This window comes from Rattus norvegicus, chromosome 6 (genome assembly GCF_036323735.1).
Source record: "Rattus norvegicus strain BN/NHsdMcwi chromosome 6, GRCr8, whole genome shotgun sequence".
In the NCBI taxonomy this organism is placed as follows: domain Eukaryota; kingdom Metazoa; phylum Chordata; class Mammalia; order Rodentia; family Muridae; genus Rattus; species Rattus norvegicus.
The window spans coordinates 27,419,957-27,490,167 of record NC_086024.1 but is presented as its reverse complement, the minus strand read 5'-3'; the positions used below and the strand labels follow the sequence as shown (position 1 = coordinate 27,490,167).

Here is a 70,211-nt window from a genome sequence, read left to right as displayed (position 1 = left end):
TGAATTGAGGGCTTACATTACTGACAGAGAAATGATAAAGTAAGAGAAGGCCAAAGTAGGAAGTGCTTACAAAGCCACGAAATGAAGCAATATGACCTAGACTCAGAGACTCAAGAAGAACTTTCTTAAGATAGTTTCTTTTACTCAGAATAGAAGACAAAGCTAGTCAGGCAATGACCGAGGATAGGGGAAATAATTGTAGGTATAAGCAAAGGTCCAGTGGTCACGGGGGAAGGTTGTGCTCTTGAGATTTTATCAAAAGCTTGGGCTTGGGCTTGATCCCAAGAGAAGAGAGGTGCCATAGATGTGCATAGGGCAGCATAGACAAATACAAGTTACAGAAGGTGATCCCAGACTCTGACGTTCAAGAATCCACTTTAACTACAAAATGAATGCAGTTTTCTAGAAGAGGCCAAAAAATAAGGACAGACCAGAAAGAGGCTAGTATAAGAAAGACAAACAGGATGGTGGCGCTTGGCACCACAGAGAAGGTAACAGACTCGTGATATGCTAGAGATGGCCAACAGGAGCTAATGAGCTCCTGACAGATTCAGTATGCATGCATAAGACTGCACAGCCAAATTATATAGAGTACCTCATTTGAGAAGAAGGCAATGTCTGTTTAACTAGGGGATAACCTCATATAAAGCATGGCATTTGGACTGCTACCCCCAAAAGATGCTTAGGTTTTGGGCTGCTAGAGTAAGGGAATAGAAACCTCAGAAACCTCAACCTGTGGGTCACGGCCAGTGGGCAAACTCCTAACTCCAAAACTATTTACATTATGATTTATAACAGTTGCAAAATTATAGTTATGAAGCAGCAACAAAGTAATTTTATGGTTGGGGTCACAACAACATAAGAAACTGTATTAAGAGGTGGCAGCATTAGGAAGGTAGAGAATTACTGCCTTAAGAGATTCATCTAAGTTCATTGTCCCCACACTAATGGAATTTATACATAGCCTTCTAATTGCTTAGTGAGGAGCAAAATGTAGAAATCAATCAAGTAGATTGAAAGTATAGAGAGGTATTCAGTTGACTTGTGTTGTGACAGTCGTCATGAGTAAAACAGGTGACACTATAAAAGTGCTGTCCTAGAAACACCCACGCTCTCGGCTCAACATCTTTTACAGCTGAAGATGCAGTTTCTAAGAGAAGAGTCTGGTGACCATGACATCAATGTCACCCACAGAGCTTGTTCAAGATGCCAGGTTTCTCATCCCAAAGAAATTGACCCTGACTCCCTTGCCCAATATCCCCAAGATGCTGTTGCCTTAAAGGAAACATGCCAAGGGCTGCAGATAGCTTTTTGATCTGAGCAAGGTAAAGATCACTAATGCCAAACAATCGTCTGTTAGTGGATATAATCTTCCAGATGGCACTGCCGTGTTTACATTATCTTCTCTACTCCACAGACGAGGAAACCTAGCCACAGACAGCTGATAAGATCCTCCTAAGTTTCCAAAGAAGCCATCTGTTTTCTCAAAAAAGAAACAAAAGTGAAATCCAGGCTAACAATTAAAACTCAAGAGCAGGTCACTCAATTCACAACATTGGTTCATTGGAGAACACCATCATGAAGATGCTATCATTGTCCCAGTGCAAGCCAGTGGATAGAGCTCCCATTTTGTTGGAATTAAACCTGGTTTTTCCTTCCAGCCCCATGGCCCCAGAAATAAGACTCAAAATATATTTACAAATACTTTGGTTATATAGCTAGTCTCTATTCTGGCTAAATCATAAATAAAATAGCCCAATTATATGTATATGTGTATGTGAGTCTGTGTGTATGAGTGTGCATGTATTTGAGTGTATGAATGTGTCTGAGTGTGTGGGTGACTACATGTATGTTTGTGAGTGTGTGTATGTATGTGACTGTGTATGTGTATGCATGTATGTACTGTGTATGTGACTGTGAGTGGGTGTGTGTATGTGTGTGACTATGTATGTATTTGTAGATGTGTGTGTGTGTGTGTGTGTGTGTGTGTTCATTCTTCAGACACAGGAATGCAGATGCTTGTATGTGAGTGCACCTGAGTGTGAAAGCCAGAAGTCAGCCTTAGGCATTGTTCCTCAGCAGCCATCCACCTCATTTTTTGAGACAGACTTTTAATGGGCCTGAAGCTTGCTACCTAAGCAAGGCTAGCTAACTAAAGAATTCAAGCCTCCAACTTTTCTCTATTTCCCCAGCTCTGGGATTACAAGGGCATAGGACCAGCCTTGACTTGCCACTTGGTCACTGGAGTTGGACCCAATGCTTGCCCGGCAAGAGCTTTACTAACTGAGCTATCTCCACAACACCAAATCCACAGCAAGCGCAATGTCCGCACCACCTTCTTTCTATCTATTGTCATTTAAACACCAATTCCTGTGTTAGGCAGTCCAGGGTCCTTCCTGAAATTCAGATGATACCCAGCAAAGCAGGCAATCCCAGAAAACCCATTCTACAACTCTTGGGAGTTAGAAGGAGAAAGACCATTGCCAGGGCTGGAGCAGATGATAGAAAGGGCTTAATTCTATTGTGCTGGGGAAGGTTGGCAATGAGTCTCAACTGGAGTAGATGACTTCAGCAAAAGTAAACTATTTTACAAGATCTATTCAGAGGGAGATGAATGCAGAGGAAACCAGTCCAAATATATATGTTTTAAATTATCTTTGCAGTAACAAGCTAGGTAGAAGTGTGTGGGTAAACTGTTGTATATGCATGAGGACATAATTAAGAACTATAAGACCTGGAAGACTTTCAAGCTCCATGGAAATTATAAACCATGAAAAAGTACCCTTCCTTGGGGTATGGGACTATTATTCAAGCATTTCTCCCTATTATGGGACTTGGAACCTACTCAGCCCTGTGCAGAAATGGAATCAACAAGGGGAGAGCTATCAGAAGCCAATAATGATTGCTGGCTATGTCCTTTTCCAAGCACCGTCCTGCGCATTATTGGATTGGATCCCTGCATGTATTAGTTTCCTATTGCTGCTGTGACAAATTACTTTGCATTTAGAGGCTTAAGTTAGTCTACCTGTTTTCTCATAATTCTGGAGCTCAAAGGTCTAAAAGGAACCAAATCAGTGTCTGTAAGAATGTGCCTTCTGCAGGCTCCAGAGAAAGATGCTTCTTGACTCTTTCAACTTACAATCTTTTTTTCAAACCCTGCTTCCATATTCAAGATCAACTGTTCATCACCTCCAAGTCTTTGCTTCTACCACTACTCTCTCTGTTCTATGGTCTCCCTTGTCCTTCCTATGATGGCACTTGCACTTTGTATGGGACCCTCCCAGATGACCCTGGGGATACATCTCACCTCAAGACCTTTCACTTAATCACACTTCTAGCATCCCCTTGGCCTTATTGAGACACGGACTACTAATCAACTATGTGAGAGCTATCACAAGCCAATAATGATTGCTGAATTTCTTTGGGAGATATTGGTCAGCCTCCCACAGTATTGAAACTCTAAGGCATAGGTGTATAAATCCTGTTTTTATATGAAGACACTGAGATCCAGAGTGCTTATTAACTCACCTTTGTTGGGTGACTTTATCCATGCACTCCACTGATAGTTACTGAATGTTTTCTGTGTACCAGATACTACCAGAAACAGAGTAGAGAAAAGTTGACTTTAAGGAATTTATAAGCTAATATGGAAATTAAAATTTATTTAAAATTAACACACATAAATGTTTGTGTTATAAAGAAAGGGAATTGGGTATTTAGAAAAGAAAAACAATAGGAGTCGTCTTTAGATTTGGGAGGAGGGACAGAGAAGCTTCCTTGAGAAAGTGGTGTTTATGCAAAACGATGCATGGAAGCACGTCATCAAAAGAGGTAGAATGGGATTGGATCGTGCAGGAAAAACAAATGCAAACACCCACAAAGAGGAAGAAATGGGTGGCTGCCCAAAGATCAACAAGGCCAATGTGTAAATATTACCTAATCCTAGTAGCCTTCCTGATTGAAGAGTATGAACTGTCCCTGAGCTTGCATGATGCCTTAAACTCATTCCCTCCAAGGGGAGACTAATTTGATACCAGAAGTATTTGGTTCTTCCTGACTAGACTGAAAATCATGTTTTCACTTTCTGTTCAATTGCTATGAAGAGACACCATGATTCTGGTGGTTCGAAAGAAAATGCCTCCCATAGGGAGTGACACTCCCATAGGGACTTGTTGATGTAGGTGTGGGCTTGTTGGAGGAAGTGTGTCACTAAGGGAGGGCTTTGAAGTCATAGATACTCTAAACCAGACTCAGTGTGTCTCATTTTCTCTTCCTGCTGCCTGAAGATACAGATGTAGAACTCTCAGCTCTTTCTCCAACACCATATATGCCTGCCCACTGCCACATTTCCCACCATGATGATAATGGACTAAACCTCTGAACTGTACCCCCCATTAAATGTTTTCCTTCATAAGAGTTGCTGTGTAGAGAGAATATCTTGTGCACTGTGTGGAAGCATAATCTGTCAATAAAAGGTTGTTGGCCTATTAGCTTAGGTAGGAAATAGGAGGTGGGCGTTGTGGCAGAGAGAGAGGACTCTTAGATAGAGTCAGGTGCAGGAGAAGAATTCACCCCAAACTCTGAGGAAGATGGTTGAATGAAACTGAGAAGAGGTAACAAACCGTGTGGCACTCATAGAATAGAATAAATGGGTTATTTAAGTTACGAGCTAGTCAGAGACAAGCCCAAGCTTATGGCTAAGCATTTAGTCATATACAATTAAGTCTCAGAGTCATTATTTTGGGAATTGGGACATGAGGAGATTTGGGGAGGAAGCCTACAATTACAGCTGTGATCATGGTGTCTCTTCACAGCAGTAGAAACCCTGATTAAGACAATGACCAGGGCAATTCTTTTTTTTTTTAAATGGTGCTTTATTGAAGGTTTGCTTACAATAGATAGAGGCTTAGTCTATTGTCAACATGAAGGGCAGCATCTCAGTATGCATGATGGTGGAGCAGTAGCTCAGAGCTAAATCCTGATCTACAAACCAAGAGGGAAATGACAATAGACCTGGCTTGGCCTTTTGAAACCTCAAAGCTCACTGCCAGTGACACACTTCTTCCAACAAGGCCACACCTCCTAATCCTTCTAATTCTATCAGAGTTCCACTCCCTGGTAACTAAGTATTCTAATGTACAAGCCTCTGGAGGGAGCATTCTTACTCAAACCATCATGCATGGAGAGCAAAGTTTGTTATTGAGTCCCCAGGTTTGAATAGTCTTGGCCTAGAGTAGGTGCTCAATAAATGCTCACCAAGTAACTCTATGAGTGAATGATACATATGTTTCCCTCCCATAATGACATCTGTGTCCACATATAATCAGGCTGCATGGCTGCTTTACTTTGACTCTACCAAACAGAGAAAGTATTACATCAGTTTCCATATAGCTGGCCTAATCTTCCTCATAGGTCCCCTGCCTTTTTCAATCCTGCCCTCCATCAAGGGGAGGATTAGTTCATTGCATTCCAGTTATAGTGGAACTCTTAGTCACCTCCTTACAGAACACAACATTCTTTGAGTTCTTGGGCTTTCAGATGACTGACTCTTTCCCACCAAGATGGCAGCCAGCTGAATCAACAAGACTCTGCAGCAGTCTAGAGGCTGCCCCTAACCTCACCCCATAAAATTTAAGTTCTTCCACATCAGAACAGAAGCTGCCTGGAGTAAATGATGGGTCGTTTTAGGTAGTAAGAACAGTATAAAAAGTATTAAAAAATGAATCCCCCATCATAATTGCCCATCTTACTGTCATGTCTTACTATTTACAGCAGCGATGGGGCACCTCCCCAGGAAGTCAGCTCCCTTGTGACCCAATGAAATGACTGATGGCACAGTGTTTTGTATTTGTCACATTTTCCTTGTCTGTAAAATATGAAAAATGAGCTCTGTCCTGAGCTGTTTGGTAATGTTAGAGAGTTCAATTTGTAAAACCAAAGTGGAAGACATGATGGGAAGACAAGAGGGAGGGAAGGTCCAAAAGAAGCACAGCTCCCTCCCCTACACTGCACCTTGTCTGACATATACCTCCAACATGGTTCATTTCCCACAGACCAACATCTAGCAGAGCCTGATCCCTAACAGTAGTCCTTCATCGTCCATGAGAACTGGACTCTGGATCTACACAGATACCAAAATCCAATGTTCAAGCCCCTTACATAAAGTAGCAAGGCATTTGTATATAATTTAAATAGATCCTCCCAAATATTTCAAATAATATGGAGATTGCTTATAATCTCCAATATAAGCAGCTTTGCTCCATCTCTCCCAATTTTCAGAACCTCTCAAAATAGCCCTACATGTTGGGAACCAAGGGTTTTGGAATGATAGCAAGATAAAGTCTAAACATATTTACTATAGGCGATTATTATTTAGCATTTCAATCCTGTCTGTGGGATTCACGTATATGGATGCAGAGGACATATACTGTATTCTTCCCAGCTTCTTGTATTTCCATTGCTCTCTCATTGTGACATTATTTCCAGGACTCAATGAGAAGATCAAACCTAAGGATAATAGGTATAGAAGAGAGTGAAGACTCCCAGCTCAAAGGACCAGTAAATATCTTCCACAAAATCATAGAAGAAAACTTCCCTAACCTAAAAAAAGAGATACCCATAGGCATACAAGAAGCCTACAGAACCCCAAATAGATTGGACCAGAAAAGAAACACCTCCCGTCACATAATAGTCAAAACACCAAACGCACAAAATAAAAAAAGAATATTAAAAGCAGTAAGGGAAAAAGGTCAAGTAACATATAAAGGCAGACCTATCAGAATCACACCAGACTTTTCGCCAGAAACTATGAAGGCCAGAAGATCCTGGACAGATGTCATACAGACCCTAAGAGAACACAAGTGCCAGCCCAGGTTACTGTATCCTGCAAAACTCTCAATTAAAATAGATGGAGAAACCAAGATATTCCATGACAAAACCAAATTTACATTATTTCCAACATGGAAAGGCAGGCTTCCATGTTTTTCTTACCTTACACAATCCCCCTGCCTCAGTTTCCCTGCTTCCCTCATCCAGGGCCTTCCCAACTGAGGCCTTAGCAAGAATCCCTTCTATTTTCCTAAGTCTAGGGCAAGTTTTCTAGAAAGACAGCTAAGAATCCTTCTAGTCACATACATGTCCTCCTTGCTGAATACTCACCGAAACACTCTAAGCAGAATTGTACGTCTGAGGGTTTAATTATCTTCCATTTGTTCCATGTGACTTCTTCTCTCAACTAGCTGTGAAACCCTTGAGGGCTCTGTCCTAGACACCTCAGCATGGGAGAGCATAAGGGAGCCTAGCCTCCACTCATTACCTAAAAGTATCGTCGCTCCCCCTGTCCTGGGACTTAACTCACTCAGATCACAGCTCATCCAGCCAGAACTCAGGTCCAGCAGACACCACGGCTGCTGCAGCAAGTGGAGCCCTCCATGGCATGGAAAAGGTAACTAACTAAGCTGATTTGCCCAAAGTAAATAACGGTTGTAATTATGGAAGATTATTCTCAGCAGACCAGCAGAGGGAAACCAATTTGCATAACAGACATGGTTATTCATGGGAATGTTTGTGATTTGTCTACCAAAGCAGATGAAGAACCTAAAATTAATATGGGTATGCAAGTACCATAAGCCAGACACCCTTTCACTCACTGCTCCACACTGCCCACATGTTGGCCCATCATCAAACAGAGCATCTTCAGAGCCTATCTCATGTCCAGAGAGCCTTGGAGAAACTGGGAGCCTGAAGGAGACGGAGTGGGTGAAATCATGCACGAGTGAAGAAATTATTTGCTGTTACTCATTTTTCCAAGGGGTCAAGGTAGACAGTGCTAGTCTGGTGTCTCACAGAAGCCTGGCATAACTATGATGTTTCCTATCCCAGAGAAAGATGTTAGAACCAAGAATTCACATGCGTGCTCACGCGCGCGCACGCGCGTACACACACACACACACACACACACACACACACACACACACACACAAACACATACCTGTCTGGTAAGTTCTGAGACGCTGGCTTCTGCATCCATCAGACTCACTGAAGGAACTTTGGGTGAGCTTAAGTGCCATCCTGGATACCCAGGAAACAAATCTCTCTCAAATGCAACCAACACCGTAACTCATCTGTAAAACCCAGTGATGTGTCAGTCTGTGAAAGGGTAGTATGTCCAGATGCAGAAGGTGACCAACCCATAGGACCTTCTATGGTTAGAACATTCCCAGGCATCTTTGTGGAGTGAATATGAAATATTCCCTCACAAGCTCATGCTTTGAACCGTTGGTTCCCAACATGTAGGGCTATTTTGAGAGGTTCTGGAAATTGGGAGAGATGGAGCCTTGCTAGAAGAAGTAGATCTCTCTCTCTCTCTCTCTCTCTCTCTCTCTCTCTCTCTCTCTCTCTCTCTCTCTCTCTCTCCCTCCCTCCCTCCCTCCCTCCCTCCCTCCCCCCCTCCCCTCTTTCGTGCCCCAGCTACTGAAATGCGCTCCCCAAGCACAGGTAGCTGAACCAATGAAGACTGAATGTCCTGCGTCTGAGAGCCAAAGTACATTGTTCCTCCTTTTAAGTCATCATTCTCTCAGATATGTTGTCACAGTTGAGACAAAAGTGGCAGATACTGCAGGTAATCCTGACAGGACACCATCTGAAAAACACAGTAAGCATCCAGGAATCCTGCAAACATCTACCCCTTACTGAACCAACTCTTTTAAACTAATTGAAGAGACTCCAAATTTTTAAAGCAAAAGGGTTCTGTTGTGGGCCACTTGTGGGTGAGCTCCCATAGCAAAAGCTTCCATGAGTAAATCAGACACAAAGCTAGAGCAGATAGACAATTCCAAAAGGAGAGTTCTTAATTATGGGAAATTAGGGGGTATTCACTGGAAGATTAAAAACTTGGGGGCTGGAGTGATGGCTCAGTGGTTAAGAGCACTGACTACTCTTCCAGATGTCCTGAGTTCAATTCCCAGCAACCACATGGTAGCTCACAGCCATCTGTAATGAGATCTGATGCCATCTTCTGGTGTGTCTGAAGACAGCAACAGTGTACTCATAAATAAAAATAAATACTATTTTTTAAAAAAAGCTTGGGTTTATTTTTAAATGTTTACTTTTTTCTAAAGATTAGTTTTAAACACCATTTAAGTGTTTGCTTACTTAAAAAAAAACTTTTTGTAAGCTGTGGGAAAAGATTTCAATTTCAAACCCTCATACTCTCCTGCTTAAGCCCCCTACATGTTATCTGCTGGTTTCAGCTTAAAGAATATTTTTGAAAGCCCCACAAGCTCCTAGCAACATGCCAGGCAGTAATTGTTAGTTAAAGGAATGCACATATGTGGCATTTTCAGAAAAGGACAGGTTGTGGAAAACTCTTTGATCGGGCCTCATGGGAAGCCTTACTCCAGATAGGGATTAATTGCCTCAGAGGAAATCTTCCCAGGAGTAAATCGTACTGAAGAGTGACTAGGAGTGAGTCCTTGGGAAACAGCCACTCAAAAATCCAGTCAACATAAAACAAGCTGCAAACCTGGACAGCAGGAGCTGCTAGGAGAGCATTCTGTGTTAAAATGAGGAAGGTGACGTCATGACAAGCATCAGATGGGTGAGAACAACTGACAGCTGATGGCCACTGCAGACTCTTAGAAAGCAACTCTTTGATGCTAATGGAGGACTGGCTACAGGGATGGGGCGGTGCACATCTGGCAACATGAACATATAATCACCAGAAAGGTCCGTTCTGCTGTGGTCAGATCTTATACGTCTGTTTAGCCGCCTACATACTTCTCCAGGTGCCCAGAGGCCGCTCTTCTTAGCCAGCAGATACAAACATCCAGTCACTCTCAAGAGGAGTCCTCCATTATAGGCAGACTGAATTCTTGGGACACATTATAAAGACTTGGGTGGGGACCTTGATCCTGTGTGCTGTCTACTTTTGTTATGGTAGACACCATGGCCAAACCAATTAGAGGGAGGAATGGGTTTACTTAGTTTGGCTTACAGGTTATAGTGAATCATTGAAGAAAGCCGAGCTGGAGCTCAAGGCCGGAACTGAAGCAGAGACCATGGAGGAACTCTTGCTTCTTAGATTGCTGCTCCTGGCTTCCTCAGCTATCTTTCTTACACAGCTCTGGCCCACCCTCACAGGCATGATCCCATCCAGAGTGGACCCCCAAAACATCAGCCACTTAATCAAGGAAAAGTACCACAGGCATGCCAACAGGACAATCTGGTGGGGACAATCCTTCAGTTGACATTTTCCCTTTCTACAAAGTTGACAAAACCCAAGCAGCACAGATATGGTTCACCAGAACCTGTTGTTTCTGCGTATCCCGACCAACTGTGAAGTTTCCATGTCACTATGGTACTTCCAAGGCCCAGGTGAACCCTGGCTGCATCTGTGCCCTACCTCAGTTCCACATTAGTAAAGGTGGAGGTGTTTGTGGAAACCCAGCATGCTTGATCTCGCCAAACATGGATGGCATTATTTTAAGTCCTAAAAGGTTGCAAAGAGAAGAGATGCTCAAAGAAATGAGTAGATAGCTACTGTAGCAGTGCTTCTCAACCTTCCTAATGCTGCGACCCTTTAATACAGTTCCCCATGTTGTGCTGACGCCCAACCATAAAAATATTTTGTTGCTACTTCATAAAACTGTAATATTCTACTGTTACGAATCACCTGATATGCAGTATATCTGATATGTGATTCCTGTGGAAGGGTCATTTGACCCTGAAGAGCATCTTGATCCACAGGTTGAGAACCTCTGTGCTATAGAATCCTTTTTGATGAGTAGGGTAAACATCTAGATATGAAGTGGGGGGGAAGCATCTCAGATAAGGAACTTGAAAACACGAAGATTCTGGAATGCTGCTCTAAGGCTGCATTCTCTCTCTCTCTCTTTCTCTGTGTGTGTGTGTGTGTGTGTGTGTGTTGTGTGTGTGTGTTGTGTGTGTGTGTTGTGTGTGTGTGTGTTGTGTGTGTGTGTTGTGGTGTGTGTGTGTGTGTGTGTGTGTGTGTGTGTGTGTGTACCATCTACCCAGTTTTTTGAGACCAAGTGCCAAGTGTCTTATGGAACCTGGAGCTTGCTGACTCAGCAAGTTCTCTCTGTCTCCCAGAGATCCTTCTGTCTCTCCTCCACGGTACTGCAGCTACAGGCATGTGGGGCAGTACCTAGCCTTATTTTCTCATGGATCCTGGCAGACGGAACAAATCTTCATGGTTGTATAGCGAGCATGTTACCAATGACCGCTTTCCACCCTTGCTTCTATTTTTTTGAGAGTGGAGACACTTACTTGACAGGATTAAGTGGCCCTGTTCAGCTCTGCCTTTCCTCCTCTCCAGGGTCAGCAGCAGCAACCCACACTGGTTCTGCTTTTCTTCTCTGGACACTACGCTTCCCTTGCCCTCCCCCACTGGTCTCTATCACAAATAAAAAGGACATTTGGACTCGATGCTTTATTTCTCAACTTACTAAGCATTCAGACAGTAAGGAGGTAAGCTATTTTGTGGTAACTGAGACAGGTTTGGTAAGAATGTCCCAGGGTTTGAAGCTAGGAGTCCAGTGTCTGGGTTTTTATTTTATTTCCTAGTATATGAGACCCTGGACAATCTGTGGTATCAAACCTGTCTTAATAACAGGTCTAAGGTATTGTTTTCTTTCTCTTAGCATTGATATTTATGTTTACAATGCAAATCATTGATGGGTAAAACTGTTTTTGCTTCAGTACAAATCCAGATAACTGTGCTAGACCAGCTACTTGCCACCGTGTTCCTGGCTGCCTTACATGTGCAGTAGAAGAAGGAAAAGGCCTATTTAATTTAAGAATGTCCCTGATGAAGCAGTAAAAATGACTAATTTTATTAAATCTCAACCCTTGAATACAAGACCTCTTTATATTTTTTCTGTGAGGGAATTACACCTTAATAAGAGAGCTACTTAATATTAGAGGTGTCTGGGAGGACACTATCCCACAAAAAGCTTTCCCTTGGTGAGCTTAGACAGACTTCTAGAGAATTCTGCAACATGGTACCATTCTTTGCCACATAGGAACCATTATAGGGACCACTCCACTAAGTCTGGACTACTCTATGTAGAGAGGGAAGGAGGTCCTCCGGGACTATTCTGTCTTGGTCATGAGATAGTGGTGCCCCCTACAAATGTCATACTGTGCTGCTCTTATTCAACACTCCATTGTTCTGCTATAGTTTAGAAACCATTGGGTTAAACCTCCCTATTCAACTTCCTAAATGGTCTCAGTCTCTGTCTCACTGTGTGTATCTCTCTCTCTCTCTCTCTCTCTCTCTCTCTCTCTCTCTCTCTCTCTCAATATTTACCATTGAAGTGAAGATGGTTAGCTCAGAAAAGAGCTTCCAAACCATCTCCTCTATGTTCAACAGCTTCCCAGGTGTTCAGTGAGAGAGTAATAGTGGTTCTCAACCCCTAATGCTGTGAACCTTTAATAAAGTTTCTCATGTTGTGGTGACCCCCTCCAGCCATAAAATTATTTTCGTGGCTACTTCATAACTGTAATTTTGCTACTGTTATGAATTGCAATGTAAGTATTTGACATACAGGATATCTTACATGCGACGCCCCATGTCTAAGTGACCAAGATCGGAAAGCTGGGCTGGAGGAGGCTACCTCTATGACTATCCCCAGACAGAGCCTTCCTTATGAATTTTCAACACTTTTTAAGAATTATCTATTACATGTAACTATAACATCTGAGTCTCTGGTGGTGCAGAGTGGGATGCGTGAGCTCAAGATACTGGGAGACTACAGATGTGTTTGAAAAGATGGCCATCAAGGTGCTCTGAAGCCCAACGTGCTTGAAGGAACAGAACTGGAGTGGATTAGAAGGACCTGTAACTTCCTGTAGGAGGTCACTTGCTTCCCCCAAACTTCCCCCTTCCATGTCTTCCAACATTGCTTCAACATTATACAATGTCTCCAAGACACTGTACAACACAATGGCATAGCCACTTCTCATCACAGTCACTTGTCATGGCCCAGATGAGTCCTCCTGTCTGAACCTACTTTCCCACACTCTTTCTTCTTCCCTAGAGCATCTTTCTTTCTCTGGACATTTCTTTAACTCACAAACAAAGTCACTCAAGATTCCCCGGACTTATCTAAGGAGCCCAGATGAACTCCAACCTCTGTTCTTGGATAGTATTCTTCCATTTATCCTTAGCCAGGCTGTCTTTCTCCAACAGAACTAGACTTCTGTCCCTACAGGCTGGGAGCCAGACATGTGCCCATGTGCCTATTTAAAAATAAAGCAAATATATCAATATATAAACACATATCATGTTTATGTATAATTACATACAGCACACATTCGCATGTGTGCATGTAGAGGGTGGGGAATTGGAAATAAAAACAGACTACCAATATTACTTGTGTTTGACATTATTCAATGGCGTTTACTGTTACTGAAGTCTAAGAAACCAAGACACAGATTGTTTGGGAGACACCATGATATTGGCCTCTCGTGGATGACATTTGGAGGATCAAGAGAATAAAAGTGTATGAATGCTTTGGGGGCTACAAGTCAGGCTAGCAAAGAAAGAGCATAAGTCTATTGAGTGCCTGTCAACTCACCTCCCTCTGCCTTAGGGCCAGAGTTGTGGGGGTATGGTCCCTAAGAAGCTATCTGTACCATATGGTCAAGAGCTCAGTTTTCTGCCTGGGAGAGGGTCTACTGTGAGGAAGGTTAGCAGCAGAGGACTGAGAAACAATATGCCTGTCCCCTTAAGCTCCCCCACAGATATAGAACTGTATTTCAGAAGCCAAGCTATCTGTTAAGCTGAAGATTCCACTATTCCAGCTCTGGAGCTAAAAGTGTTCTGAAGGAAACTATCCTACTTCCATATTCGCTACCAGAGAATTGTCCTAGTCCCCCAAGGAAAGGGTTCCTGGTGAGAGGTTCAGATAGCATGGATACTCAAATCTATCCAAATCACAGTGAAAATCGGGGGGGTAAAGAGATGTGGGAGACCAACTTAAGGTATTGTGACAGGGTAGAAGCATCCATGGGTCCTAGGGTATGTAATACTTCCATGTCTAGACCATCTGCCATATCAAAACTTTCAGTTGTTCGTGAGGTAATGTCCACTGAGTTTATGTTGCTTGGGAGTCCTAATGACAGATGGTACCTGGAGGCCTATCATTCGTGTGTGTGTGTGTGTGTGTGTGTATGTGTGTGTGTGTGTGTGTGTGTATACATACATACATACATACATACATACATACATACATACATACATACAGACAGACAAGGTCTAATCACAGCTGTCCAAAGTTCAGCTTCTCAACTAGTCTCCTGATGGTCTTGGGTATTCATGTACATTTCTAAAGCTTCAAATGGGAGGCATCACTGAGGCATCGCCACTAAGAGGCCAAGTGAATGAATGTCTCTCGCATCTTGTGCATGGTTGCCATGTCCTGAATATTTGATGCTTCTTGTGCCTCATGTATATTTAGCATGAATCATGAATATGCAATGGCTATTCTGCTCCTTCATCCCTTGCTATCTAAGTTCACACATATGTGCTTTTGACTCTCTTAATCTACTTCTGACACATCTCACAGCCATTTGCTTATACACTCTGCATAACTAGCCTCCCGATTCACTTATCTTAGTTCCCAGAGAGAACCTAATATCCTCTGTGAGGGCATATTATGCTAAGTCCACCAGAACAGTAACCTGACTTCCACCCCACTTAAAAATTACAGAGGTCTCCACAGCCCCTAACTTACTGCATCATTGTCAGGCTCCTGTGAAGCAGGAGATAGGATCCCAACTCAGGATCTCAGGATCCTAAGGCGCAAAGGTTTAGTGGTTTCTCCAAGGCCATAGCTACAAAGTCAATGGTAGCATAAGAGAAGAGCATGAATCTCCTGACTCCTAGCCAATGTGTTTTCTGTTTCATCAGATTAACCCTAGATAATTTCTTTTTTTTTTTTTTTGGTTCTTTTTTTTTTTCGGAACTGGGGACCGAACCCAGGGCCTTGTGCTTCCTAGGTAAGCGCTCTACCACTGAGCTAAATCCCCAGCCCCCTAGATAATTTCTAATCCCCCAGCTCTCATAAGAAGTCTCAGGATTCAGAACTTCTAGTCCTTAACTGACTTATATCTGAAGGAAAAACAAAACAACTCTGAAAGTCTGAGTATCATCCTTGTATATACACACACGCACAAACACACACATTCTGTGCACACACACACACACACACACACACACACACACACACACAAGTACTCATGTGCACAAATGCTTCATGCTTCACAGAAAGCACTTGCTTCCAGGTATAGGCCCAAGCAGCCCATCTTGCCAGCCCATTGTCATAGTCATTTGTTCATTGTAGGAGACTGCAAGAGGGTTTTCTGAGCTCAGCTCCTCTAGCAAGCTTGGTCCCTCCAAGTGACAGTGGCAATATGGAAGAAGGCATCTGTGCCCAGAGACCACTGCAGTTCTCTCAGAATGAGCCCTCAGGCCAGGGCACTTAGCACCCGTGTGCCCATTTACCTTTGTCAAGTAATCTAAGAGCCAGAAAGGAATGTTCTTCACAAGTGAACCAAGCAAGCTTCTCCCAGGAGACTGGCAGCCGCACAGAACAAGAATGCTTGTTAGTTCACAGGGCACTTATGCCATGCCATGACCTAAGCCCATCTTTCCAGCTGTATGCAATGCCAAGAAAGAGAACCAGTGAATTAGGCCTGACTCCAAGTCTTTCAGACTATGCTCAGGCCACTGCTGGGGCACTGCCTCCACCAAGACAGGGCTGCTGATAAACATACCAGCTTGCATAACTGGATGATGTGATAACAGCCCAATATTTAAGCCTCCCCCCAATCTCTGTTTAGCCTAGGATGTCCCATCCACTGCTAGGCAAATTTTCCTTTGTGGCTTGCAACCTGAAAGTAAGGAGCTCTGAGACTTCACCCAAGTAGTTACCCTCTTTGGAGGAGAAATTTAGGCTGTATTAAGAAAAAATGCCCAAGTATTTTGAATGGTACCCAAGAGAGAATGCCCTCAGATAATCTGTGAAGGTGTGTGTGTGTGTGTGTGTGTGTGTGTGTGTGTGTCCATTCAGCCAAGGTTTTCTGCCTGCGTCAGAATGACACTCAATCCTATTATAAGATCAGGCATGGATGGGAGTCATTCTTAGACAGGTTTTATGCTTCCTTAAGTATTTTTTTTCTGTAAGTAACTTGAAGAGACAGTGTATTTTAATGACAGTACTGAGAGAAGCAGAATATCTGTGAAGTGGATGCACTTGCCACAGGGCATGACAGCTTGGGTGAGTGAAACCTCAAGGAGCCTTGTGATGAGAGGAAAGAAGAGAGCCAAGGGATAAAGTTGTCTTCTGATCTCCACATGAGCGCTCTCTCTCTCTCTCTCTCTCTCTCTCTCTCTCTCTCTCTTTCCCTCCCTGTTTCCTCTCTCTGTTTCTCTCTCTTACACACACACACACACACACACACACACACACACACACACACACACTGAGTGTAATTTGTTAAATGGAAGGACTCAGGGAGGGTATAGGACATATGTGATGTGGAAATACTGGGGGGAAAAAGGGTACAAGTGGGGAGTGGGGTCATGGGGACTGGGGTGAAGAGGGACATGTAGAGGATCAACCCAAACATGAAACATTTATGAAAATGCTATAAAGAAATCTGTTACTGTAATTAAAAATTAAATAAGAATAAAATGATAGGATTCACCTGATTGTCTTTAAATGGCCTTATTAAAATCATAAATACTAAATGTGAGCTAAGCACTCAAGCCAATCCCCGGACTCAGGGTGGATGTGTGTAGAATGAGTACTCAACTCACTGTTTGCTCTTTTCCAGAAACAAATACAAGCGAAAAAAGCACACCTTCCATCAAGTAAAAGCTAAACAGAAGAAAAGCATCAGGGCAAAGAGAGAGAATCCAGTTAGGCTGCCAAGGACCCCTAATTAACCAGGCTTTCCTCCACCCTGCTCTAGCTAGCCCAGTGCATCAGAGAGCTCTTGTGTGTGGATAGTCCGCCATCTAGCGGCAGCAGTGGACCAGTCCCATGCCACAAATGGGAAGAGGGTGCCCTCCTGCAGAGCTATGACAGCACTCAAGGTTGTTAAGTGCCATTTGCTTGAACTGTTGTCAGATGCTATGTCATCAAGACTCAACAGGAGCTCCATGAGGTCAGCATTCTTGTCACCATTTCACTGACAAGGCTGAGCGCTCCAGAATGGTTGAGCCATTTGACCAGCGTCTTGAATCACAGGGAAGGCAAAGATCTGCCTCAGTTCACACTGCTGACGTCTTCCTTTGTTGCTGGTGAGGGGAGGATCTCAGTAGCAGGGCTCACATTCCACCCCTCTGAGCCATGAGCTGATCTTCCAAACACACCGTCCATTATTGGCTTCTGTGTCTTCTTTGCTACACGCAGCATCCTCTTCCCAGAACATCACCCTCCCTTCATTTTCTTAGCCAGTGTCTCTTTCCCTCAAGACTCAGTGTCCTTGACCAACCATGCCTTTAGCAGGTGTTCTGAGTATCCATACACAGATCGTCATGTCTCAGCCTGTCGACAGGGAATCCTGCATCCTTGGGGCCTAACCTCGTTCTTACCCTGGTGTCTAACCCATTGGAGACCCCCAGAGATGAACAGTCATTTCCCAAAATGATATCACCATTCCAGGGCCAAGAGACCACCACATGCTAATCAGCCAAGCCCTCGGGCAGCCAATCAGCACAGAGATTCCTGATCACAATAGAAGCCAAAGGGTTGAACTCCAGTCCACACTTCTTGCCAGGTTTCCCCACTGTTACTACCAGGCAAGTTTTAAGTCACAACTGATTGCCCAAAGGGATTCTTGGAGCAACTGTTTGTCAGTTCTGAGTCTCCAGGTTTTACTGGGATTATTATTCAGAAACCCTTGGTTGACAGCCCAGCTCTGATGGGAAACCTGCTGTGTCTGAAGCAGAGGCAAGCAGAAAGTCAAGTCTTTCTCTGTTTGACTCAAAAGATATTTTAACACAGGGATGGATGCTTTCCCAGAGGTCCCTGCAGCCGAGTGTCTTCATAGAGATGGGGCAACCCCACTAAGGCCACACGTAAGAGAGGATTTGATGTGTTCAGAGAAGGAATGTGGTAGAAGACGAAAATACAATTCTATACCTTGGGAGTTTTAGGAGAGTGATTACGCTCGAGGCAAAAATAAAAATAAAAAATAATAGTCATAAAACACTTGCACTGCCTAGGGGGGAAATTGGAGCTTCTTCGTTCATTGAGTGTCTGCTGCATGCTGGCATTATTTAATCTTTGTAATGACCCAGTGATGTAAGCATTCTGGGATGCATTTTACAGATTAATTAACCAAGATGCATTCAAATAGTTAGCATAACTCTTCCTGAATATTCCTTGCTTTCGGTCTTGCCAGATTGTGTGCTCCTCTCTACTTAGGACACTGGAGAAGAGATATACCTTGGGACCTGAAGCTAAAGACCCCAGAAGACTTTGATTGCAGAGTTCTTTGACAACTAGGCACCCAGCATGCTCGTCCCTGAAGCCAGGCAGAGCTGGCCCACTTTTACCTACCCAGAGCCCACTGCACACTTTCTCCTGTTTCCTCCTATTATAAATACATACATTCCACTGTAGAAACGTCCTGGAGGCTAAGATCATTTCTCTAGCCCAGCATGGTGACAGCGGGAAAGCCACACTATTTACATTCAGCTGCTGACAGCCCTGCTCTGAGCCTCATCTGAAATCTAGAAGGTTCTTTTTGATGACTGAATTTTTATACACGACATAAAAGAAGAAAAGAAGAGGGGGAGTTATTTTCTTTGTAAGAGTTACTAGTTTCCCTTGAGAGCTTGACAGCAGAGAGCGGGCTTCACTTTGGCACGCTCTGTGCGAGCCGTACCTCAGGGCAATCCAATCCCTGGGTCACTGTCTCCACCCTGCCTTGCTGCTGGAGGCCTGGAATCTTGCCTTTCCTCAGATGTTTTCCGTTGTTTGTGGTTCGTAGTTGACCTTTAAAGTTTGGTTATGTAGAACTGGGAGTACCCATCTCTTAGACCCTCACCCTGACCGCTGTCCACCCTACCTGCCAGGTCTTTACTCTTCTTGAGCCCTGGAATGACAGAAACAGGGGAAGAAAGATTAGGGAAAGGAGGAGAAATGCAGCGCATGAGAGATATAGGAGGGCAGCGTGAGCCACATTCAGCCAGCCACAGCTCTCTCTGACTAATTAACTTAAAAATAGAACCATCTGCATCAAGTCCAACCAGCGCATTGCCACCTACGTGAAACAAATAGGAGAACCGAATCACCTTCCCACCACTCAAATTCGCTAAAAGTGTGCGGATGAGCCAAGTCGATGACTAGTAAGGCATATTACAGTGGTAAACTAGAATGACTGACAGATATACTGATAAATCAATGAACACAAAAATATTTTAAAAAAATTAAGCCAGGTAGTGGTGGTACACGCCTTTCGTTCCAGACTTGGGAGGCAGACAGGTGGATCTCTGAGTTCGAGGCCAGCCTGGTCTACAGAATGAGTTCCAGGACAGCCCCGGCTACACAAAGAGACCCTGTCCCGAAAAAAAATAAAATAAAAAATTACAAATGTGAAGGCAAGAGAGATGGCTCAGCAGTACTGGCTGTTCTTCCAGGGTGGTTCAATCAATTCATTCCAAGGACCCACATGGCAGTCCATAACAATCTGTAACTCTAGTCCTAGGATATCTAGCGCCCTCTTCTGGCCTCTGTGGACACCAGACATGCATGTAATGTACAGCTATATTTACATGAAAAATACCTACAGACATAAAATAAACAAATTTTAAACCTAAAAAAACATGTGATCGCCCTCTGCAATAATCAGCAATAACTCATGTTTCCACTTTAAGATAAATCGTTTTCTATTTTAGCATTTAGCACACTTCAAGGCAATGGTTCTCAACCTTTCTAAGGCTGTGACCCTTTAATACAATTCCTCGTGTTGAGGTAACCCCCAACTGTAAAATTATTTTGTTACTACTTCATAACTACTGTTATAAACCATAATGTAAATAGTTGATATGCAAAATATCTGACACACAACTCCAACTGGGTCACAATCCATAGGTTGAGAATCACTGCTTTGACTCCCCCCCCACCCCCCGCTAAGTAAAATACATTCCTTCATCCTTGAACCATGATTTGAAAGTGACCCTCTCTTCTGATACTCAGCCACCAGGTACCCATCCACCAGGTGCTCATCTACCAGGTGCTCATCTACCAGGTGCTCATCCACCAGGTGCTCATCCACCAGGTGCTCATCCACCAGGTGCTCATCCACCAGGTGCTCATCCACCAGGTGCTAATTCACTAGGTGCTCATCCACCAGGTACCCATCCACCAGGTGCTCATCCACCAGCTGCTCATCCACCAGGTGCTAATTCACCAGGTGCTCATCCACCAGGCCATATCTTCTTAGTTCTGTTGCCAATGGGCACTGTCTTATCCCTTCACTTGGCTTTCTTCAGTCAGTGGTACACTTGAAAGGCAGATGGCTGCATTGGTTAGAATCCCTTGTGAATCAAAAGTTAAGCAGCATAGTACTGAATGGCTCAGGAGTGCTGACCTCTGAGAAATACCTGGGCTTTGGACAGTGGTCTGTGGCTTTGTACCCGAGTCCTGGGTTTGCAGGAATGTCATAAATAGTGCATGTCGCTGAAGGCAAAAACATGAATCTATCGACCACTTATTGTACAACTTAGGATAGATTTGTTTGTTTGTTTGTTTGTTTTTCATTAGGTACAAAACGTTCGGGGCAGATTTGAAATGGATTCAGTAGCTCATAGGTCAAGTAAACAGGCACATGTCATAAAGAGCAAGGAACTACAGAAGTCAAATGTTTTTTAATATTTTGGTATTTCATTTTTAGTCAACTATCAATATTACCAGCAGAAGACATGATCTCGGATGCCAGAGCCAACGCCCTCCACTAAGATGCTACCTACGTTCTGATTTCCTGGACTTATTAAACCCCACTGTATCCCTAGTCCCACTCCCAGCAACTGATACTTAGACAAAGCCTCTGCCAAGACAGAATTCTGTCTAGAGACACAACACTCCTTCTTCAGCCCTTGAAGCCAAGTCTATTAGCTCAGATGAGATGACTTTCAGTGTATGTAAGGCCATTTATGTTGGGTTAGGTTTTAGGGGAAGAACAGAGAGGAGAGGAGAGAGGGAAGACGGAAAAGGAGAGAGAGGAAGTAGGAAAGGGAGAGAGTGGAATTAATCATCCTTTAGGCAAAATATTTATTAACACCAACACAGCAGGGGTCTGGAGTAAAATTCCAGTCCCACCAAGACAAAACAGGACAGAGGGAAACAGGACACACTTGGCTTAGGCTATGTTATGGAGGCCACTCTTTCTCTGGGTGGGGGAATGGGGCTTGTTTAATTCATGACCCATATTACTTTGCAATAGCTGGGCTAACTGAAATCCTGGGGGCAATGGACAGGATATGTTATTGTCCTGCTTGCAGCCCTATCTGTTTAGGGTCTGGTTTCCTGGGGCCCTTGGTTCCCTAGCAGGTTGGGCAGCTGTACAAGTGATGGAGGAAGGCTTAGCACATCACTCTGGAGCCAGTTTACTCAGGCCATGCTGGTTTACAGCTCTTTTCATGACAAGGTTATGGCTTGACATGGGCGGCTGGACTTAAATCCAAGGCAATCTTTTTTGCCAAGCAAAAGTAAAGAGGTGCAGAAAAGAAATCTTCCTAGCTGAGAAGGTGATGGCTGATACAGGCAAGCTAGTCTCAAGAAAGGACTGGCAGAGTCCTGAAGGGGGACAGATAGGACCCCAGCCTTCGTGGCAGTTCAAGGTACTCATCAGTCAGGAGGAAAGCCAAGGATAATAAGTTCAGACCTGCCTGACTTGAGCCCTTCCCACAACTCCTGGAGAACCATGGAGGCAGGATACTAATGAATGGTGTAGCCGGAGGGGCCACAGCACCTGGCAGGACATATAAATCAACCTGAAATGTAATCAACATTGACTTCTCACAGTGCCTATGAATGATGACAGCCAAGCTATTGCTAGGTCTGCATGCAACTTTCAATGAGTTTCCCCCCACGGAGTCCATTTGGTATGCTCACACGGGCTCTGTGCAGCTGTGCAAACCAACTGGGTAGCAGAAAGCTATTAAAACATATTCCACATGTTTGCAAATACAGATCCATCGGTCTGACAGCTTTATGTGGGAGACCTGTAGAGAAATTAGGCCATTGTACCAAAGTGACCACGCTGATGATAAAGATAGTGATGAAACTACTAATGGTGTCAGAGAAAGCTTCCTGAGTAGAATTCCAACAAGGTGGCTACCATCTGTTTCTGCCCTGGTGGTACCTTATTGAACTAGAGATGGTCAGAGCTGGAAAGGATCTTAGATACCGCCAAGCCAAGCCCATTCATTTCACATATGGAGTAGCAGAGAGGTCGTGCTATAATATGACTTATCCAGATTTATGCCAGGTGGTGGTGGCACATGCCTTTAATCCCGGCACTGGGAAGGCAGAAGCAGGTGGCTCTCTGAGTTGGAAGTGAACCTGGTCTACAGAGGAAGTTCCAGGACAGCTAGGGCTACATGGAGAAATCCTGTCTTGAATGAATAAACAAGCAAACAAGACTAATATATTTGTGGCTTTAGTCTGAGTCTTGGATCTCAGTCTGGGTCTCAATGTAATGGGACATTTTTTGCAGAAGGCCATTAAAGCTGTGAACTTTCCTGTCAGGTACCATATACAAATTATTCTCTTCTCCTAGCTTAGAGCTGCCACCATAGGAATTCCTGGGATCAAAAGATGCCTGTGAAGTTGCGTGGGACTGGGCATCTTGGGAAGGACTCAAAGAGTCTAGCCATTGCTTTTAAAGCTGAATTCTACCTTCATAGTGAATACTGTGACATTAAGAGAGCACATATTAAAGGTCTCTATATCTTGGAAAATCAGTCCAGAAAATGGATATCTGAGATCAGAGAAGCAGTATAAGAATTCTTTGTAAACAACTTGTCTTAGTAAGGATCTCTATTGTGACAAAACTCTATGACCAGAAAGCAAGTTGGGGAGGAAAGGGTTTATTTGGCTTACATTTCCCTACCACAGAACTCAGGACAAGAACTCAAACAGGGCAGGAACCTTGAGGCAGGAGCTCATACAGAGGCCATGGAGGGATGCTGCATTCTGGCTTGTTCTCCATGGCTTGCTCAGCCTGCTTTCTTATGGAACCCAAGAACACCAGCACATGGGAGACCCCACCCATAATGGTTGATGTTTCCCATCAAACATTAGTTAAGAAAATGCCCTACAGGTTGGTTCACAGCCAGACCTTATGGAGGCATTTTCTCAAAAAATTGAAGTGCTCTCCTCTCAGATGACTACAGTTTGGTAGCCAGCATACAACTCAAACATGAAATGTTACAGAAACAGAAAAATCTGGGGATTCAGCTGCAGAATCTAACTTCCAGGGAACACAACCTCATACACATCCAGCACATAGTAGGTGACCAATAACTAGTACAGTTTGAGCAGCCATGGATAAAGGACCAGCATTACACACGAGTTTGTCTTCTAAGCATATTGTACCATGTGTTCTCAAACATGTGTCAGGCACCTACTTCAGGCCAAGCACTGAACATGGTTCAGGAAAAAGTCACAAACACAAGAGAGGATCCAGTGCTTGCACATGAAAGAAGGCTAAGCCAGCCCTTCACTGAGCCTTCTTCCTGACCTGTGTATCCTGTCTTCTCCAACCTTGATTCTGAGACAACATCTTGAATCAGTTTCCTTTGGTCTTTGTACTCTATCCAGGACTCCACACGCTGTTCCACTTTGGATCTTTCCTAATCCAGATTCTTTCTAGCTGGCTCATTCTTCTCTTTAAGACTCTGTCTTAAGGTCACCCAAAAAGGGCCTTTTGTAGGTCACTCTATAGACGTGTTCATCTGATGCTTCCTGTGCTAGAGTCCATGGCTGGGCATGGGTCTTTACCAACGTATGACTATATGCAATGTGAAATGAAAGAGGGAGTCTCTCTCTCTCTCAATGTGCTGAGATGGGCTTGACCACAAAATTTGCTTTAGACAACACAACAGGCTGCAAGGCATGGTGTACCAGATCACTGCCTTGGTCTCAGAGACCATGTTTGTGTTCCCTTTCTCAGCTACCTGTCATTGACCTTGGGAAAGCAAGCATGGTCAGAGTTTTCCCAGTTAGAGTGCCCAGTCAAACCCACACATACATGAACAAGATAGCTGATACACACTGATTCCCCGTCGTGTGGCTTTGGAAATGTAAAACTGTTTATCTTACGCTGCTGAAGTCTGGTGGCTTGATCACATGGCATTACTATGATCAGTGATAATGGATATACTGAATCCCTGTCACTTCACATGTGCTAGGTACAAAGTGATGTTCAGTAAATATTGTACAAATGAAGGATGAGCATATCTAAATCCCAAATCCGATAGGACGAAGGGCTTCCAGAATGCTTTTCCTTCACAGAAGCCTGGACTTGCCATGGCCACCTCTCCATAAGATGATGTAAGCCAACTACTTGGGGGAAAGTGTTATCTCTGCATGCCAGAGATATAGCCCTTTGCCATCTTTAGGTAAGCTTCAGAAGATGTAAGTGAACATAAATCAGAAAGCAATATAGCTGATTTGTGAATCTGTGTTGGAAGCATTAGGAACTATGTCCTCCTCTTTATCTTATTGCAATAACCATGTCTGTGCTGAAACATGTAAGGAAAACCAGTTTCCCCCCTATATAACCATATGCAACTTCACTTAGTATAAGTGAGTCCTGAAACCTTTGCCTCTAGAGCAGTGGCTTTCAATCTTCCTAATGCTGAGACCCTTTAATACAGTTCCTCATGTTGTGGTGACCACCAGCTATAAAATTAGGTTTGTTGCTACCTTACAACTCTAATTTTGATACTGTTATGAATCTCGATGTAAATATCTGATATGCAGGATATCTGACTGCAACCCTTGTGATAGGGTCATTCAGCTCCAAAGGAGTTGCAACCCACAGGTTGAGAACCACTGTTCCAGATGAATTAGTGTGGACAGATGCAGCCAAGTTGCACAAACATGTGACCCGTGATCCCCAGAGTTCTCCTAGCCAGCTGTTTCTAGACTACTAACTATCCCTGTTGATCCTGAACTGGAGAATTGTAGGCTATCCTGAGGTGTGCAGGGGAAGTCTCTCCTGCCTACATTCCCTCTTCATATTTCCACACACTGAGAGGCCAAATCTTTTAAGTTCAGACTCCATTTTAGAGACCCTGTCCTAAGCTTGAACTCAGGCAAACTAACAGGCTGGTACCTAGCATTAGTTTCCAAGTTGCCCCCCAACCAACAAAACCTGAGTCTAGCTCCAGTCTCTAGGTTGACCCCCAACAAGACCAGCATCTCCAGGTTACTCCCTCAACAAACCTGCACCCCAGGTTACAAGCCCACCCTCTGCCTAACACCCACAAATGTAGAAGGAAGCAGAAATTAAGTTTATGATATGACTCTCAGCACCAGCCAATTATGTTAAAGGTCACAGTAGCTTTCCAATTAGATGCCTGCACACTTGCCCCCTGCTTGCTGCTTACTATAAAGCCTTGTCCTGATAGATATTCAAGGTTCACCCTCCACCAAAACCGGGTTGCTGGGGCGAGCTCAAGCTAGCTTGAATAGAATACAGACCCTGCTGTGAGTTGCATCAGATGGAATCCTGTCTGGTGTTTTAGGGGTGGGGGTGGGGGATCAAACACTTCCCTGGCACTACAACACAATGTCAAGAGGACAAAATTGACCAAAAGAATCCAGAAACGGGGTCTGTCTGGCATAGTGGAAGAGCATTGGCTGGCAGATAAATCCCCAAGTACAGTTCCTGCATTGACTGAAGGCTGCTACCCCAAGTCCTATGATTTTGGCACTCACACACCCATCTATATGAGGCCCCTTAAGTTGTCACTCCATTTCAGAGACATAATCTTGATAACACCAGAGCTTTTTATATAGAGTTAATTTCAATTTTATTATTCAATCAATACGTGTTTATCTCTATCACCCATCTCTTCCCTTCTACATCCACAGCATCAGCCTCTTTTAATCAAGTAGATCACTTGTCTCCAAAGTAGAACTCAGTCAGGAGTTAAAAGCATCCACCTAGAGTATATTTAAACCCCAGTCAAGTTCCTTAACTTCCCTGAGCTTCAATTTCTTTCTTATGAAGTGACAACCTCTGAGAAATGTTAGTAGAATTATAGTGATCATAATAATTGAAGATTTTATTACTCACATATCCACACCTCTGGGCCTCTGTACTCAGTCAGTAACGTTCCTCATAGTCATGTGAGAAGGTCGCATGCCTTCCTCCTCTCTGCCTGAAGAGTGTATAATTCATCCCCATTCATGCCCAGAAGCATGATGCTATCTGTACCTATCTGTCTTCTGTCATGGTGTCCACAAGTGCAGCCAGTTCAGGTTCCTTGACCTGATGTGGTCTTGTACATAGAAAACCTTCATAGAACCCAGAATAAATACTAAGGAAGTCAGGCACGGCCAATCAACATCTGAGTCAACATCATAGATAGCTGGTAGCATAAGAATTAGGCAGAAGATGTAGGATCCTATCTCTTTACATTTCTTACAGATTCTAAAAAGGAAGAGGGGTCTCCTCCTGGAGTATAAAAATTCTAGCAGTGGGTAAAGGTATTTAAATATTTTCCACCCTCTGACATGCCTCCAACATCGTGACTCAGGAGATTAGCATGAGAGTGTGATGGCCAAAATAGTAGGAAGGATCCAATTTCTGAAGAACTTTAAATGCCCAATATGCTTAACTTTTCATACAGAAGTGCTTTGACCAGATGTGTGTTTTAGAAATCCAGAAGGCCACTGCAACAGGATATCTGTGTTTGGAAGGTGGAAGGGTAGAGAAGATATGGCCAGTGGTCAGGTATAAGGGACCAACAGGGAGAGAATTATATTATGCAACTGTGCAGAATCACCATTTGGAGACCAGTCTCCAAAGAAGTCTCACTATAGAGCACGAGCTACTCCTAGAGGCCCTTGAATTCGCAGATGCTCATGGCACCTTATGCATTAAGCTAGTAAGAGGTTAACGTCAAAACTGCCAGAGTTTCACTGTCATCTCTAAAAGCATCAGTTGACCCTCGGCATAGCAGTGTGCAACGTCCTGATGGCCCCAGTCAAGTTCTCATATTCCTATATGGCTCCCTCTTTCCTTGCTGGCCAGTCCAGCCAAGGGCTCCCTTATCCCTACTAGGAAACAATGGAATAAGCCAAAACACATGAACTCTGGAGACATGACAATAATGAAGATAAGTCTCTCTCTCTCTCTCTCTCTCTCTCTCTCTCTCGTACACACACACACACACACACACACACAGAGAGAGAGAGAGAGAGAGAGAGAGAGAGAGAGAGAGAGAGAGAGAATTTCCAGCCAGGTCTGGTGGCACACAGTTTTAATCCCAGAACTAGAGAGTAGAGAGGCATCCTAGTTCAGTATTAAGTGGATCCCTGAATTATTCAACCTGGTAGACACAGCAAAGTCCAGACCAGCCAAGGTCTCAAAAAGAAAAGAAAAGAAAAGAAGAAGAAGAAGAAGAAGAAGAAGAAGAAGAAGAAGAAGAAGAAGAAGAAGAAGAAGAAGAAGAAGAGGAAGAAGAAGAGGAAGAAGAAAAAGAAGAAGAAATTGTAATTTCTATGTAATGAAGCAACATATTTTGATATGTTGGTTTGATATGATTTAAATTAAAATCATTAAAATAAATTTAAATTTAAATTAAATTATTATTGTTCTTGTTAAATCCAATATATGGGCAACAGCTTCATGTTTATTACTTCATGGATGCCTAGCAGATGAGCAAGACATTAGCTCCCCCATGTTCTAAAGCAGTAGTTCTCAACTTTCCTACTGCTTATTCCCAAAGGCAACCCTTTAACACAATTCCACATGTTGTGGTGACCCCCAACCATAAAACTATTTTTGTTGCTACTTTATAACTGTAACCTTGCTACTGTAATGAAAATATCTGTTTTCTAATGGTGTTGGATGACCTCTGTGATAAGGGTCATGACCCACAGGTTGAGAACTACTGTTCTAGAAGACAAAAAGAGCCTCATAGAAGCTAAGATCTAACCTCTGTTCGTAGAGCTGTTGACAGGGCTAAAGACCTGCCCTGACACTTGCATACCTTGTAGCCTGTACTGCACTTCTGTATCCAAAAATCTACAAAGATAGTGCTGCTTCTACACCTCCCAGATGGTTCATTCTCAGAGCCTTTCTACAGTGTAGACAATAAGGCTTTGATTAAACTGCTCCTTTAAAAAGGCAGAGCACGTGCTAGGAAAATCCCAGAGCTGAGCGCCAGAGTAGCTGAGGTTCTGCTATGCCTTTAACTTTCCTCTGCTTTTCTGGTCTATAACTACCCCAGTCACTAAAAGACAGGCAAGGGGTCCTAAGGTTCTTAGAGCCTGGAGAATCGACACTACCTAGTCTGAGGCTGCCTTATCCTCACCCTCAGGAAACCTACGTATTGTTATTAGGACCAGTCTCCATCACCGTGATATGACGGGTTGGAACCCAGCACTCAGTGTGTGTTCACCACCACCAGTCTCTGTGTTATCCACGTACATTCTTGCGCATGCCTCCCGCTAATACTTTAGTCTCTTCGTGCCTCAGATGAGCAGCTGCAGGTGCAGTGAAGCTGAATTTTTTTTAAAAGATTTATTCATTTATTATATATAAGTACACTGTAGCTGTCGTCTTCAGATACACCAGAAGAGGGCATCAGATCTCATTACAGATGGTTGTGAACCACCATGTGGTTGTTGGGAATTGAACTCAGGACCTCTGGAAGAGCAGCCAGTTCTCTTAAACGCTTAGCCATCTCTCCAGCCCGAAGCTGAATATTTTGCATCAGATCATGTAACTAGGAAGCACTAGGCCCGGGACCAAAACTCAGACAGGCATTTCAGAGGGAGGCTCTCAACCAACAACCTACACTGGCTCACATAAGATAAATCAAGTGGATCCAGGACCCTCTCATTCCCCTTGGAGGCTGTGAGGCTGAAAGGGGCCATGTGTTCCCAGACATGAAAGAGAGTAGAAGGGATTACATGGGCCACTAGCCCTAAGCTTCTTCTTAATGAGAAGTGGCTGTGCTGCCCAGGGCAGGGCAGCTAGAGGACCTGGTGACACCACTGTATGTGTGACAGAAAGAATAAAGAGAGCTCAGTGGAGACTCTTGGTCCTGGTGGTGGCTGCCAACCTCTGTGGGACATCCAGTTCTGGATGAACTTTGCTTAAAGGGGAACAAATGAATGAATGCCATGTGACACGTTTCAGAAGTGATATGAGGCCACTGGTTTCAGATCCATTCAAAGAGGAATCCCATACCTGCAGGGGCCTTGGGTTTCCTGGCAATGCTCTCAGATTAGGATAGGTGTTCACTATTTTATAGGGATGGAGGGAATGAGTCGAGGAAAAAAAATGACTTTTCTTTTAAAAATAATTTAAATTTTATTCTCTAGTTAACAACATGGTACTGTTTAATCAAATTTCATTTTGAGGGTTGTATATGTCTTGGTATCATCATATCAACCAAGCTGACGTCTAGATAACGTCTAGACAGGGCCTCGGGCAGCCCACATTTGGGCTTGGAAGACCTCTGGATTGTTCAGAACTTCAGGAATTTCTACCCACAGCAGAACATGTTTATGGATTGGAGACATTCCCATTTTGAGTCCCTCACAACCAATCACTTCCCGGGGAGATTAAATTAGGTTTAACTTAAGGTACACAGGGTCACCACCAAGAAATGGCTTCTGTTAAGAAGGTTAAGGAGGTTCCAAAAGAACCTCCTGAATTATCCACCCACTAGGCTAGTTCTGCCCCCAAAATGTCTAAAATGGCTGTTGTCTCCTCCTGTACTGGTCACCTTCCTTCAGAACACCTAAACATGTCTCCAGCTTCTCCTCAGGTGACCCGGCCTGTAAAGCCTTATCACCCCTATCTAGACATTATCTTTGCTTGGTTGATAAGGCACCAAGACTCAAACACAATCCACAAAATGCAATTTGATCTAACAGTTTAGTGGATTTTTAAGCAGCAGCTCCCAGATCATGGTCCAAGGGGAAAAAAGTTCTTCAAAGAAAAATTTTTGTGATCAATAAATTTAGGATCATTTGTAGACTATTTTCTCATTTAGCTGCCTTGACATTGGCATTTTGTATAGCACAGATTTCCAAAGTACCATTGGCCATAGAACCTAACTCTTTCCACTCCAGAAAACACTTCTAAAACCTCCTCAAACACCATTTCACAAACAAAGTTAAGTGCTTAGACTAAATGCAGCCTGACTGTGTATTAGCTCATTTGGCAGCAATTCCAAACTATTTGTTCGTGTTACACTGTAGGTCAACTAAATTAACTGGATATCTTTTGAGTAAAGTACCATAGAAATTGGGTATAGTCTGTTAACAACACTTAAAACAAATTAAAATAAAGAACACAGTGGCAGCGAGTTTGGTCATTTTGACTACATTTTTCTCCTTAGTTTGGACTATAGCTTGTTGACAACATTTCAGATTTTGACTTAGATTTTGTATTATTAAATCTTCAAAGATTTGTGTTATCTGTACATACAATAAATCTATGCTCTAAGCTATTGATGGGAACTGGGGACCGAGAGGACCAGAGGCCAAGAGGCAGGGATTTTCATTAATATATCAAAAGTCTTTTAGCCTGGCTTTTTGACTAGTTATTGATTTGGGCTTTAGAGATCACCTGGAAGACTGGGGAGATGGCTCAACTGGTAAAGTATTTCCTAAGTGAGCAGGGGTAAGGATGTGAATTCAGGTATCCACTGCACACATAAAATGTGGGTGTCACAGTACACCCCAGTAAGAGCAGCCCTTGGTGAAGGAGACAGGCAGATCCAGGGGCTTGATGAACAGTCAGTCTAGGCAATAAACATGTTTCAGGCTCAGGAAGAAATGTAGTCTCAAAACAAAAGAATGAACAGAAGAAGACACCCTAATATGATCCTCAGGACTGTGATGGACGGAGGGACAGACTTAAAGTGTCTTAGGGACAGAACACAACAAGGTGAGAGGGAGACCCTGGCTCCCCACTATTCCAGTCTCCACAGCACTAAAAGGTACACATTTCAAGACCACCTCTGCCAGCTGTCTCTCTGAACAGAACACAGCTTATTACCTCTTCTCTTACTCTTTCAGTCTTACTATCCTATCCTCACTTTGACCCAGGGCTTGGCCCCTGCTGTAGCCCCTTTGCCAGCAAAGATCACCCAAGACGTCATGTAGCATGAACATTTGCTGCCTGTATAAGCGAATGTGTTAACTTACAGAGAACATGCCGAAGATCTAGAGGCCTCCAGGTTTTTAAAAGCACAAAACTTGAGCTGAAGAGTAGCTTCAGTTGGTGAGGGAGATACGGTGGCTAAAGAAGGATGCTGGAGGTTAGGGCACATTCGTCCAAAGGAAGTCCACTCGCTCTCCTATAGAGGAAGTGACCCAGGTCCTAACCTCTCTCTATCTCTTCTCTCTAGCAAACTCTCACAATCTTGCTTCAGGTCCTTACAAAGCTTCAGTGGAGAGAGTCAGGGACTTCAGATGCAATTACTGTTTTCAGTTCTGCCCTTCAGGTGGGTTACTTCAGGGCATCTGTGTCTTATTCTAAAAACAAAACAACCACAAACCCACCTCTCTAAGCGCCTATGGTGGCTAATCTTGACTGGCAACTTGAAGACGCGTCACCTGGGAAAAGGGCATCTGAAGCTCACTGTGGGGAATTACCCCAATTAGGATAACTGAGATGGGAGGACTTTCCTTCTGCAAATGATACTGTTCCCTGCCCAGGGATCCTAGAGGGTATAAAATGGCAAAGTGAGCAACATACTGGCAACCATCACTCCCTGCTCCCTGACTGTGTGTGCAACATGGCCAGGTGCCTCACACTCCTGCTTCCTTGTTGTCCCCCGCCATGACAGACTGTACCCTCGACCAGTGAGCCGAAATAAACTCTTCCTTCCTCAGGGATTCATCAAGGGATTTTAACAGAACAGCAAGAAAAATAACTAAGACACCCCCTCTTGCCGTCATATTATGGCTCCCACTCTCTAAGTGGAGAAACTGGTGTTCAAATGTCGGGTGGTCCCTGGTGTGAAACTGGAAAAGGCATTCACCTGGAAGGATGTGGGCTCACAGCTGAAAGCTTGAGAAAGAGCTTGTGTGAACCTCTGTGTGAACTCTGGAAATAGCACAAGGCTTGATTCCCCAGCCTCTGTCAATGCCACAGGTACACAGCACAAACTGTACTGCCCGGAGCAAGGACCCACCTTCCCACATCCCATTCTATGAGCCTTGGGCCCACCTCCTACTGCCTTCATTAAGCTACCATCCTTCACTCTTCTTTCCCAGTGTCTCTCTCACATGGTGTCTACCCTCTTTCTGCTCACTACCAGGCTCAACAGGCATAGGGTCAGGTCACAGATAACCCTTTCCTAGACGTCTCCTACCCTCTACACTGTGATGGCCTTGAATTCCTAGGGTTAGAGCTGGCCAACCAATGTGATGGTCCAACACTGGACGTGAAGCTTTGGAAAGCCTCACCATTGGGCTGAAAGCATCCTTGGCCAGGGACTGATAGAAGAAAATGATCTTATTTCTCTGGTACCAATAATAGCTGTTAAACTGAGTTTTCATAACGATGCATGAAATTAGTTCTCCATCGCTCATTGGTCTACATATTCTGAGGCCTGCTGGACAAGCTGGAGGTTGGTTTACTTTATCACTGGAGTGGTAGTAACAGGATTTGAGGGCTCTAGAGTTCAATGAAGGCATCCAAAAGAATGACAAGCCATGACTTTGAGAGCTGAACCAAAGAGAATAGTATTACTTGGGTGAGATTAGGATGCTCAGAGTAATATCAGAAGTCAAGAATCCTGGTTTTGACTGTGAAAGGAAAAGACTGCCCTATATTAGCCAGCTGCCATACACAGATACAACTAGGACAAAATGCCAGACATTGAACAGTAATCAACATGAGATCATGATTTGGAGAATTAGGACCAATGAGGTGAGCCCTTGAACTACCTCAGGTTCTTCCTGAAGAAATTAATTTCCTAAATAGCGATGGAGGAAGTGTACTCTTAAAAGAGCCAGCCAGTCTTGCCCAATGGAGGAGACAGGATCTAGAAGTCAAGGAAGCCAGGGCAGCTCAAACACGCTAGGAAAAGATGCCTGAAGGTGGGGGCTGCATAAGGAAGATTTTCTGGAAGACTTCTCAGGGGTCCCATGGCACCTCAGGCTGAAACTTTTTCTATGGTTTTAAAAAGTGAAGTTCCGCAAGACTGGACCACAATCAGAACAATTCTCATGGCTGACCTGGAGTTAGACATTTTATAAATTCCCACTGGCCAGAGGTACGCATTTAGCGAGTACCTGATGTCTTTACTTGAGCCCTTTGGGGGTCTGTAATAGGTGTGGAGTCGAAGGATCTGACGTAAAGGCTTCTATTAACCTTCCCTAAAGCCCCTTAAAACTTTGAAGTAATGAAAGAATTCCTGAGAGATGTAACTGCTCACCAGCAAAGTTCCAACACTCCTTTAAAACAGTGGCTCTCAGCCTTCGTAATGCTGCCCTTTAATACAGTTCCTCATGTTGCGGTGACCCTCAACCACAATATTGTTTTCTTTCCACTTAATAGCTGTAATTTTGCTCCTGTTATGAGTCAAAATATAATATCTGATGTGTGACCGTCAAGGTGGTCATGACCCACATGTTGAGATGGAGAACCACTGTTTTAAAGGAATGAAATGAGGTTCTGGAATATGGAACTGACATAGAAATAAGAGAGAGAGAGAGAGAGAGAGAGAGAGAGAGAGAGAGAGAGAGAGAGAGATTAAGCAAACTAGGATATTAAAATAACAACAACAAATATGTCATATTCTCAAAAACGTTTAGGGAAATATTGATGCAATGACGTGAGGCATGGAAGAGGTTCCCAAGCGAAATCTTTAGAGTTAAAAAGTATTTTTGAAATGAAAATTATTCTATGTGGGAATTATAGCAGATTAAGCTCTGTGGGGGAAAATCTATTTTGTTTCATCTTTACCAACCATATCTCTGGCTCAAAAAGTTAGAAAACCTGGCTAGGAAAGTACCAAAACTGTAATTTGACATACCATCCTCCTCTAATAATAGTAGCTATCCTCTCATTAAATGAGTCACCACCAATGATGAGACATTTTGCTAGCACTTTAAAAATTAAGTATTTTTGATGACATTTCTCATATAGATGAAGTTCCCGTGGAAATTCAGTGAAGTCCTAACACTCACAATGTAGCACATACCATCACCAGTAAGGTCCAGCCTATTTTTCTAATCTTCAGATTCTTTTCATGTATAAAAACAACCAAGGGAGGTAGGTGTACAGGAGGGAGGGAAGGGAGGGGGAGACTATGGGACCAAGTTGAAGATGAGGAAATGGCTCAGCAGTTAAGAGCATGGGCTATTCTTGCAGAGGCCTGGATTCATTACCATCCCCCGCATGATGGCTCACAACTATCTATAATGCTAGTTCCAGGGGATCCCATGTCTTATAAAGGCCTCCGTGGAGCCTTCATGCATGTGGTGCACATATATACCTGCAGACAGAACACTCAGGCACATGTGATAAGAATAAATAAGTCTTCAAAATGATTCAGTCATAGTGCACATAGGGTATGCTTACATTCTAAAGTGTTACATGGCATTAAGTGTAAGAATCTCGGTAAAGACAGGACAGATGGCCCTACACTGTGCCTTCCCTTCCACCTGTCTCCATAGCCAGGGCAACACCCACATACCTTCCAGACTGCCTGTCGGCAGGAACAACGTATCTATAAGCATCCAATCAGAATGCCTAGAGGCCATTACATGCAACCAGAGAATAGGGACCAATCCACAATTATCTGTGTCTGACTCAACAAGCCCTGAACTGTGTCAGGGATAGAGCAATGGGCTAAAGTAACCTACGAAGACCTCAACCGAGCCACACATGCGGTCTGACCTTAAGCAATTCACTTAATCCAAATATCCATTCCTCCATTAGTAAAGTGGGGGACACAATTATCCACCCTATAAAAGTACTGATCGGGAGATTGCATGAGATGATAAATGTTCAAAGGATAGATCACAGGGCTGGCAAGCTCTTAATAAACATTAACTTTAATTGTTCTAATAAAAAGGAAGCATTCTACGTAGCATGAAGCTGCTTGTAAACGTGAGGGGTCAAGCCTCGGTCTGGGAGCTGTCTGATCAGTCTAAAAGGAGGCACGTGTTTAACTACACGTGAAAACTGCCCCGCCATTGTAGCCTTCATCTGCCTCCCAGAGGGTCCAGACATTCACCTGGAACATCCATTTTCTTTCTGCGCCCCCCTCCAGGGGGTTGCTTAGCAATACTATGTTTGTAGGCCATGCACTCAAAATAAGAATTGATTTGGATTGCTGAGTTAAGATAAATTTTCCAGCTATCTGGGGGAAACTCAGACCTGTAGATGAGACCAGTGGGATAATCAAAGGCCTGGAGTGATTTGGTAGAGGAGAGTTAAGGCCCAGAGCACATGGACTAATCTCACTGAGGCTAATGCTCAAACCTATGGTAGTGGGTTTGACAGTGGATGCCCAGAGATGTCTATCCAGAACCTATGACAGTGACCCTGTCCCCTGTTTAGACAAGGGAACTTTGCAAATGTAATGAAGTTAAAAATCTAGATATGAGAGGTCACCCCAGATTATGGCATGGACCTTATACCCAAAGATGAGTGGTATTAGAAAAGAAGAGGACAGACAACACCCAAAGACATGTGAGGATAGGCAGGCTGACAACAAGTAGCCCAAGTCAAGGGACTGAAGCCATGAGAAAGTGCAAAAGGCAGGCAGGCTCCTTCTCAGACTGTGGGAGGAGGGTGAAGACACACCTTGATTTCAGCCTCTGGCCTTCTGACAGAATGAAAACAAGACTCTGGTTTTGATTCACTCAACTTACTTTCTGTGGCAGCCTCAAATTGAATACACTTACCTACTCAGGGCAGTGCTCTGAGATTAAAGGAACTACCCCCAGCAAGGCAGTTAGAACATACAGAACATGGTGGATGCTGTGAGGTTAGTTAAGTAAATACAAAAATAAATTGTAAGTCCACAGCACACAAGCAAACATGCTTTTTGGAGACTGAGAAGAAACAAGTTAACTGCGAGTAGCCTGCAAGAGATTTGAAGGCCAAGAAGAGTTAGTGGTGGGTCCTTGGGAGTAGGACACTCAAGGAACAGCCAGAGCTTCTGTTTCCACAGCTGGGTGCTGGTGGCACACGCCTTTAACTCCAGCACCCAGGAGGCGAAAGCAGGCAGAGTCCCAAATTCACCTGGCCTCACAGAGTGAGTTCCAGTATAGCCAGGCCTACGCAGAGAAACCCTGTCTCAAAAGTTAATTAGTTAGTTAGTTAGTTAGTTAGTTAAAAATAGTCGGGCTGGAGAGATGGCTCAGCCATTAAAGGCTAGGCTCACAACCAAAAATATAAAAAATAGTCATTCCAGGTTGGGGATTTAGCTCAGCGGTAGAGCCCTTGCCTAGCAAGCGCAAGGCCCTGGGTTCGGTCCCCAGCTCCGGAAAAAAAAAAGACAATAAAAAAAAAAAAAAGACAAAAAAAAAAATAGTCATTCCACTGGTCTCTTATCACCAAGGTCCCTCCCTCAGAATGTCTCTTTCCCTCACAAAGAGGCTATTCTGTGAAACCTTATCTCAAAAGGAATGAAAATTAAAAGACCTTCTTTGATGGGGAACATCTCGGGTTTTTTTCAAAGTATCCTGTTCTTTTTTGTTCCCTGTATTTCTCCTCACCCCTCCTGGACTCTGATACAGTGCATCCTTGGCTTCCCGTGCCTTGGTGTGGCCTGGGTGGGGGTGGGAAGCAGCAATGGTCTTGGCACCAGAAAACAAAGTAATTCCATATTTGCATAGACATAGTCCCCCAGGATTTAGATGTGTGACAGCTTCTGTGTCAATACATTCTAAGAATTACAGAAAAAGCAGATTTTTTTTTTTTGCTGTCATGTAATTTAGAAAAGCCCCTTATAGACTTTGTAGAATTGGGATTTACAACTCTGCCCTACACACAGTGATAATAATTACTGAGGTGGGACAGAAAACAGAATCTTTAGCCCAACTTTACCCTGTTCCCAAGAATGTTCCTAAAATCTCTTGGATAAGATTTAGGAAGATGGGTTGCATTCTGAGTTAGAAAGTATCTTTTATAGGAATTGTTGGTGCAGTTTACCCAATGATGAATATGCCTGTTCCGTGATTAATAGCTTCTTAATTTACATGTCTCCTGAGTCTGGTTGATGTGGGGTGGGGTGTTAGAGACACATTAAAATTTGTTCCCAGCAAATGGCATTGTCTGTGACTCAGGGTTTCTTGCTATGTCTGATGAAGTCGAGCAGGACCTCAGAATATTTTGGTTGCAGCTGCCATATGTATTTCTGGGAGGGCCTGAGGGAGCTTCTTCTTAGCCGTGTGGCCCTCACCTTATTTAAAAGATGGGGATGTGGGAACTCCCTCAGTTTGCCGCTCTTAAGGATTACTGACCCCAAGACCAGTTCAGTGTTGTGAAATTTAATTATCCTCTTGCTTCTTCATGCACAGCTCCTGAAGCCCCTAGAATTACCCGTATGTTGGCGATGGTCTCTACATGCTGATGAGAAGACTCACAGTTGATATTCCTCTGGGCAGCTTCAGGACTGGGGTCAGTTACTGGGAAGAACAAAATGTAATTAGAAAAGTTGGAGACTTTCTTCCCCATGCACCCCTCCCCCATCCCTTTCAACAAAGTGTGGATGGAGATTAAGTTGATTGTTAAAGGCCAATGACATGATCAATCTGCCTTTGTAATAAGCCTCAATAAAAGGTCCGGGTTTAGTGTTTTGTTGAAGCTAAACATGTATAGAGCAGTGGGTTCTCAACCTATGGGTAAGCAATGTCTTTGGGAGTTGAAAGACCCTTTCCTATGGTCACCTAAGACCATAAGAAATATTAGATATTTACATCACAATTTAGAACAGTAGAAAATTACAGTTATGAAATAGCAACAAAATAATTATATGGTTGAAGGTCACCGCAACAGGAGGAACTGTATTAAAGGGTTGTGACATTAGGAAAGCTGAGGACCGTTGAATGTCCCTGGAGGGTGGTGCATCTGGAAAGGGTATTGTGTTGTTACTTTTTTCATTACTGTAATCAAATAGTTGATAAGGCAATTTAAGGGATAAGGGATTTGTTTTAGCTTAAATCTAATTATGGTAGGGGAGGAATGGCGTCAGGAGCGTGGAGTAGCGAATCACAAAGCAACCACACTCAGCAGGTAGAAGTGAATTTTCTCTTTTTTTGTTTTGTCTGGAACCCCAGCTCCACACTTAGGATGGCTCTGGAAACTGTTTTACAGGTATGCCCAGAGGTTTGTTTTATAAAACAATGTTTCCCAGAGTTTCATGAGTTGTTCTAGGTAATTAGCAGAACAAGGAATAGTCATGGGAGGCCTGATAAATAGTCTGGGGGTCAGAAACACACATTACAGATTGAAACCTGGAGCTAGAATCTTAAGCGAGGGTTACTCTTCCAGGACTGAGTTCCCAGCCTGTGGGATCTGACACTGTCTCCCAGATCTACACTGAACCGGAGGACACTCAGTATCCACTGGAGCTGCATGCCGTCATTTCTGAAGAGGCAATGGTTTCTTATGACCTGTTAGCATACCCTGGATCTACAGGCCTAAGCAAAGAAGGCTGTAAGCAGGTTGGAAAAAATCCAGACACCCCCAAATACACTTTACCTTACAGGGTTCAAGGCAGCCTGGCTATTGTCATGAATTGCAGGTCACACATTAGCCAAGTTTCACTTCCCAACCTACCAAAAGAGTAACCTCTGTCAGGAAGCCAAGTTATTTCTGTCCTAGAATATAGATCACATATTAACTAAGCTGGCTTTCTTGCTATGCAGGACCCCACCTTCCCTCAGAAACCTTCAAGAGTAGACATCTTGCTGACTTGTAGCCCAGAGCCATGCAGGCCCAGGTGGACACCCAAGACAACCCCTGTCCAATGCCACTCTGCACAGGCAGGGCTTAGCACTCCTGAGACAACTCTAGACACTTAGAGGCCCCAGGATCATTACAATAACCCAAGTAAGTAGTGGAGAGATAGAAGAGAAAGAAGCAGAAGGATGTGAACACAATGAAGAGAGGAGGAACTGGAGAGAGTGAGGAATAGCCTGATGTAAGTAGCCAGTGATGAGGCCGTGGTGTTGGCCAACCCCAACATCTGCCCCTCCAGTGAACTGCTGGAGCCCGTGAAGGGGCTGGTCCTGTAGATCCAAAGCTGTAAGATCTCCGTGACACAGGGCAACAACAGGATATCCGAAGAGTCCTGGTGAGGATCCAGTATTGATAGTGCAGCAGAAGCCAAAGACCTTGAAAACAAACCAAAGACTTATTGCAATGAACATTTGCAAGTAAAGATGCGCAGGAAAAGCTGTATACTGTGGGACACACGGTGGCATACTACAGCTTCCCAGTGAGATTCTTTCTCTTTTGGTGGTGGTGGGGCAGTTGCAAGGGCAGAGGGCTGGTACCAAGAGTCAGGAAGATGAGTGGGATTGGTGTGCGTGATGAGAAATGTACAAAGAATCAATAAAAAGCTAAATTTAACAAAATAGATCTCTTGTCTGGTGGGACTGATGTTATTTTAGACCTCCATCATACTGTCCTGTTTGTCTGCTTGCCATGGTGAATAAGCTTCTGCCTAAAGGATGATTCAATGAAGTTCCTGCCTCACAAATCCTCCTGCCTCTTCTCCCTCCATAAGAATCTAACAAGCGGGTCTAGTGGGGCTTCAGTGTCCTGTTGTGAGATCTGTAGAGAGCCCCTCATCAAATCTTTCTACCCAAACATTCATCTGCTTCAGAAAGATGACTGCAGAGATACATAACAGACAGTAGCTTTGGTCCCCAGTGGCTTTGAATGCTCCTAAACAGAGTGGAGAGTTGGCTCACCCACTTTCTGAGGCAAATAGAAAGTCAGAAGATAAAGGTTCAAAGTTTTAAAAAGACTGAATGGACTGTCTGGGATCTTATCTCAGAGAATAAGGTTCTCGAACACCCACTTAAGTTCTAGAGTTCCTGTGTGGCACTTGGGGCCTTATAGCAGAAGTTTATACAAAGAGAGGGGTCTCCACAGCCAGACAGTATATAGAGAGAGTCTACATTGGAGGTCTTCATCAGCTTCCTCCTTTCAGAGATCTGGGAATCCTGTGGAAGAAGGGAGATAAAGACTGTAGTAGGGGGTTGGGGATTTAGCTCAGTGGTAGAGCGCTTGCCTAGTAAGCACAAGGCCCTGAGTTCAGTCCCCAGCTCTGAAAAAAAGAAAAAAAGACTGTCGTAGTCAGAGGGGATGGAGGACACCTGGTGAACATGGCCCACCAAATCAACTAAGCAGGGTTCACATGGGCTCACAGAGACTGAAGTGTTAAGCACAGGGCCTGCATGGGTCTGCACCAAGTCCTCTTCTGTATGTGTTATGCCTGTTAGTTAGCACCGTGGTTTTGAGGAACTCCTAATAGTGGGAGAGGGTGTGTCTCTGACTCTTTTGCCTGCTCATGGGACTCTTCCTCCTATTGGGTTGCCTTGTACTTCTCAATATGACAGCTTTTGCCTTATGTTATGTATCTTATTTTGTCCTGTTTGGCTGCCATCTCTTGAAGGCCTGCTCTTTTGTGAAGAGGAAATAAAGGGAGAATGGATCTGGGAGAGGGGAAGCTGGAGGAATAGAGGGAGGAAAAGACTGTGGTCAAGATGTATTCTTTGAGAGAATAATCTATTTTCAATAAAAATTTTAAAACAGAGAAGCGGGGATAACTGCATGACACAATGTTACAAGATCAGCTTTGCTAATCAGGGAGTCAGAGAACAGAAGCCAGAAACAAAGGCTTACTCAGCTGGGCTCAGAGTCAGTGTGCTGCTCAAGGGCACCCAATGGTCTTGCCCCTCCTCACAGAGCACGTAGCGATCTGTCCCTCTTCACAGGGCATACCAACTCTGACAAGTCCAACTGGTACCACTTGACTTTCCTTCCTTTCTCCTACAGTGAAGTAGCTGCCTTAGGACCATTTGTGCAAAAACCACATGTAAGAATAAACCTGGATCTTGATGGCTTCCCTGATCAAATGTACCAGCTGTAGACCTCTGCTGTGACTTAATGTGTAAGGACAAACTATTTCCTCACTGGAGTCTCTGTAGCCATCCCTACTGAGACATAATGACATGTAGAATTCAACATGCCTCTTAGGAAACAATAGATATCTCTTGAGAAACCTAGTCAGGAGCTTCATTCCAGGTCTCTACAAGCCAAGCAGGACCCAGCAACTCCAATATTCTAGAAAATCCCTATGTATCCTGCACCTGCTCTCTGTGCAGCTACAGTTGACTAAGCCAATGTTTTCACAGCCTTTATTATTTACCTTCTGGTGTACTTAAGATAAAATAATGCAGTTAGGAGAGGCCTTAGAGGTAATCTAATATAGTATGTTTAAAAAGTAAGAGTGGAATTCTTTCATCAAATAAAATCCTACAGAGACACAAGGATAGAATCTTGAGTCTGTTGGTTGGGTTACAATACCTTTTGGAAAGGTTTCTTGATTTATTGTTTGAAAAATCACCAGTTTTACCCAGACCTCTCATTTTGAGGTGTTAAAAGTAAAACCCACTCATCTATTCACCACTGAAATTGTTACTTAAGATCTGCTGTCTGCCCTTCCCTCTTGGCTTTTACACTCTGCTGGGAGGTAAAAGGGTGACACACTAATAAAGAATTATTGTGCCAGAGCCATACCCAAGAGTCTTCACAGGACCCAGCCTTCCATGCTTGCATCCGCTTGACCCAGCTCAGATCTCGGTGCAGGATGAACGTGCATACTACAAAACAGCAGAAAAAACTCATCCAAGTGTGAATGCACACTTGCTGCTTCAGGAGCAAACCAAGGGTCCTCTCCACTCATCTAATCTCGTCCATCTTCCACAGTTCCTCTTGAGCAGCCTTCCCTGAGTGCCTGGTCTTCACTGTGTTCCCTTCCTCCAACTGTTGACCCTCAACCTACCCCAGCAGATTACCTACAATTTTCTAATTGATACTTGTCAATAGAGAGCCTGTATTCTTTTATTTTTAATTTGGCACAGACGATTAATGAAACGAATCAATAGAAATGTGAATTTTTGATAGATATACAAAGTTGGGCCTCATTTTCAAAAATATCTTCAGGTTCTATGGAAAGTGAGTTCTTTTGCCAATTGCTATCAAGTATTTCTAAACATTTACCCTAAGTTTTGCTTCAGCACAGTGTATACTGCTAGTGTCCTGCTATGGAATGATCTTCTTTTGACCCTCCCCTAAGCACTCCTGTGGCAGAAAATGTCCCTGTTTGGTGCTGGCATTATAGCCCCGAGGATTAACACTGGTGGGATATGACTTGCTTCACTCTGTTCTCTCTCTGTGTAGTTAGTGGTCTGATTCTTGGCTATTACTGTCACAAGTGTAGGCGTACTTCCTTCAGGGAGAATTGTACCTGTTAAAAAATCTGTTGTAGCTGTTAGTTCCTGTGTCCGCCCATGATTGCTCTTCTTGAATGAATGAGTAGACACAGCTTCCCCAAGTCTAGCCCCATTTTCTTCTCAAGTTCCTACACCACATGTACACTGGCAAACATACTTAAAGTCACAGCAAAGCATGGTCTCACTGCATTGTCTCTTTAAGCCTAAACAATGATTCATATTGCTTTTCATGTGATTCAGGCGCATGTCCTCCTTACCAAGTTCTGGGTCACCTTCAGACCTCTCTCTAAGACTGAAAGCATGTCATCTAATGACAAGTGATGTGCACCATGGGCTGAGTAGAAACACCCATCGGAAGATGCTCTTACCATAGGTCTGTGGTAGCATATGCTTTTATTCCTAGCACTTAGGATGCAGAGGTGCGCAGATCTCCAGGTGTTTGAGGCCAGCTTGATCTACATAGTAAATTCCAGATCGGTCAGCTGTGTAGTGAGACCCTGTCTTAAAAATCCTCTTAGTTTTCAGAATGAGGAAACACATGTGTAAATAGCTTAGATTTAAATAAGGACCAAAATGTATGTCCTTTGCGGAAGACGCTGGCTCATTCTCAGGTTAGCATTGCTCTTTGAAAAGAGCCAGATGGGTCTTGGTCATATTCGGAAATTCACTGTGATTACTGAAACCCAGCAGTGTTGACACAGCTCTATAAAACAAAGCTATGGAAATGGGAAGAAAACAGCTGACTGGAATATAAGCCGCTGGAGTATGCATCCTGAAGGCATCCTTCCTGTGCAGGCAGGGGGCGGGGCATCTTTCCTGACAGCCTGCTGTACATAGCTGTGTATTGTTCTTCAGGCCAGAATTCTTTTGCATTTCAGGGCCCTTAATCTTCACTGGCTCCACAGTGGCTGTGTTCTGCTTATCTACAGGATGGGTGATAGCATTACAATGGGAAAGGGTGCTTGTGGTGCCCAGTCCCAGTGCCTCCAGCTAAAGGAGGCCTTTGAGTGTAAACAGGCTATTGTTGATCAAGGAGCATCATGGGGGTGAGGCCTCCCAACTACCAGAGGGTTCTTCTCATCTCTCCAGGCGATCCTTTATTTAATAGGTTAGAGGTTGTCCTAAGGCTGAACACCTCTATTGCTAAGTTCACGGTCGGAGCTTGTACTTGGCCATGGTGAGCGTGACTGTACCACAAAACTGGCTATGGTGTAAAGTAAGGGCTACATTAGTGTTTAAAAAATGTTTTTGAGAGAGAGTTTCTAAACAGCTACCAGCACTCCACCAGTTGAGCTTGAGAAAGCAGATTGGTAGTTGCTGTGTAATTGCCGGGTAGAAGAGTCCAAACTGATTCCTGTGAATGCAGAGTCCACAGTCGATGGTGAAAATGATTTGTGTTTTATCCTGCTTATCACACTGATGCAGAACGGATCGGATCCAGTGGCTGCAGCCTAACTTAAGTCTAGCTTAAGCCATTGATGGATTCAAACTATAAATAGACTACTATAACTATAACTAGCTATAATTATCTATAACTATAACTCTCTATAAGTATAACATATATATATATATGCATTTATTTAGAACTTTGGAAGGAGGGTTCTGGTTAATGGAAATAAGCTATTGGGAGAATGTCACTGAGGGATCTCTCTTGCCCTGGTCTCTTCCTGATAATGCTTCTGCCTGCTGTGATGGGAGCAGCTCTGCCATGCCCCACAAGCACAAACCTCTGGTCCCAGCCATAATATAATTAGCATGGCAATGTTTCAGTGCACTTAGAAAGGGGTTGGTCACTGATAAAGTAGACAGAGATAAATACATCTCTGCTAATAAAAGGATAGTTGCATGGCTTTATATGTTCACTGTAATAACTTCGGAAACAAGGGAATGACTTCTTGCCTAGTTATGAATTGAGTTATTTCCAAAAAGCAAATATTTAGTATAGGAATATTGGAAAAAGGAGAAGATATTAAAAAGGACTCCTATCTCAATGTTTTATTATTAGGAATTTTCTACATTTAATTTTATTTTTTATGAAAGTGAGATGCAATATATGTTTTAGTCCAGTTTTCATTTTGACAATTACTAATGAACACTTTCCTTTGTCAACAAATTGAATATGCAAAAGCATAGTTAATTATTATAAAACATACTATACTATTTCAATACTATTTCTGGATTTTCATGACTCTTCAGGTTCCCATTACTCTAACCAGTGCCCGAATTACTACGTTATAAATCCTAAGAATTGTTTGTCTTAGTTAGGAATAGAATTAAAATTGTTAGCCTAAAAAATGGGCTGGACTAATGACTTTGTAATAAAGGGATTAAAAACATTTCCTTAGAGCTTGAGAGATGGCTCAGTGAGTAGAGTGTTCTGGGGGTAGCATGAGGACTGAGATGGGATCTCCAGAATCCAAGTAAGAGCCAACCTATATCTGCAATCTCAGTGCTGGGGCAGAGATAAATCCAGGCGCTTGCTAGCCAGCCACACTTGCTGAAGAGATGACTCCAGGTTCAGCAAGAAGCCGTGTCTCAAATACTAATGTGGATAAGATCAGAGGAAGAACCAACATTGACCTCTGACCTCCATAAGCACATCCATGACTACAGGTACATGCATGCTTTCCCTCCCCCCCCCACAAGACACACACACACACACACACACACACACGGCACACATACGGAAGCATGTAGATACTTTAAGAATAGCAATTACTACCATTCATAGCTTCAGCTATAATTCTTGAAATCAATAGATTATAAATAAGCACAGAAATATGAAAGCAAAGAATCTATTCCGCACAGAAGAGATTACCCTACATGTAGAACACCTGAGAAAATGGGAGGGGTGCAAGGAAGTAACACGATTCTTAAAAGTCAGCAAGCATGAGGCAATTACACTGGACTCAGTAGACCTCAGTGGTGTTCTTCGTAATAGCAACAACAGAATAGAGCTGTAATTTAAAAAACTATTCTTAATAATAATGCAGGTTAATGGTGGGCCTAATTTGCATCATTAATTAAGATAAAGAAATCAGAAAGTCTATGAACAAAATAATTATTTCAAGTGCAATCATTAAAGATAAATTAAACAATCACTGGGGAAGCTGCATCTGTTCCGTACCCAAGTCATTAGCATGCTTGTGGGCATGTGCATACAGGAAGACACACACACACACACACACACACACACACACACGGAAAGAAAATACATTTAAATATTTTATATTTTTCTGAATTCTCTAATCAGTATGCATTTTTTATCATGAAAAAATATATTTTATAAAATACAATACTGCTAAAGCAAGCCAGCATTTACATGAGGCCAGGATGGACAACTGACTAGCAAGGTTTCAGGGACTCTCAGGGTCATTGCAATGTGCTCTCTTATGGCGTAGTTGCAATGGTTCTAGTTTTATTCTGTTGTGATTAAAAACATTTGACCAAGCCAAACATGGTGGCAAACACCTCCAATCATAGCACTTGGGAGGCTGAGGCAGGCAGATCTCTACGTCTACATAGGCCAGCCTCATCTACATAGTGATTTCCAAGACAGCCAGGAACCTGTCTCGAGGAAAACAGAAGAAAAAAAAAATACAAAAAAAGAAAAAAAACAAAAACCCTCACTCTGACCAAAAGCAACTTAGGAGAAAGGGATTTGTTTCAGTTTACAATTCCAAGCCACAGTCCATCACTGTGTGGAAGTCAAGGCAAGAACCTGGAGGCAGGAAAACAGAGGAACACTGCATTTTGGTCTTCCTACTGTCCCACTCACAGGCTCAGTGGCTTTCTAGTTCAACCCACAATAACCTGACAAGGGACAGCGCTGCCAACAATGAGCTGGCCTTCCTGTGTCAATGAATAATGAAGACAATCAGAAACAGACAAGCCCTCAGGCCAACCTGTCAATCGAGGCTGTCTTCTCAGATGTCTGTACCTAGGCAAGCTGACAGTTAAAACTAACCAGGATATGTGGGCAGATGCATGCCTCAAAATTCAATAAATTGCACAGTACCCTAACAAACGCACTGACTTCTGTTACACAAAAATCATAATCAATAAAGCTGATTCGCATTGAATCCTTAAAGTCAATTTAGTAAACACAAGGAGTCATTCCAACTCCTATCCTTGGGCATTATCCTGTTTTGAATTGCAATAACAGCAAAGCTACTGGATTTCCTGTGTGGCGGGAGCCGTTTTTTCAACCACGTCCTCTGAAACAGTTGAGAACTGTGGGCTCCACTTTAAAGCCGGAAAGATAAAGATGTTGCAAAGTAGAAATGAATTTCTGGATCTCAACAGAATATGAAAACAAAACTAACTTCAGAAGACTTAATACCTGTCTCGGTGTTCAGCTCAATTACATTTTCACTGAAAACCTACCTACATGCCAGAGACTTTGCCTGTTTGGGCACATACACGGGCTTGATGCACCTGCAAGGGTGAAAAGTCAGGTCTCCGGAAAGGAAGGAAAGGAAGGAAGTCCCACCCCCTTCCTTCCAGGTGCTGTAGTCATGCTGAAGTCTCCTTGGAATGATGGATTTCCAGAGGCACCTGGCATCTTGCCACAGCTACTACGTTGTCCAGGGTGGAACTGGAGTAGAAACCAGGTCTCCTTGTGCAATGGCTCTGTACGGCATGATGCTCTACATTGACAACATGATCGATTCTCTGCTCCTGACAGAACAAAAACTGATTGTCAGTGCTGCCTGATCTATCCTGCTTCCCTCGTACAATAAACAATGTACAGTGTTCAAAGAGTGTTAGACTTGGACCGTGAAAGCCCCAGAACTGTCTGATTACACCCTCTCGTGCATAAGAGAGTATGCCATCTCTCAGTCTGAGCTGGTTTCCTCACAAAAATAGGGACCAATGTGTACCTTACTTACTGTTTTAGTTATTTCCCTGGGGGTATGATAGAACACTGGCCAAAAGCGATGGGAGCAAGAACAGTTTGTTTGATCTCACATTTTCAAGGGACTGTACCTATCTCTAACACCAAGGGGCTCTAAGACAGGAGCCTGGAGGCAGGATCTGAAGCTGAGACCACGGGGAAACACTGCTTCCTGGCTCTGCTCACTTTCCATCACTCACTGTTTTTATTCTTTACTGGTTATTTTATTTATTTACATTTCAAATGTTGTCCCCCGTCCTAGTCTCCCCTCCACAAACCCTCCATCCCATTCCCCCTCTCTTTTGCCTCTAAGAGGGAGCTCCTCGACCCACTCCTGCCTCACAGCTCTAGCATCCACCTATCCTGGGGCATCAAGCCTCCACAGGGCCAAGGCCCTTCCCTCCCACTGATGCCAGATAAGGCAATCCTCTGCTACATATGCAGCTGGAGCCATGGACCCATTCAAGTATACTCTTCAGTTGATGGTTGAGTCCCTGGAAGCTCAGGAGGTGGGGTTGGGGGCCATCCAGTTCGTTGATACCGTTGTTCTCCCTATGGGGTTGCAATCCCCTTCACCTCCTTCAATTTTTCCCCTAACTTTTCCACTGGGGTCACCCAGGTTCAGTCTGATGGTTGGCTGTGAGTATCTGCATCTGTATTGGTCAGGTACTGACAGAGACTCTCATGGGACAGCTATACCAGGCTCCTGTCTCCAAACACTTCTAGGTATCAACAGTAGCATATGGTTTTGGTGTCTGGAGATAGGATGGATCCCAAGGTGGGATGGCCATTCCTTCAGTCTCTGCTCCATTTTTTGACCCTGTGTTTCCTTTATACAGGAACAATTCTTGTTTAAAAATTTTTGAGATGAGTGAGGCATGCCTATCTACTGGACTGCAGGATATTGGTACAAAGACAGACAGGTAGATCAATGGAATAGAATTGAAGACCCAGAAATGAACCCACATATCTATGGTCACTTGGTCATTGACAAAGAAGCCAAAGCCATCTAGTGGGGAAAAAAATGGTGCTGGCTCAAATGGCAATGGGCTTGTAGAAGAATGCAAATTGATCCATTTTTATCTCCTTGTACAAAGCTCAAGTCCAAGGGAATCAAGGACCTCCTTATAAAACTCCACATAAGAAAATTCAGATATGCTGAATCTAATAGAAGAGAAAGTGGGAAAAACACATTGGCACAGAGGAGTGTTTCCTGGCCAGAACACCAATGGCTCAGGCTGTAAGATCAACAATTGACAAATGGGATCTCATAAAATTGAAAAGCTTCTGTAGGGCAAAGGACACTGTCAATAGGACAAAACGGCACGCTACATATTGGGAAAAGATCTTTACCAATCCTACATCCAATAGAGGGCTAATATCCAAAATATACAAAAAAATTTCAAGAAATTCGACCCCAGAGAACCAAATAACCCTATTAAAAATGGGATACAGAGCTGAACAAAGAATTCTCAACTGAGGAATCTTGAATGACTGAGAAGCAGCTAACAAAATGTTCAACATCCTTAGTCACCTGGGAAATGCAAATCAAAATGACCCTAAGATTCCACCTCACACCAATCAGAATGGCTAAGATCAAAAACTCAGGTGATAGCAGATGCTGGCAAGGTTGTAGAGAAAGAGGAACACTCCTCCATTGTTGGTAGGATTGCAAGCTGGTACAACCCCTTTGAAAAACAATCTGGCAGTTCCACAGAAAATTGGAAATAGTTCTACCTGAAGACCCAGCTCTACTACTACTAGGCATATACCCAAAAAATGCCCCAACCTATAACAAAGACATGTATTCCACTATGTTCATAGCAGTCTTATTTATAATAGCCAGAAGCTGGAAAAAAACCAGATATCCCTCAATGGAAGAATGGAAACAGAAAATGTGGTACATTTACACAATGGAATACTACACAGCTATTGAAAACAATGACTTCATGAAATTTGCAAGCTAATGGATGGAACTAGAAAATATCATCCTGAGTGAGGTAACCCAGGCACAAAATGACACACATGTCTCACTGATAAGAGGAGATTAGCCCAAAAGCTCAGAATACCTATGATACAACTCACAGACCATATAAACCTTAAAAAAAGGAAGGCCAAAGTGTGGATGCTTACATCCTACTTAGAAGGGCAAACGAAATAATCCTAGGAGGTAGAGGGAGGGAGGGACCTTGGAGGGAGAGAGAAGGGGGAGGGAAAAGAAGGGGGCAGGATCAGGTATAGGAAGAGACAGGAAAGAAGTCACAGAGGGTCAGGAAAATGAATAGAAGAAATATATAGCAGTGTGGGGGGGGACAGGGGGTGGGGAGGAATCACTAGAAAGTCCCAGATGCCAGGGAAGCTAGAGGTTCCCAAGACCCAACAGGGATGTCAGTGGCCAAAATACCCAACAAAGGGGAGAGAGAACCTGTAGAGACTTTTAAATGACCAATGACCACCTGCCCAGGAATGGTGCCACCTCCAGTGGACCAGGCCCTCTGAAGACTCAGAAGAGACGACCATGCAAAAGGCCTACAACAAAAACAAAAACAAAAACAAAAACATTCAAGTAAGACTTGACAAAACTGGCCGAGCCCTTGCTCTAGTTTAACAAAACACAGCTACACGTGCCTGTTTACTCTTGTCCATAGTTGCCGGGGCAAGACAACTGAAGGAGATGCCATGGAGACCCTATAGCTCACAAGCTGAAACTATGTCTTATCCAGGTCAATATGAAGTCCACTGAGCCTCCTGCTAGGCAAAGCTTCTTGTTAGGGTACTAGGAACATATTTTCATCAGGGAAATTCTGTGACTGTAGTGGCTATTCCTGGTTGTCAACTTGACTATATCTGGAATGAATGAGCTACAATCCAGAATTGGAAGGCTCACCTGTGATCCTGATCTTGAGGCGGGGAGATACAAGTTTCTGACCTGGATCTTGGCATGGAGATCTTGAGGCAAAGTGGTTATGAATCCCAGGAACTTAAGGCAAGGAGATCTCTGAATTCAAGGTCATCTGGGACAAAGCAAGTCCCAGATCCAGGAGTGGTGATACACATCTTTAAACTGGGACACACCCTCTCCTGGAGACCTACACAAGGACATTGGAAGAAGGAAGATTCTTCCTCATCTGCCTACCTTGTGGGACTGAGCAACTACTAGATCCTTGGACTTCCCTTCACAGCTGCTGCTGACCATTGTTGGGGAGTTGGGCTGTAAGTCATCATAATAAATTCCCTTACTATGTAGAGACTGCCCATAGGTTCTGTGACTCTAGAGAACCCTGACTATACAGTGACCCTGGATAAAATCAGATATTTGCCATCTACCATAGAGCAATTTATGTCAAAACAGTTTTGGGTATGCATATATTTTATCATTTGTTAAGTGTGAAGGCAAAGTTGCATTGGAACAAGACGGACACACTTGTTAGTTGAGTATCTGATGCTGTAGAGGGGGAGACATCCTCAGCATTTTCAGAGTTACCCAGAATTAAATGGTACTTTGATTTTATGACCTGTAAAGCTGAAGATGCTGCTTTTCTTTTCTTCAAAAGATAAGTGTGTGTGTGTGTGTGTGTGTATCTGTGTTTGTGTTTGTCTGTGTTTGTCTATGTATGTCTGTGTGTCTTTCTGTGTCTCTGTGTCTCCCTATGTGTGTGAGAGAGTATATATCTGAGTATATGTGTGAGTGAGTGTGTGTGTGTGTGTGTAGGTGCTTGCAAAGGCCAGAAGTACCAGGTCTCACCAGTGCTAGAGTTACAGGTACTTATGAACTACCCAGAGAGGATGCTAGAAATTAAACTCAGGTCCTTTGTAAGAACAGTGCATGTTCTTAACTTCTGAACCATCTCTCCACCCTCCAGAATGCTGTTTTCTATAAATAAGTAGTACAAATGGAAGAAATATGTTTAAAGCCAGTTCAGAAGTTGTTGGAAATTCTGTTCTAATCTTGAGCCAAAATTAGTTTTGTAAGACTCAAGTCATCAACTAAACAGTAGCTTTTAAGATCAAATATTATAGGGGCTGGGGATTTAGCTCAGTGGTAGAGCGCTTACCTAGGAGGCGCAAGGCCCTGGGTTCGGTCCCCAGCTCCAAAAAAAAGAACCAAAAAAAAAGATCAAATATTATAATACAGCCCAGTATAAATGTACATGAGTCTGGTAGTTAAGGCTAAGAAATGATGGTAGAAAATACTAAAAGTCCTTGTTGTTCATAATGTTAAACCATTATGTCTCTGTAAGAGCAGAAACCCTTGTATGTGCAGTGAAACACCACAACCAGAGTGTGTATCAGTCTGGAATCTGAGCCTAGATATTCCAGGCAGCGTTTGTTGGTGCAGTACCTTGTGATGGCATGTACTATGTGTGGCAAAGTACACATGTGTGCTCAAAGCCAAGGTCACACAATGAAACACATGAGTCCGGGGTGGCCAGAACATCTTGGGTTCCTTACACATTTATTTTGAATTAATTTTTGGTTATTAAAAATTCAGAAACATTTTTGGCTGCCTAATTCCTCATGACTCCACTACTCATTTATGTGACCTCACATGTGGGTTGTGACAAAGTTCTTTCTGTGTCTGTGGGCAGACTTCAAGCAGGACCTCACAGAATAAGACATGGTTGACCAAATCCATCATTAAGAATTTATCTTAACATAAGAGGGTTTTTTCCCCTAATCTCTAATAGATACATTGACTTTTAATAGACTTTGGACATTTTCAGTCACAGTCACATCTCTAGGCAAATGTGGCCTGCTGATTCCCTTAGTAAAGTTTGATTGCTATTCCTGAGATGCTAGGACACATTTCTGGGCATTTTCAGGCAGTTCTGCCGTTACTCAGTTTGACTAGGGAAACCCATCTCTTTATGTGAATGTTAGAACCAGTCCGTGGGTATAGGAATGGTTGTGTCAAATCAGTGGCTTAAAAAGCTTCACGTTTTCAGCTGCATAAACATCTGTTTACATTCTCTGGGATGTGTGCATCCTCACAGAAGACTCTAAGCACACAACTTCATTAGATCTGACATCTGCCTTCTGGGAAGCAGTGAGGGTTATGACCCAGCTTCCAGCTCTTGAAGGACAACATCCGTGTTTCCCCTGGGTGTGCAGAGCCACAGAGCATTGTATCATGAACAAACAGATGAGTGCTCACTGGCTGACTGACTGACTGACTGACTGACTGACTGGATTCATGGATGAGTCTTCATTTGTAAGATGTAGATAGATAGATAGATAGATAGATAGATAGATAGATAGATAGATAGATAGATAGATAGATAAGGCAAGCCTGCTTTCCCCTCTTGTTGAGTAGCTGAATGGAATGAGACAAAGGATATCAAAGGAAGTCTCTTGCTCCTACTCTGGTGTTTTGACCACCTCTCTAAGAAATGATGGGTAAAGAGGCCTCCCTTCACCCTTCCCACTCTGTGTTCCATTAACTTCCTGGCTTGCTTTAAGGATTCTTCAAGTGGGGGAGGGGACCCAAGGCAAAACACCCCAAGGAAGTAAAACGAAGTTTGGCCATGAAAGAGAAAAGAACTCTAAAGAAGCCATTCACCATGAGAGTAGTTCTAGTAAAACCAGGTAGCCCTTAACTCGGTGGTGCTCAACACTCCTAATCCCGTGATGCTTTAATACAGTTTCTCATGTTGTGGTGACCGCCAATCATAAAATTATTTTCATTGTTATTTTATAACTGTAATTTTGCTATTATGAATGATAATGTGAATATATGATATGCAGGATACCTAATATGTGAACCTTGTGAGAGGTTCTTTTAATCCTCAAAGGAGTCGAGATCCACAGGTTAAGACCTTAACTGGTGATCCTTAAGCTGAAGGTGGGCCCCCGTGGGTTGATTGCCCATCTCAGTGGAGTGGAGATCTTGACCCACTTTCAACAGTCTTGCCTGCTTTTTTACCCCCAGGGCAGCTGTACTGCCACTAATCTGTAGAAGGGCAGGATTTAGGTGTTCACCTTGAGGACATCCCTCCATACAGAATCTATATTCTGATGTCAGATTCCAAATATCAGATTAGAAGGAATTAGTTTGCACTCTGGTCAGTGGTCCTCTGTAAGGTAAAATGCCCAAGTAGTTATAGGGGTTCTTAACCTGCTTAATCTGTTTCAGGAAAGTCCTGGGACATCCCTTCTGCATATCCTTAAAGCCTCTGACAACCATGACTTCAGTAAGGGTGACTGAACCCCTCTAGCCCATTCTGCCCAAACACTTCCCACCAGGGTAGATGGTAGCCTTGAGTCCAGAATCCAGAGTCTGTGCCCAATCCAAACGTCTCCATTCTTTCCCATGCTTCAGAGGCAGTTCTCTAGTTTCTTACCACTGCACGCATTTGTGAACCCACTTGGGTAGGAATGGGTCTTAAAATAAAAATGTCTGTTCCTCTAATGTGTCTGCACTGTTTGCATCTGAAATGAGTCACAGAATATAAGAGCCATTAAATGCTCACAGAGGCAGATTTTTCTCCTCATTCTGCATTCTCCATCTGACTGGCCACTTCATGCAGTGCTCCCCCTAGCCCATGCCTTCAAGTTCACATGTCAGGCTAGCAGAATATAAAAACCCCCAGAGCATGCCTGCCTCATAGCATCCCTCTAAAAACACATTTGGACAGGAAAGAGTTTACTCTCCTCAGCTTTTAAGGATTTGTATCCTGTTCAAAGTCCAGCACAGATTGCCCGCCTTCAAGGAGAGTCCTCCAATCACATGTCTTCTCTTCCTGGCAGAGTCATGTCATCTCACCTTAAAGGAGGTACCACAAGAACTTGTGAGCTTACATTACATGAAGGCTTAAAGTGCAAGAAAGTGCTTCCATAAAGAAAATGTCCTAAATCTTTCATGACCAATGATTGCCCCTTCTTCAAGGTTATTAACTGCACAGAAGGCTGCTGGGTAAAGGTATGTATGTCTCCCTGAAGCTCTCTCCTTGCTGAAGAAAACCCTAGCTCCTTAGGTACTCCAGAGGACCAAGCCCCAGAGGCCAACACCCAGGTAAAACTTGAAAACAACCAAGTTAATGAGAAATATCTTTTAGGAGAAAACTTTGATGATAAATACCAAAGCTAACCATCTATGTATGTGCTTATGACAAACTATGTCTCTTCCTTGGTACTACATAATATGTTGCATTTCATGCACAAAAAACCACATGGAATAATGTTTGTAACATAACTATTCAAAATAGCCCAGAGCCAAAAACTACACAAATGGATAAATTCAATGAAAGCACTTACATTCTTACAGCTGAATGGTGTGTTTCACTGAGAATGGGCAAACACTATATATATATATATATATATATATATATATATATATATATATATATATATATATATGCTACAAGACCAATGGGATTCCAAACTAAGGACCGAGTGAAGGAATTCAGACACAGAAACTATTACTCCATTTACAAGACTTTCAAAAACAGCAGAAAAACAATCTATGTGTTAGAAATCAGCTTAGTGGTTTACCCTCGAGGTGGAGCGATTTATCACCAAACCAATTACACCCCTAATAGTTAAATCAATTCTATTCTTTTCCTATTGAGTGTTTTGATGGTCAGAAGAGAGGTTTACAAAAAGAGTTTGAAATGTAATAAATTCAATTCATTTTAAACAAGGCTTTATTGAGTACCTCCCTATAGATGGGAGTTGCCATAAATCCGGAGGGCATGGAAGGAATTAGATAAAATTTCCACAACCCAGGATCTCATAGTCCGTTGATGGAAGTCACATTAGGCAGTTCCCTTTCTCTTTGCTTCAAGGTACTCTCTCTGTGTGTAATGGCTGATACCTAACCTGTCCAAGAATCTTTATTCAAGGATATTCTCACCCTGTTAAGCCTGAAGATGTCTTCACATTGAAAACCTTGCTCAAGGTGACATTCAGTTATAGCCACAAGCTCCTAAAGGTTACAGTTAGCATTTCTGGCATACCATATTTAGTCATAGCCTAGCTGCCTCCCACACACCAGGCATCACTTCCTGCCTTTCTAAGAGAAAGTCAAAAGCTGACCTGAGAGCTCTGTCATCATTCAGAGTGATCTCCAGCTTCTGGGGACTAGCAAAGGGCTTAGATAATGGTGGTTTCCACATGTCTAGTCTCTGTGGAACTCCTCTCAGCACCACACTGGCAACTAGGATGCCATGGACTATTTCATTCTCACAGAATATAAATGTCACCAGTGCTTTTACATCTTACTCCAGACTTGTCAATATTGTAAACTAGAGAATCCTCCCTTCCCTCCAACTCCCAACCTCAAGCTAGCCTTGATCTTTGGAATCTCACAAGACCCTGGGCAGGAGTAAGCTGCCTCCTGACCCCTTCCCTGTGGAAACATGAAGAAGCCCGTGAGATGCTCTGCATCCTGGGAAAGAAACTAGCTCCCAGAAGTGTCAGCAACTCTACCAGATAAAGGTCTGTAAAAACTAGAACTAGACAAGATTGCAGAGATTACCCAGGCCCAAAGACAGCCTTTATCTTTCCTCAATTGATGAAGAGACTGGGCCAAAGGGCTAAAGTTCACACTATTACATAAGCCAAAACTTGGGGTAGGGAGGATTGAATCTCCAGAGCCTCCATATGCCCTTGAACTTACAGCATTCAAGCTATATAAAGCAAAGCCTCCCTTCTGCATTCTGAACCCAGGCTCTGTGGAGAACCTATGGAGAGCCCATGCCAAATCAGACCTATTCTTAAACTAAAGAAATTTGGACTCACAGGACACCTTGCCCTTACTCTGATGTAGTTGGAAGCCTATAGAATGAGACTTTCTCCTATACATAGGCCCTTCCTTATACAAATGCTTGGTTGAGATGCTACCTCCCAAGGCTGTGACTCCTCCTGCATCATGATTTCTCTAGAAGGGAGAAAGGCACCCAAAGCTTTGGGCAAGTCTTATACAAAGCCAATATTTTCTTAAAACACCCTAATGATAAAATTTATTCCAGTAATACTGTCTTAGTTAGGGGTACCACTGCTATGATGAAATACCATGACCAAAAGCAAGTTGGGGAGGAAAGGGTTTATTCAGCTTACGTTACCACATTTATAGTCCATCACTGAAAGAAGTCAGGACAGGAACTCAAGCAGAGCAAGAACCTGGAGGCAGGAGCTGGTACAAAGGCTATGGAGGGGTGCTGCTTACTGGCTTGCTTCTCATGGCTTACTCAGCCTGCTTTCTTGTAGAACCCAGGATCACTAGCCCAGGGATGATACCACCCATAATGTGCTTCATATTTTAGGGGCTTGTCCTCTGCCTGGTGGTACTTTTGGAAAGGCCATGGAACTAGGGAAGGGACTTTAAGGTCATAGGCCAGGTTCCCATTCTAGGCCCCTTTCTATTTCCTGCTCTGACAAAGAAAACATCCTGACTATATCAGTGATAATAGCCAATGTCTACTAGGCATGGATTGCATGCAAGGTATAGCAATGAGCACATTGCATGTAGAATGTCATCGGAAGTCTCAACTTTAGCTGGTAGTCCTATTATCATCCCCCCCCCCGCCTTTTTTTTTTCAAGTAGTAGCCAGGGCATAGAATGGTAGCTTGTTTAAGAACCATGGCTAGCAATGAGGGGACTAAGCCACAGGGATGTTGTCTTTTACCAAGTTGTCATTATCTTGGACAGGAAACATGTGTCCCTAAGTCAAATCCTGAGTTTGGAAGCTCTTGTTCTTGTTCCCACTGTGCCCTCACACTTTTTGGTCTGAAGGTATTTTAAACACAGTGGGAACCAAGGGGTTGGGAAAGGAAGACTAGTGGTTAAACCATGCTTCAATTTTCTCTTCTATGAATCAAGAAAATTAGCATCCCTAGCTCAGGGCAAGTCATGAGTGTAGAACATGTTGTATAAAATCCCTGCAGAGTTCAGCTGACACATCAGTACAGAACCACCGTCACTCTGACCTGGCGTCCCATTTTCAATCCCACCTCCTCTTGGCCCTCAAGTCCACCTCTTCCATTCATCATCTCAGGACACCTAGGCTGGGCCACATCTCATGTCTTAAGACACCACCTCACTCACAGCCTGCAGCTGGGGCCCACTGTGTTAGAATTGTTTACACTATGCTCATAATTGGGCTTATTGTGAGTTGTGCCAAAGATTAGAGGAGCCCGAGAGTCATTTCCTCCTGTGACAGCTCTTGAAATTATTGACAGGAAACAGATGACCGGGAATGCTCATCAGCCTCTCACTTCAGCCCTGGGAACTCCGGGCATTTCCAAGGTCACATGGCCCCTTCCCAGGCTCTGATTTCTCATCAGGTCAAACTATACCAGAGACAAAGGCAACTGAGTCCATGAAGAACCTTTGGCTTCTCTGTGGCACAGGAGGGTTGACCTTGCACCGGACTGTGGGTTGGCTGGTTTATAGCCAAGAATTCATTTCCTGCGGAAGCAATTCCTTAGGAGAGTAAAGTTCCTGGGAGGACTGTGGCAATGAGTCTAAGCATTGTTGGGGGTTTGCACCTCGAAGACAAAATAAAGAGAGGAAGCAAGTGGCTCCTCTGAGGAAGAGGGGTTCGGCCATAAAACAGGAAATCAAGCCAGGAGTGGAGCTGGACCCCATAAGCCCAGGGCTCAGGAGGCTGAGTCAGGATAGAGAACTCAAGGGCATAGTCTACCTAGCAAGAATCTATCCAGAGAGAAACAGACACTGAGACACAGAAATTGAGAAACAGGGAGGGAGGGACGAAGGGAAGGGAAAGAGCAAATATGGGTTGAGGGCAGGAGAGGGGGGAAGCTGTGCCCACATTAAATATTCTGATTGACTGGTAAGAACTTCCATTATTGTCCAGTTAAAAGGCTGCAGGTCCATGGTGATCATTTTAGATTATCTTAACCCCATAAATGTCCACTTATTGCCCCCTCCCCAGTGTGTGACCTCACCTCTTCGTGGAACGCAGGAACAGACACCTCATCTCTTCCAACACGAAAACTAAAAAGGTCACAAGGAAGTCTCTAAGGACCATAGCAGAATAATGTCTTCACCAACACATTTAAAAAGTGTTTTGATTTAGGGTTTTTCGTTAGTATTATTGTAAAAACCTTGAGGAGCTCTTACCATATTGGGACACTGTATTTGGGGGAACCGAAATGTGTGTTCCCAAGTCATAGTCACTCCAGAGTAAACTATTGTTTATTCCTTTTGAGGCAATAGCTGCATCTTTTTGTAGGAAGTAAGAAGAGGGAGATAGAGGAGGGGAAAGGTGGAGAAAGGAAAGGAAGGAAGAAAGGGATGGGAAAAGAAAAGAGGAGGGAAGGGAGGTGGAAGTAGGATGCAGTTCACTAACTGAGAATCTAAGCAAATCACATCCTCTTTCTGAATCTCAATCCATTACATACAACAGGGATGTTCTTGCTACCATATATCAGTTTTTGGTTTTGACATTCTGTGACTGTTTGGGACTGCACTAAGCAAACACTGCTAGGGGTCAAATCTGTCTATTGTACCTTGTAAGGCAGTGGTTCTCGATGCTGTGACCTTCCTACCCCTGCAACCCTTTAATACAGTTTCCTCATGTTGTGGTGACCCCAACGATAACATTGTTTCATTGCTACTTCATACCTTTAATTTTGCTGCTGTTCTGAATCATAATCTCTATCTCTGATATGCACGATAGCTGATATGTGACCCCCAGAGGGTTTGTGACCTGTACTTTGAGAACTGTTCTAAGGGCTTATTTCCTACCTCCTGACACTCTCCTCTAGGACAGCCCAAGTGTCCCCACCAAACTTCCTTCCCATCAACTGAAGTACATTCTCCAATGTTTCTCCTTCCCCTTGCTTCCTCCAGGCCTAACCTTTATTTGTGGCAGCACTAGAAACCACTCTGATAGTAACAGTTCTCACTACTGTGGAGAGACATAAGTTTCTCTCATTATGAATTTTCATTTTTGAAGAAAGATAATTTTCATTTATCTAGGCAAATTCATTTTCTGGAACTTCAGACAGTAAAATAAGAAGTAAAAAGATCCCAGTTGAAGAATAAATGAAGGTGCCTGGTATGGTGGACAATAGTTACCTGAAGTATTGGTCCGTGCTCCCACAGAGCATGTATGCTACTTGATGAACCTCACATTGAAAATCAATAAAATCTCTTGGGCACAGTACAGCTAAACACAGGAAAACTACTGATGGACTTATGGCTATGCTGTAAACGTCGATTCCTTTTATTGTGCAGAGATAAGAACAAAGCCAGACAATTGTGGGCTACCACTCCCTTGCAGAAGATCCCTTTAGGTGTGCTGTGGATGGGACCTAAGGTTCTGGGGAGTTCCACACCAAAGCCCGAGAAAAATCAGTTTGCAGCGTCTGTTATTCCTTGATATTTTTCTCTACTCCATTTTGTTGTGTTGTTGTTGTTATTGTTGTGTTGTTGTTGTTGTTATTGTTGTGTTGTTGTTCATTTGATTATATGTTTTCAAAGCCAGGATTTAACAAGCCAAGAAGAAGGGCCTTGACATACAGGTGAAAAGAACAGTGCTAAGCTTGGAAGAATGAGAGGAGAAGCCAGCAGTTCCACATATATACCTTCGAGAATTAGAAATTTATCCAAAAACACCAAGATAATAAAAAGAGGCTTTGTGGGCTAGCTCCTAAATTAAAGTCAGCTCTTAGGTTCCAAAATCCTCTTTATTAATTTCCCCCACATCCACAGTTGCTGGGGGATGTCATGGGGGAAATATTCTTTAAGGGGCTCTTTGTAAAGATTGGAAATCAAACAAACAAAAAACAAGTGAGCTGTTTTTCACATCAGAAGCCTGTTTGTCTAAGTCATCTAAAAGCTATTTAGAATTCCAAGGTCATTTGTTTGAAACCCATAACCCCGGTGAACTCAAATGGAGCAAGTGTCCTTGGCACAGGAAGGGTGTGGGGACAGTACTGTGAGGGATGCTGAGCAGGGACCAGGACGGGCAGAGGGCATGAGCCAAACACCAGAACACGAGGCAAAGTCAAGGGTAGCTGAGGTTCAAGGGCACAAGAAAATTTGGACAAGAAATAGCCTGAGGTGGACAGGCTATTGTCCAACAGTCCCTAAATCATCTGTGGTCTCCTGGCCATGGGGCCCAGATGGATTCTGGGAAAGGTGGCAGAAGCTAGCCTTGCTCTCACAAGACAGGGTGTTCCGTGCAATGTTGTTATGTATGTAGGGCAACTGTTTGACTGTAGAAAGTTAAATAAGAACAAAGTTACAGAAACAAGTCCTCAAGGGCCCACGGGATATCTAAATTGGAGGTAGGTACTTACCTGGTCTTGGGTCAGAGGAATCTTGACCAGACTGAGGTTAGACAGAAGTGAAGGCAGCGACCACCCTCTACCACCTTTGGCTTTGATTGATTGCGGTCTCTTCTGATCTATCTGCAGGGCAGCGGGTTTGCATAGCACTTGGAGGCAGCATGGCACACACTCACATACGACAGGTCTATAACATTTCAGGGGACAAGTTGTGCAGGTTTGAGTCTCTCTAGCAAGCTTATGCAGCATGCATGAGTTCTGCGTGCTTATCTCCCCCTTTCCTCCCCGCTCCTCCCCCTTCTTCTCCCTCCCATCTCCCTCCCCCTTCTCTTCCTCCTTTTTAAAACATGTTTCTCCCACTACCATTGGAAAAAATGTGATAACCTTATTCACCGAAAGGTGTGTACAACTGAAAATGGACTGCCAAGGGCCTAGGGTCCATTAAAAAAAATGATGTGGAGACACAGGCTTCTACGCACTAACAAAGAGGAGCAAAGAACTCCATTCAGCTGAGTGAGTCTTCCTGGAATGCCCAGAGAGCGAGCTAAAGTGAAGCATTGGTCAGCTCCTCAGAACAACCGCTGCTCAGAGGGAGACATCAGAAAAGGCCTTGCAGTATGATCTCCCTTTCTGATTCCTTTTTACCTCCTAATTCTGCCCAGAGATGAAAACTGTTTAACAGTTCCCCCTTTCAGTGCGATCTGTCATTTTCTGCCTCTGTTCTTCATGCACTGCAGCATCGTCAAATACGTCTACATCAACGTGCTACTAAAGAACACCTCAGACTAATCCTGTGTCTGATACCGGTGTCATTTTCCCCCAGTGGCTCTAGGTTTTGCCTCTGCTTACTCTGCTGCTTTGGCTCCTTGTTTTTGTTTTTTTATTTTTCTTTGACTTGCGACCTGGCCTATCTTCCTCCACAGGAAATTCATCTGGCATTATGAAGCCCGTGACAGGGAAGAGTGATGGCCACAGGGAACAGAGTGGTTTCTGTGCTTCCTTCCATGGAGGGAGGGGCATCTGCTTCGTGTCTGTGGAAATGCACCAGTGAGAAAGGTGGTCAAGAAACCATGACAAGGCACAAGGGTAAGGGGGAGTGTGAGGCAAGAACAAGGTTCGAGAAGCCCCAGGTTCCCAGCATCCTAACCAGAGTGACACGTCCAATAGAGGTGGCAGCCTGGCAACCCCACTCATCTTCAAAGAGATGTCTCCAGCATGGAAGCTTCTAGATCTCTGAAAGAAATTCCTCACTTTAACAGCTACACCATTGAACCATCCTAAAACTTGCAACAAAACGAAGGGTTTGGCTGTTTTGGTTTGTTAGTTGAGATATAGTTTCTCTACCTACATAGCCTTGGCTGCCCTGGAACCGCTCTATGGATCAGGCTGACCACAAACCCAGAGATCCACCTGCCTCTGCCTCCTGAGTGCTGGGATTAAAGGTGTGCACCACCCGAGGGAACACGCATTTATACTGAGACATTTTCTTCTCGGAGTTCCATAAAAAGGTTGTTCTGTGCCTGTCAAGCATGGAAGATCAATGGTGGCCATGGTCCTCTCGGTCACCACAGATGGTCTCAATGTCATCATCTTCAAAATAAGAACAATACATAATTTGTGTGCTTTAGTTGAAAATTTCAAATAATCGTTTTGAATGAACATAAAACACTTATCCTGGAGGTGTAAGTATTCCTTCATGGGGTTGGCGCTTAGTGGGAGGTTTGTGTTAACTGTACTCCAGGTTCTGAGTGTGTCTTGCCTGCGGTACAGACAGGTGAATGTGTAAGAAACAGAACTCAGAGCAAAGTGCTATGGACTGAGTCTCGGGACATAACCTCCGTTTATAGATGGAGCCCTAACCTGCACAGTGATGGGTTTGAAGATGTGGGACTTCTGGAAGGGGGTTCGGTCAGGAAGGTGAAGCCTTTTTGAGTGAGTTGGTGCCCTTACAAAATGGACTCAGAAAATTCTGTCATCCTTCTGCCATGTATGTGGGAACAGAAGCCACCGGTCTGCAATCAGAAGGAGGCTCTAAGGAGATCCCAACCGTTCTGGTGTTCTGATCTCAGACTTCATGCCACCTGACTGTGAGAATCTGTTTATAAGGCACACAGGCTAGGGTGCTTAACCATAGCAGCCCACAGTGATTTCTTAACCAAATGCAGAAATGTTCAAGAGTCATCAGCATTCGGGTGGTCACTGGGTCCCAGAAAGCTCTAATGTCACACTAGTAGCCTGAACTGCTTTGAATTTATTCACTTCAAGTAGCACTTAAAAGATAACACATTCGTTTATTCACAATGCAATTTAGTGACCTGTTCCCTAGTGGTCAAATGCGGCATTGCAGACCCTGCCACGAGTGTACTAGACAGTTAAGACAATAGCATATTTGACCATAAGGAAATCGTCAAGAAAATGGGCTTCTGTCCTGCTCTGCAAGGTCTGGGTCTTAAGATTAGGTTTGGGGTTTTTAGTTTTTAATCTGGGAGATCAATGACCCTTGGAGAAGACATTGTGAACAAGAATGAAAGTGCTTCACCTGAGATCAGCATAAACACAGGCTGTCTGTCAACACTGAGAGCCATTATTCCCTATGTTTACTGCAGGCAGTAAGAATTGCACGATCATTTTGGCTTAGTGCCTATGCACATTGAATTCCCTGTCAATTAAATCTCATGTATCGTTAACATGTGAGTTCTGTTCCAGCTGTAAAGGAAGTGCCCTTTGAGGAAATGCCTTCCACCTTACAGAGACCCTTGATGACAATGTCTACACTCTCCTGCCCAGCTGTGGCCCCAAGTTCTCAGAGTGGTGTTACTCTCTTCCCAGAGAATCCAAAAAGAACACCTAGGAGGCACTGTGTATGTGTCAGACAGGAAGGATTCTGTATACTTACAAATACATGGTTGTTAAATTTGAGGTTAGGTTACAGTAAAGATACTCTCCTTTGTAGATTTCATAGTTTAAATCTTAGGCTCATATTTTGAATGGGTTGTCCATAGCTGGTGGCATTATCTTGAGAGGTTGTGTAAACTCTGAGAGATGGGGTCTAACTTAAGGAAAAAGGGTACTACTATGTATGACTTTGAAAAGTACATTATCCTTCACCCCCAGCACCTTCTTTCTTCCTCCATACAGGTCGGAGAGAAGTGCCTCAGCCTCAGGTTCCTGGGAGTTTCACGTACAAACTCGGGAGGCCAATCGACTGCAGATGGAGCCCCATGAAATCGTGAGCCAAAATAAACCCCTCCTCCTTGAAATGGTTTATGTCAGGCAGTTTGGTCACAGCCACTCACGAGCAACTAAAACACCAGGCCAAAGGACTAACTGAATACATGTCTATTAAAAAAAGACAAACTAAAATAAAATTATCACAAGCTTTCATAATTACTTTTCAGTTGGGGAGAATGAAAGATTGGGGTATGAAAGACAGGAGGGTCGGGAAGACAGGAAGAAGGTGGGGCTGTGGACGCCATGTTTAGAGAGGGTGAGAGCTGCCGTGGCATTGCAGAATCATAAGGTTCCCACGAGTTAAGTGTCAGGATACTAAAGTGGAGATATGGCTCGCTGAAACATAGCAGGCAACCCGAGAAAGGGCTTAACACACTGAGCCACCACTTATCTTCAAGAAGTCTTGACAAATCAGCTGAAAGAAACTAGGAAGCTGGAAATCCGTTCAAGTAGATTACCACCTGGAAAAGGAAAGCCACGACTATAAAAGACATGCAAAAACGGAACGTTATAAAGGAGAAAAGAAATGACAAAGTTTTTTTTATATTTTGGACAGAGGAACACTTTCTAAGTTGAATGTAATAAGAAAGCACGAGGAATAAAATGGACAGCCTTTGCAACAGAACATTTTAACAGTTACCCAAGTAAAACACACAGATTTCAGCATTAAAAATGTGCAGAATAGACAGGTTTAAAGCAGAGAAGTAAGTGGTAGGAAGTCAGGATAGTCGCGGACAGGTTCTCCTGTCTCCCTTCATATTTCTAAGTAATCCGTGCTTTTATCTCTGGCCTTTATCAGATTTTGTGCGCGTGTAGACATTTTTATGAGAGCCATAGCCTTGCTGTTTTATGATTATTGGCCAGTTACAGGCAATTCACATTTCCCAGCTTCCTGTTTGTTTAACAAGAGTCCCATCCGTAATGAGCGAAGTGTGCAGCCAGCACTGGCCCAGCACCAGAAGTTACAAGCTAGCGCCCCTCCTCTGGAGCTTTCTCTAGGCCCCTCCAGAGGGAGACACTGAAACCTGACTGAGAACCCGAGAAAGGGGCGTTGAAACCTGCTCTGGCTCACTGTCTGCTGGCCCAGATTTTTGTGCTCTGGGTGTTTCTCTTACAGTCAACATCTTCTCTGCACGGACAGACTAGCGTATATGGGATTGGAACCACTGGCCTGGTCCTCAATTTACCTTGATCAAGAATTCTGAGGTATTCTTGGTATCATGGCAGATGCCTTTAATCCCAGCACTTAGGAGGTGGGTTCAAGGCCAGCCTGGTCTACATAGCAAGCTCCAAATCAGCCAGGGCTACATAGAGAGACCCTATCTTAAGAAGAAAGAGAAGAGGGGATGGGAGAGGGGGAGGAGGGGGAGGGGAAAGGAAGGATCTCTGCTCAGCTTTTGGATACATGAGCCCCTCTCCACTGACACTTGTACTATGTCACCTACTTGCCTATTCTCTCATAGCTGCTGCTCTTAGAGTGCTGGAGCTTTTGTTAAAACAAAGGAGAAGGGAAAAGTAACCAAAAGGAAAGACCGCTGAACAAAGGGAACCTGGGTAAGCAAAGCTTCCATCTTCCCCAGGCTAGAATCTCCCTCTGTAGCATCCCCCCTTTCCACTTTGAGCTTGCTGTGAGGACTTGGTACTTTAAAGGTTCCACTTCTCTCTGGGTCTCATATATCACAAAAGCAGGGGATGATGGTGGGGGTGAGGAAGGGGTTCTCTAGTTAGGGCTCGTGAGTCTTATGGGTCACAAACGTCCCACCTTTGGAAGCTGAGCTTCTCAGAGAGAAAACTGAGCTCACTCAGCAAGCACTTTCATAAAACTAGATGGCTCCACAAACTCCCAGGGTAGGTTTTCCTCTTGGAGACGGTGGGTTTCTCAGGTGAGTGCTGCTTGGTTATGCCCCAGATACCAGCCTGATGTCATCTTGCTGCCCTCAACAGCTGATAAGCACGATGTTGAGGAACTAATGACTATTATGGGAAATATTTTTCCTGGTCAACTGGGCAGTTGGGCTCAATCTGAGCTTCCTTGGTTGGCTCTCAGGTTTGAAAGCTTCAGATTAATAAGGTTGTCTTAGTCAGGGTTTCTATTGCTCTGATGAAACAAAATGGCCAAAAGTAAGCCAAGGAGGAAAGGGTTGATTTGGCTCATGCTCTCACATTTTAGTCCATCGCTGAAGGAAGTCATGACAGGAACTCAAACAGGGCAGAAACCTGGAGGCAGGAGCTGATGTAGAGACCATGGAGGGATGCTGCTTTCTGGCTTACTCACCATGGTTTGCTCAGCCTGCTTTCTTAGAGAGCAGTGGTTTTCAACTTTCCCAATGCTATGACCCTTTAACACAGTTCCTCATGTTGTGGTGACCCCCAACCATAAAATTATTCTGTTGCTACTTCATAACTGTAATTTTGTTATGGTTATGAATTGTAATATATCTTATATGCAGGGTGTCTAATAGTGAACTCCCAAAGGGGTCGTGACCCTTAGGTTGAAAACCACTGTTACCTTATCCTACCATGCCAGGGATGACACTGCCCACAATGGTTAGGCCCTCTCACATCAATCGCTAATTAAGAAAATGCTCTACAGTTGGACCTTGGGGAGGCATTTTTTCTACACTGATGTTTCCTTTCAGATGATCCTAATGTGTGTCAAGTTGACATAAAACTAGCCAGCACAAGGGTACAATTCTCCATTTCCCTGTTTTGATCCCAGGCTTCCCTCTCTGTGTAGCATTCAGTATTCCCTCATCGGAAGAGAAGTGAATTACTGTCTGTTGAGGAGCTGCTGTGGGTGTAGGAAAATTATATTGATCTAGCAAATTTACTCTATTCTCACAACATTATGAAGTATCAATATTAGGCCTGGTTACACATGTGAGGACATTTTCAGAACACAGGTAACACAGCTGCCCCGGTTTCATATGTTCTGCCTGCCTCCTGACAAATTGAAAACCTAATGGCCAATGCAGAACTGTCAGGGGGCGGGCTCAGTGGGCACTGGGAGTATAATGGCAGGTGGCTGGGTCCTTGGTGCTCCTCGATTCATGAATGCATTGCTGTTGGTGATAAAAAGGCTTGGGGTGCCAGTTTAAATTCTTACTCTTTCAGCTTCTCTTTGACCTTCCTCCATGGGAAGATATAGCAGAAAGGACCTTGCCAAATGGCTGCCTCTGAATCTTAGACTTTCCAGAACTATAAGCATCCACATTTACATTCAGTACAAATATATTGCCTGGGGTGTTGTAGCAGCACAACTTACAGTAACACAACTTACATGATTCTCAAGACGGAGTAACTGGCTAACCAGGGCTATTACTTCCAGTAGCTGGGGTTTCTTTTTTGTTGTTTTTGTTTTTGTTTTTGTTTTTGTTTTGTTTTGTTTTTTGCAGGGGGTGGGGCTAGATACCGTATCAGGTGGAAGGCATGCACTGCCTGCTGGGAAGATAAGTGCCTGCACATACATGTGCATACATGAGGTGGGATGAGGAAGACGAGGGATCATGTGAGGTGGCATGGAGAGGAGGAGAGTTTACTCCTCTGGGAAAGCCTTCAGCTTGATTCTTCAGAACAGACGCTGAATTGTGGAGTGAAGCCCGATGTAGGCAGCTCAACAGAGAGATGGGGAACGGAGGCCTGAGGTACTGAGGGCAGGGCTTCTAAGGAGCTATGCATGGCAGAAGCAGGAGCCTTAGTATCAAGACTTTTTTATCCACATGAGGCTCTGGAAGGCTCACTAGGCTTCAGGGGTGGGACTCTGGAAGCCTCACTGGGCTGCAGGGGTGGGACTCAGGAAGGCTCACTGGGCTGCAGGGTTGGGGCTCAGGAAGGCTCACTGGGCTGCAGGGGTGGGGTGGCAACAAAATGAGTGGGCACATAATTGCCTTGATGGGTTGGTGATTGGTCGCACCTGAGCGGTACTTCTTCATTCCTCTAACTTCCCCTGGCACGGCTCAGGTTTCCATTGGAGATTGCCACTGCACTTCCCATCTCTCCGCTCAGCTTAGTCCAGAGTTGGTGGTCTTGGCACCAGAGAGAAGGGGGAGGAGTGGGGAAAGTCCCGTTCCATAGTGACACCCCTAAAGGATTGCACAAATGCCGCAGCTTCCACGACTAGCAATTATATTCCTTAGAGCCAATGAGCCACCCTCAGTTAGAACACAAACGAACCAGAGGGAGCCACTCATAGCTGATTAGGTGCTAGCTTATTAAGTAACTTATTAAATATTAAAGTTATTGCATATTAACCTTATCAGTAGCTTATTAAGTAGCTTATTAAACATGATACAGGGCAGTGCCATGAAGTGAATAAAAGTTAGAACGATTATACTAAAGAGCTAATGATACAGAGACGCTCATGGTAGATCAGGCACTGAGCTTAGCACGCTTTAAGTGTTCTCTCCTTTAATTCAGACAAACAACGCTGCCACCATCTCCTTTGCGAACTGGAGAGCTGAGGTCTGAGCACAAAGCTGCTTGCCTTCAGAGTCGAGCATCATAGGCCAAGGGGTGTTGGGATCTGGTCTCTGTTACAGGTAAGCACACCCCCTCCATGTGTGTACACACACGTGCACACATAGGCACATGATCAGCGTAGGAGTATCGAAAAGGTTTAGAAAGAAATGCTTCTGCAAAATGTTGGGTGGGACACGAGTTGAGTTCTAGGGTAACTCCAGGGAGTGGGATGCTTTTTATAAAGTCTCTAAATGAAAACTGAACTAAAATGCCGTGTGTGTGGGGGGGGGGGGACAGATATATCATTTTTATAGTTGCAATTTTTCTTAATTTCTGGACAAGACGATGCATTTGCCAGTGATTTGTTAAAGTGTTAAAACATGTTTGTTTGGTTTTTTAAACCACAAAAGTCAGTTCTTATTTGTTTGTGCCCACAATTATAAAACGTTTCCAATTTTGAGCATCCAAGGACCAAATGTTTTTAAAATAAAGACAGAGAGAATAATAAACCAACCATCATAATAAATTAACCATAAGCCAGTGTAAGAAATAAACCATTGTAAATACAGTGAAAGCCCTCCCTGCTCATCCCTAATTCCATTTACTGTCTCTGTCCCCACAGGACAGCCCTCTTCAGAGTGGAGCCTGTTTCCTTGTTTTTCTCCTTAAGAAACCTACGTCCATATATATGGCTCACATGCAAGAGATGGTAGGGTGCATAATTAAGACTTTAAAGAATGGGGCTGGAGAGATGGCTCAGAGATTCCAGAGGACCAGAGTTCATTTCCCAGCACCAACATCAGGTGTATCATGACCATCGGTAACTCCAGCCACGGGGAGTATAACTCCCTCTTCTGGGCTCAGCAGGTACCTGCATGCACACACACACACACACACACACACACACACACACACACACACACACACACCAGTTCCTTTCATGAAAGGAATTGCCCTCTGTATAGCAGGACACCTCTGGCTTTATTCACTTGCCTTCGTTTATCATTGATAGCTCTAGTTCCCTCTTTTTCCCACCCGTATAATGCTCCTCTGACTGTACAAGTGTGGCTCATTGAATCCGTGTGGTTTTTGAGGTGCGTTTACTTGCTATAATTTTCAGTTGTTAAGAATAATGTGTCCACGAACACTCTTACCCTTAAATTCCATGAGCACATGCTAGAGTTTCTCTACACAATAACTGCAATGGAGCTTCAGGACAAGGCGAGGTAGCAGAACGTGCCCATGTACAGCTTCACTGGACCATGCCAGATTATTCCCAAAGCAGTTGGTTCAATCTGCTATGGGCTGGAACTGTACGCACGAGAGCTGCCTTCCCTGCCTCCTCCCCAGTGCTTAGGACTGTACAACTTTCTGCCATTTTGGTTTTGGGTCTCGGCATTTCTCCAGCCACGAATGAGATGCACCGTCTTCTCTAATATCTGTAGGACTCTCTTGTGGCTTCTTTTGTCAAAGGAATTTTTGAGTTTTCTTTTTTTCTAAATGGAATGTTCGTGTGTGTGTGTGTGTGTGTGTGTGTGTGTGTGTGTGTGTGTTGTGACTGGATGGTGACCCTAGGGCCTGGTATTTCCACTGATCTATAACCCTTTTAATTGAAGTTTTTGAGGCACGGTTGACCT

The 70,211-nt window shown here is 43.7% G+C and overlaps 1 long non-coding RNA gene across 4 annotated transcripts; it reads right to left on the bottom strand.

Annotated features, from left to right (window-relative positions):
• Positions 1-25,783: 25,783 nt before the first annotated feature.
• LOC120103483 (uncharacterized) lies at positions 25,784-61,148 on the bottom strand. 4 transcript variants are annotated; one of them, XR_005505721.2, is made up of 5 exons: positions 60,898-61,148; positions 47,118-47,411; positions 42,016-42,098; positions 38,965-39,599; positions 25,784-37,889 (listed from the first exon to the last, which is right to left on the bottom strand). It is a non-coding gene; the product is annotated as an uncharacterized LOC120103483 (long non-coding RNA). The 4 variants fall into 4 exon arrangements; XR_005505720.2 differs by having other exon boundaries at positions 42,016-47,411; positions 60,898-61,142; XR_010052497.1 differs by having other exon boundaries at positions 38,965-42,098; positions 60,898-61,142.
• Between the last annotated feature and the right edge of the window lie 9,063 nt (positions 61,149-70,211).